The 60,948-nt window shown below is 37.9% G+C and overlaps 1 non-coding gene and 4 gene segments (V, D, J or C); 4 read left to right on the top strand and 1 right to left on the bottom strand.

Moving 5' to 3' along the window:
* Window positions 1-8,508: 8,508 nt before the first annotated feature.
* Window positions 8,509-9,589, top strand: LOC126015733 (immunoglobulin heavy variable 7-4-1-like; the record flags this gene model as incomplete). The annotated part of the segment is given in 3 exon segments: window positions 8,509-8,554; window positions 8,632-8,937; window positions 9,561-9,589. Coding segments are annotated over 3 exon segments (381 nt in total), but the record flags the coding sequence as incomplete, so codon positions are not given.
* A 9,962-nt stretch (window positions 9,590-19,551) lies between these two features.
* LOC126016549 (small nucleolar RNA SNORA51) lies at window positions 19,552-19,684 on the bottom strand. The gene has a single exon (XR_007498343.1). It is a non-coding gene; the product is annotated as a small nucleolar RNA SNORA51 (small nucleolar RNA).
* A 6,275-nt stretch (window positions 19,685-25,959) lies between these two features.
* LOC126015723 (immunoglobulin heavy variable 1-18-like) lies at window positions 25,960-26,400 on the top strand. The segment is given in 2 exon segments: window positions 25,960-26,005; window positions 26,084-26,400. Coding segments are annotated over 2 exon segments (363 nt in total).
* A 22,412-nt stretch (window positions 26,401-48,812) lies between these two features.
* Window positions 48,813-55,972, top strand: LOC126015895 (Ig heavy chain V region 93G7-like). The segment is given in 5 exon segments: window positions 48,813-48,858; window positions 48,938-49,239; window positions 50,964-51,078; window positions 53,845-53,922; window positions 55,809-55,972. Coding segments are annotated over 5 exon segments (705 nt in total).
* Window positions 55,973-56,991: 1,019 nt separating this feature from the next.
* LOC126015894 (immunoglobulin heavy variable 7-4-1-like) lies at window positions 56,992-57,431 on the top strand. The segment is given in 2 exon segments: window positions 56,992-57,037; window positions 57,115-57,431. Coding segments are annotated over 2 exon segments (363 nt in total).
* Window positions 57,432-60,948: the final 3,517 nt, after the last annotated feature.

The raw sequence follows: 60,948 nt of genomic DNA, 5'->3' as shown, positions 1-60,948 counted from the left end.
CTTGTATATTTTGGAGATTAGCCCCTTATCTGATGGGTATTGGGTGAATAGTTTCTCCCACTCAGTGGGTGGCTCTTGTATCCTGGGCACTATTTCCTTTGAGGTGCAGAAGCTTCTCAGCTTAATATATTCCCATCTGTTAATCTCTGCTTTCACTTGCTTGGAGAGTGCAGTTTCCTCCTTGAAGATGCCTGTAATGTCCTGTAGTGTTTTGCCTATGTGCTGTTCTATATATCTTATGGTTTTGGGGCTGATATCGAGGTCTTTAATCCATTTGGATTTTACCTTTGTACATGATGTTAGCTGGGGGTCTAAGTTTAATTTTTTGCAAGTGGCTATCCAGTTGTGCCAACACCACTTGTTGAAGAGGCTTTCCCTGCTCCATTTAGGATTTCCTGCTCCTTTATCAAAAATTAGATGGTTGTACGTCTGGGGAACATTTTCTGAGTATTCAAGCCTATTCCACTGATCTGAGGACCTATCCTTATTCCAATACCATGCTGTTTTGATAACTGTTGCTTTGTAGTACAGTTTAAAGTTGGGAAAAGTAATTCCTCCCATATTCTTTTTCCCAATGATTGCTTTAGCTATTCGAGGGTGTTTATTGTTCCAAATGAATTTCAAAAGTGTCTGATCCACTTCTTTGAAGAATGTCATGGGTATCTTTAGAGGGATGGCATTAAATCTGTATAATGCCTTGGGGAGTATTGACATTTTGATGATGTTAATCCTGCCAATCCATGAGCAGGGTATGTGTTTCCATTTCCGTGTGTCCTCTCTTATTTCTTGGAGCAGAGTTTTATAGTTTTCTTTGTATAGGTCCTTCACATATTTAGTCAAGTTGATTCCAAGATATTTGAGTTTGTGTGGTACTATTGTGAATGGGGTTGTTTTCTTAATGTCCATTTCTTCTTTATTACTGTTGGTGTATAGAAAGGCCATTGATTTTTGTGTGTTAATTTTGTAGCCTGCCACCTTGCTATATGAGTCTATTGTTTCTAGAAGCTTTTTGATAGAGTCTTTAGGGTTTTCTAAGTAGAGTATCATGTCATCTGCAAACAGTGAGAGCTTGACTTCTTCCTTTCCTATCTGGATTCCCTTGATATCCTTTTCTTGCCTAATCGCTATAGCAAGTACTTCCAGTGCTATGTTGAATAGGAGTGGTGAGAGAGGACAGCCTTGTCTTGTGCCAGAATTTAGAGGGAAGGCTTTCAGTTTTTCTCCATTGAGGATAATATTTGCCACTGGCTTGTGGTAGATGGCCTTCACTATATTGAGAAAGGTTCCCTCCATTCCCATCTTGCTGAGAGTTTTGATCAAGAATGGGTGTTGGACCTTATCAAATGCTTTCTCTGCATCTATTGATATGATCATGTGGTTTTTATTTTTCTTGTTATTGATGTTGTGTATTATGTTGATAGATTTACGGATGTTAAACCAGCCTTGCATTCCTGGGATGAAACCTACTTGATCGTAGTGGATGATCTTCTTAATGAGGCATTGAATCCTATTTGCCAGGATTTTGTTGAGGATCTTTGCATCTGCATTCATCAGTGATATTGGTCTGTAATTTTCTTTTTTGGTAGCGTCTCTGTCTGGTTTAGGTATCAAGGTGATGTTGGCTTCATAAAAGCTATTTGGAAGTGTTTCTGTTTGTTCAATTTCATGAAAGAGTCTTGCCAAGATTGGCAGTAGTTCCTCTTGGAAAGTTTGATAGAATTCATTAGTGAATCCATCTGGACCTGGGCTTTTGTTTTTCGGCAGACATTTGATTACTGTTTTAATTTCATCAATGGTGATGGGGGTGTTTAGATATGCTACATCCTCTTCCTTCAACCGTGGAAGATTATAAGAGTCCAAGAATTTATCCATTTCTTCCAGGTTCTCATTTTTAGTGGCGTAGAGTTTTTCAAAGTAGTTTCTGATTACCCTTTGAATCTCTGTCATATCAGTAGTGATCTCTCCTTTTTCATTCCTGATACGAGTTATCAAGTTTCTCTCTCTCTCTTTCTTTGTTAGGTTTGCCAGTGGTCTATCAATCTTGTTTATTTTTTCAAAGAACCAACTTCTGCTTTCGTTGATCTTTCGGATTGTTTTTTGAGTTTCCACTTCGTTGATTTCTGCTCTCAGCTTTGTTATTTCCTTCTGTCTTCCTGTTCTTGGGTCCTTTTGTTGAGCATTTTCTAGTTCTATTAGCTGTGTCATTAAGCTACTCAGGTAAGCTCCTTCTTCCTTCCTGATGTGTGCTTGCAAAGCTATAAATTTTCCTCTCAGTACTGCTTTTGCTGTGTCCCATAAGTTCTGAGAGTTTGTGTCTTTATTGTCATTTGTTTCCAGGAACCTTTTTATTTCCTCCTTGATTTCATCTCGGACCCACTGGTTATTGAGCATGAGGCTGTTTAACTTCCAGGTGTTAAAGTGTTTCTTCTGAGTCCCTTTGGAGTTCACAAATAATTTCAGAGCCTTGTGGTCAGCGAAGGTAGTCTGCAAAATTTCTATCCTCTTGATCTTATGGAGGTATGTTTTATGTGCCAGCATGTAGTCTATCCTGGAGAATGTCCCATGTACATTGGAGAAGAATGTGTATCCAGGTTTCTGGGGATGGAGTGTCCTATATATATCCACTAGGCCTCTTTCTTCCATTTCTCTCCTCAGGTCTAGTCTATTCTTGTTGGGTTTCAGTCTGGTTGACCTGTCCAGTGTTGACAAAGCCGTGTTTAGGTCCCCCACAATTATTGTGTTGTTGTTGATATTATTTTTCAGATTTGTCAGCAGTTGTATTAAATATTTTGCTGGCCCCTCATTCGGTGCATATATGTTTAGGAGAGTGAATTCTTCCTGCTCTACGTACCCCTTGATTAATATAAAATGTCCGTCTTTGTCCCTTACAACCTTCCTGAGTATAAAGTTTGCATTATCTGATATTAGTATGGCCACTCCAGCTTTTTTATGGGTGTTGTTTGCTTGGATAACTTTTCTCCAGCCTTTTATTTTGAGTCTATGTTTGTTCTGACTATTCAGGTGCGTTTCTTGTAGGCAGCAGAAGGTTGGATTGAGTTTTTTGATCCATTTAGCCACTCTGTGTCTCTTAACTGGTGCATTTAGTCCATTGACGTTGAGAGAAAGAATTGTCCTGGGATTTAACGCCATCTTTATTTCAAAATTTGGTGTGTCTTTTGGGTAGTCTTGTCTTAGATTAGGTCTTTCAGTTTTTCTCTTAAGACTGGTTTTGTGTCTGTGAAGTTTCTGAGCTGTTTTTTGTCTGTGAAACCATGTATTCTTCCATCAAACCGGAAAGTGAGTTTTGCTGGGTATAGTATTCTGGGTGAAGCATTCATTTTATTCAGTCTTGTCACAATATCCCACCACTGCTTTCTGGCATTGAGCGTTTCTGGTGACAGGTCTGCTGTAAATCTCAGGGAAGCTTGCTTGAACATGATTTCCCCTTTTGATCTTGCTGTTTTCAGAATTCTGTCTCTATCTGTGGGATTTGTCATTGTGACTAGGATGTGTCTTGGGGTGGTTTTTCTGGGGTCTCTTTTGGTTGGTACTCTTCGGGCATGCAGGATTTGATCACATATATTCTTTAGCTCTGGAAGTTTCTCTTTAATGATGTTCTTGACCATTGATTCTTCCTGGAAATTTTCTTCCTGGGTCTCTGGGACTCCAATGATTCTTAAGTTGTTTCTGTTGATCTTATCATAGACTTCTATTTTCGTCTGTTCCCATTCTTTGACTAATTTTTCTATTGTCTGCTCATTTGCTTTAAGTTTTTTGTCCAATCTCTCCTGCTGTATGGAATTGTTATGTATCTCATCTTCCACAGCACCAAGTCTATTCTCAGCTTCTGATACCCTGTCCCAGAGCTTATCCATTTTGTCATTCACTTCGTTTACTGAGTTTTTCAGGCCTGTTAGTTGACATGTTATTTCAGTTTGGAGTTTTGTCATTTCTGCCTTCATATTTTCTTGGTTCTTATTAGTGTTCTGTTCAACTCGATCCATGGTTTCTTGGAGTCTGTTGAGCACCTTCCATATTGCTAGTCTAAAGTCCTTATCTGAGAGGTTGATTAGTTGTTCAGTCATTATCTGGTCCTCAGAATTGTCATTTTCATTCTCTATGTCTGATGCTGGCCTGCGCTGTTTCCCCATTGTCACATTTGTATTGTGGGTTTTTCTACGTGTTGTAGTGGTATTCATTGTCTATATGATGTAGGCAGCACACTCCTCTGGCTCCTCCCTTTCTGGATGGGCTGACTTGCCTCTAAGGGAGGGGAGTCCTCCGTGGATGAAGCCTCACACTGGGTCAAATCTTAGGCCCGAGCATGTATCAGAGAAGACAGTCCAGAGAGAAATGTTTGCTTCTGTGATATAGCGCCGTTCTTAGTGTGATTTTTCCTTCTTGTTGCAATGGAGTTCTTTCCTTAGAAAGAGTGCACAGCCTCTTTTTGCCCCACTCGCAAGAGTTTCACGCAAGAGGACAGTAGACAGACATAGACAGGTCACACTCACAGTCTTTCACAGCTGAGCCCCACTGGGCCGGTGTACTTTCGCGGATTTTCCCCCAGGTTCTTCTTTTCTTCTCCTTCTTTTTTTTTTGTATTGTTGTTATGTTGTTTTGGGGGGGGGTTGAGTCACACCCAGCAGCGCTTAGGGGTTACTCCTGGCTCTATGCTCAGAAATCACTCCTGGAAGGCATGGGGGACCATATGGGATGCTGGGATTTGAACCACCGACCTTCTGCATGCAAGGCCTTACCTCCTTGCTATCTCTCCGGCCCTGTTGTTATGTTTTCTCCCTTTTTCTCTTTCTTCTCTTAAACCTAACTTTATAGCCTCTAGAAGGACTCCTTCTGTTATTTGCTTGTTTGATTTTTGCCCCCCACCTTTTCCTCTTTCCTTCAAACAGATCCACATAACTTAAGCCATCTTATTCCACCTCACAAACTGAGGGGAAAATAATGGAGGGTACCAAGACCAAACAGTCGTATGAACAATGAGTAGACACAAAAAATGATCATACTTAGATACCAAATCCAAAGCATGATCGATACCCAATCTACAACAAGCTAAACACAGAGGGCACCACTTATACTAGCAGCCCAGGTGGGCAAAGGAGGAGGATATGGGATGCATACTGGGAACGGGGGTAGAGGAAGGACAACATTGGTGGTGGAAATGCCCCTGATTCAATGTCACTATATACCTAAAGTTTTACTGTGAATGATTTGTAATCCACTTTGGTCAAAATAAAAATTATTAAAAAATTTTTCTTTATCTAACAGGTTTCTAGCTCTAGGGTCTAAGACTAGCTTCCTAAGATCTGGTTTTGAAAGAGATAAAACTTATATGAAAGGGGTTACAGAATTTTTACGTAGTTAATATCAATAGCCCAGTGCTATTCTGGCCAAAACTTTTTTAGTGTAGATTAGGTAGCAGGCATTCAAAGTGTCTAGAGGAAGTCCCTCATGCAAAGAAATCCTTTCTATTACAAACTGCTATGGTGTTCAAAGACAAAGAGAAAAGAAATTGATTTTTTGATGCTGAGTATTCCAGGTAAAGAAAAATTTAATCAAGGCTATATTGGTTATAAAAATCCTTATGTTAGGATGAGAAAGGTTTAACTATATACACACATATTAATAATTATATAATATTATAATATATTATGTATCAATTAAATATTTATAGTAAAATAAGCAGAATGTCAGCTTCATTAACAGAATGTCTCATTCAATTATCCTCGCTGAGCGAGAAGACACTTTGGGCCTATTAGTGAAAAATCTCTCTGTAATATTCCAGCCATCCACACTTGAGGAAAAAGACTTCTCTGTGGGCCTGCTGGTAATAATTCTTCAGGGAGTTTCAATCAGCTAACTACTATGCTAAGAGTATGAACATCCTAATAGGTCTTCCTCTACACATATTAAGATTCCTATTATGTTAATGCTGTGACACCATTTGGATACCTAAGAACCAATAGGAATGGTCCCTGAGTTAAGAGTCAGGCACTTGGCATTTCAGGCTTGGTACTTCAGGCAAGCAACTACAGCAAGAGTAGAAACATAAGAGAATACTTCTCAGTACTGAGCACTCTTTTCTTTTCTTTTCTTTTCTTTTCTTTTCTTTTCTTTTCTTTTCTTTTCTTTTCTTTTCTTTTCTTTTCTTTTTTTCTTTTCTTTTTCTTTTTCTTTTCTTTTGGGGGGTCACACCCGGCAGCACTCAGGGGCTACTCCTGGCTCTATGCTCAGAAATTGCTCCTGGCAAGTATGGGGGATCATATGGGATGCAGGGATTAGAACCACCGTCCTGCATGCAAAGCAAATGCCATACCTCCATGCTATCTCGCTGGCCCCTGAGCACTCTTTTCTAAACATCTAGTGATCCTGTGAAGTTCTCATCATCCTCTGTGGTCCTTGATCATACCAGTGGTTTGGAGCATCCCTTAGTTGTCTCAAGTGCCCTCTGGTCATTGCTAATCTCTCTTGTAATTCTGAGCTCCTTTATGATCATAAACTTACCCTAGTAACTTCCTAAGGAGGAAACATGGTTATTTCCATTCCCTTAAGTATTACATTGGAATATATGGTCATATCTTAAAGGGTCACAATGTTCAGCTGTGGTAAAACTCACTTTCAGTGTTTTTTTAAAATAAAAACTAATTTTCATTTTGACCAAAGTGGATTACAAATTTTTCAGAGTAATATTTTAGGTACATATTGACATTGAATTAGGGTAATTTCCGCCACCAGAGTTGTCCTCCCTCCACCCCGTTCCCAGTATGCATCCTATATCCCCTTTCCTTATCCCTCGGGCTGCTAGCATAAGTTGTCCCCTCTGTGTCTAGCTTGTTGTAGATTGGGCATTGATTCTGACATCACTGCCTTAGGGTTTGATGCCTAAGTCCGATCATTTTTATTACCACTTAGTGATCATGCAACTGTTTGGCCTTGGTACCTTCCACTATTTCCCCCTCAATTTGAGAGGTGGAACAAGATGGTTCAAGTTATGTGGTTCTGTTTGAAGAAGAGAAAAAAGAAAAAAAGAAAACGGGGCAAAAATCAAACTAGCAAAAAATGGGCAGAGTCCTCCTAGGGGCTATAAATATTAATATGAGAGAAGAAAGGGAAAAGGAAGAGAAACACAACTACAATACCAAAGGGGAAAAAATCCAAAAAGCGCCTCAGCAATAAAAACAACCACCACACAATACCCACGGTCCTGAACTAAAAACAAAACAAAGCACACAAAGTGAAAACAACAACAGCAACAACAGCTGTTGTTTTCACTCTCAGTGTTTAGTATAGAGTGAGACCCCTTGAAAAACAGAAGCCATGAAAACTCTGGCACAGAACAACATACACTGTTATCTTTTTTCTCTTTTTTTTCTTGTTTCTATTTACAAAGAAAGAGAGAGAAAGAGAAAGAAAGAAACCAGAAAGAAAGAAAGAAGAAAGAAAGAAAGAAAGAAAGAAAGAAAGAAAGAAAGAAAGAAAAAGAAAGAAAGAAAGGGAAGGAAAAGGAAGAAAGAAAGAAGAAATCTACATTTATTATCTTATCTGTGTTTACTGCTGGAAAATTTTAAATATAGTGAGCCTATAATCTCTCTTGAGGCTTTTGGTGCCCCCTGTTAGTATGGTGTTCATGGGGCTATGGTTCTGTGGAACCTTTCTCACATAAAGAGTGAGTACTCGCTACAGTGACTGGGGATGCCTCGTCAGACTTGATACAGCTCAGGCTAATTCTAGATCTCTCATTATGAGGCATCTGCAGGAAAATAGATACTAAAAGGTAAACAAAGCAATGTAAATGCTTTTACAGATCAGTGCTTTAAACATGTTTAGTGTGTGTGTGTGTGTGTGTGTGTGTGTGTGTGTGTAAGGACAAAGGTCATCATAAAAGAAATGTGTCACTTATACAAAGAGAAGAGGCCAATGTTGGGATCTATTCTGAGATAAACATGATATTAATACTGAATAGAAAATGAATCTTGGAACAAGTAAATGTTTATGCCCCCGATCTTCAGATGTCTTCTTGAATGGTGATCCTCAAGGACACAGAGGCTTTCAAGTGCCTCAAGAGTCTCTCTCTCATCTGTATATGTCTATGTCACTGCATCTAATTTTATGACAATGATCCCTGGAGGATCATGCATTCTTGGGTTTCTCTTTATAGAGACCATTGAGTTAGAATGTACAAAATGAGGTTATTGAAAGAGGGCTGAGATATAAGGTCACAAGATTAAACCTAGGTGAGAAACACTGAGATGCTGATACACTGTGAGGCCAGACAGGCTGCATGAAGGATCTGGGCTGCAGGGGGTGCTCAGGACCTACTATCCAAGTAAGAAGGCTAGTCTCAGAGCAGGGGTTTCAACTATAAATGGGTTGTCTTCATTTATATGTAAATTACCTGAGGTCTGTGGATTTAAAGACAGACAAACCTATACCTTTAAATTGAGACATAAAATTGCATCTTCTACATAAGCCTCTAAGAGCATACTCCTCACCATGAACTGGATGTGGAGAATCATCTTTCTGCTGGCAGGGATTACAGGTAAAGTGGCCCAGGCTTGGAATTGTGAGACCAGGTCTTGGAAAATTAATTAATTTACTCATATATTTTCCTCTTAGGTGTGCACCCCCAGGCGCAGCTGGTGCAGTCTGGGGCTGAGGTGAGGAAGCCTGGGACATCAGTGAAGATCTCCTGCAAGGCATCTGGATACACCTTCACAGATTATGCTATGAACTGGGTCCGACAGGCACCAGGAAAGGGCCTCCAATGGATCGGGTATATCAATACAAACACTGGCAAACCCACATATGGCCAAAGCTTCTTGGGCCGCTTTGTCATCTCCATGGACACTTCTGTCAGCACAGCCTTTCTGCAGATCAGTGACCTGAAATTTGATGACATGGCCACATATTACTGTGCAAGGGGCACAGTGTGACAAACCACTTCCTGAGAGTGTCAAAAACCCTTGAGGAGGAAATAAGTGAGCTGGGTAAAAATGAAAGAGGGCAAAAGCTGCAGAATTTCTTCTCTTAGAAAACAAAATCCGAAGTGAGAATTACAGCGAAATGTACTTATTAATTATGATAAATTCTCATTTCTTTGGTGGAGGGGCTATCATCAGAGGAATGTGAAGAGAGTCATGTTTTTTAAGATTCATAGTAAATATATTGGACACTAATCAATTCTTTTTTAGAAATAATATCTTTATTTAAACACCGTTATTAAAACATGACTGTAGTGGGGTTTCAGTCAAAAAAAAGAACAGCCCATCTACCACTGCTTTGGCATTGACTCACTCCAAAGAGTACTCCCAACACCCAGGCGACTCAGCAACAGATTGCATGCAGGGCAGATCACTCTGCATTTAATGATATGCTGAAACTAGAGGATGCTCCACATCAGCCTGACATCAACGAAAGAAATGCACAGAATCCAGAGTCTTTAAATATAAAAGTCTGATACCTACTATAGCTAAAGTGTGAAAAAGTTTCACCGGGACCTTGAGAATGACTGAAGTTGGATAGACTGGTATGCCTGGAACCCAGAGTCTCTCTTATGCCAATAAACTTCTGGGGTGAGGGCCTTTTTGTAATCAGGTCAAGGATTTTTTTTCCATTTTCTCCATTTTTCTGGACCTATGCAAACATTGGCGATTGCCACTATCACACCTTTACCATATTTTTTTACTCTTATCCTTTAAGGAAAAAAATATAACTTACTAAACTTAAAAACAAATTACTGTAGTAGAATGCCTGTCTCGAATACAGGCAGGGGATGGGAAGAGGGAAAGGGTTAATGTTGCACTGGTGAAGGGGGGTGTTCTGGCTATGACTGTAACCCAAATATGATTATGTTACTTAAATAAAAATATATTTAATAAAAAAGAAAAGAACAGCCCTCTTCACCAGTGCAACATTCCCACCATTAATACTCCCCATCTCCCAATTCCTACACTCCTTGCCTATATTCAAGACATAAATTCTACTTCTATCACTGAAAAACATTGTCATGATACTGGTTAGTATAGTTATTTCTCTAATTGCACTCACCACTCTTTGTGTTCATATCATGAGCCTGTCCTTTTGGTCCTCATCTCTGGTCATATTTACAATAATGTGTTTTATTTTTCTTAAAACCCAAAGATAAGTGAGACTGTCCTATGTCTCTCACTCTTGACTTATTTCACTCAGCATAATAGATTCCATGTACATCCCTGTATAGAAAAAGTTCATGACTTAATGTTTGAAGGCTGCATAATATTCCATTGTGTATATGTACCACAGTTTCTTTAGCCATTCATCTGTTGAAGGGCATCTGGGTTGTTTTCAGAGTCTGGCTATTGTATATAGCACTGCAATGAATATAATTGTGAGGAAGGCCTTTTTGTATTATTTTTTTTTTTGTTTCTATTGTATATCCCTAGGAGTAGTCTAGCTGTATTATATTAGAGCTCAATTTTCAGTTTTTGAGGAATCTCCATGTTGTTTTCCATAGGGTTTGACGAAATGACATTACCAACAGCAGTGAATGAGAGTTCCTTTCTCCCCACATCCCTGAACACACTGATTGTTCTTGTTCTTTATGATGTGTGTCAGTCTCTGTGGCGTGAGTTGGTACCTCATTGTTGTTTTGATTTGCATCTCACTTATGATTAGTGATGTGGAGCATTTTTTCATGTGCTTTTGGCCATTTGTATTATTTCTTTGAGAAATTGTCTGTTCATTTCTTCTCCCCATTTCTAATGTGGTTAGTTTTTTTTCTTGTTAAGTTCTAACAGTACATTGTATATTTTAGATATTAGCCCCTTGTCTGATGGTTATTGGGTGAATACTTTCTCTCATTCTGTGGGTGGGTTTTGTATCCTAGGCACTATTTTCTTTGAGGTGCAGAAGCTTCTCAGCTTAATATAGTTCCATCTGTTTATCTCTGCTTCCACTTGTTCGAAGAGTTCTCTTTCCTCCTTGAAGATGCCTTTAGTCTCTATGTCATGGAGTTTTTTTTACCTATATGTTGTTCTATATACCTTATGGTTTCATGTATGATATTGAGGTCTTAAATCCACTTGGATTTTACCTTAGTAAATGGTGTTAGCTGCAGGTCTGAGTTCGATTTTCTGCAAGTGGCTCAGCAGTTTTGCCAACACCACCTGTTGAAGAGGCTTTCCTTGCTCTATTTAGGATTTCTTGCTCCTTTATCAAAAATTAGGTGATTGTATGTCTGGGGAACATTCTCTGAGGACTCAAATTCCATCTTGCTGAGAGTTTTTTTTAATCAAGAATGAATGTTGGACCTTGCCAAATGCTTTCTATGCATCTATTGATATGATCCTGTGATTTTTATTTTTCCTGTGGTTGATGTTGTGTAGTATGTTGATAGATTTATGGATGTTAAACCATCCTTGCATTCCTGGGAAGAAATCTACTTGATCGTTGTGAATGATCATCTTGATGAGGCATTGAATCCTATTTGACAGGATTTTGTTGACGATCTTTGCATCTGTATTCATCAGGGATATTGGTCTGTTATTTTCTTTATCTGGCATCATCTCTGGCTGGTTTTGGTATCAAGGTGAGTTTGGCTTCATGAAAGCTGTTTGGAAGTGTTGTTTGGAAGTGGTGGTAAGGGGGCAGTGGACCAACTTATCCCTGAAAATGGAGTAAGTTTCAGCATGCCATATAGTGGTGTATAAGATGACCACCGAATTTTTCCATGGGGTAAAACGTTGTCTTAAACGCTGAAAAATATGGTACTTTAAAACAACTTCTTTCCTCATTGTCTTTGAAAATGCCCTGCAGTTTTAAACAGAATGGAGTATTTTCATTTAGGACATTCTATGGGACTTTGAATACTTGTTAACTAATTCTTGCCTCAGAATTAACATCTGAAGTGTGGAAAGGAAACAGCACTGGCTGTTCAGAAATTTTTGCCAGGTATAGATTTATATCTATTCTAGATAAGTTTGTCTTTTTTATCTACCCCTTCTAAAAACGATTTCTTAGTTAAGGCGTTGGAAGTTAGTCAGTTGTTATTAGCCCCTAGAACATAACTCTCCCCTCAGGAAAGGAAATTTGACCGGAAACATAGCTTCTTGCTGAATCCCTAATCTACAGAAGAATTGACATTCAGTATCTGGACAGAAAGGAACTGCTTTTAGATGTTAAAATTTACCTTCTCTTTTACTCTGGACTCTTACTCTCTTACTTAAAATGTATTTTTCATAAAGACTGTATACCACTTAGACCCATGTGAATTGTTTTGTATATCAATCAATGTATACTGAGGAAGTTTCTTTTTACAAGAGAAATATATTGTCCTTTGATAGAAACAAATGTGACCATTCTTTTCATATCTGTGACTGGGAAGATCCCCCATATATTCATTTCTTCATATTTTGCTGTTCGTGCTCCGACTTTCCTAGGGAGAAATCAAAGAAGTTCTCTACCTAATAAGACCAAGTTTTGCTGCAGCACATATGCAGCAGTGCCTAAGTGAATTCTAGGAAGTGAACTTGCTGCCATATGAATTTTAACTCAGAGAAAATGATTTTTTGCTAATGCAATGCACTTAATAGGATGTGGGTAACTTTAATTACTACAATTATTTTGGCTCCAACAATGCTGATCATCCTATTTGAGGAACAATGTTTCCTTGATAGAGATGGTCAGAGGATACTCTCTTATTTTGTTTCACTCAACACAGAAATGATTAACTTTATCTCCTATGTGATAAAATGCACCAAGGAATTGAAATATTTCATAGAGTTCTATAAAAGGACTGTTTTATTCCCTGATGATGGGAATTTCACATATATGAAACCACTCGAGATCACTATTTGACATATATGAGCTTAAGTAGGGTCCACTTCCATGAACCTAGTGCAAAGTAGGATATTACCCTGTGAACATATGTTTAAATGTGGCTCTATAAAGCAGACAAACACAATCTGGGTAATTCCAGAAGTGGATATTTTCTGTTCATTCCAAAAATCTGGATTTGATCCAGATGTCTTTATAAAAAACTGCCTTTTTATCACACTATGACACATTTCTCTCTGCTCCAGGACCTCAAGCAGACAGAACTCGGTGAGAAGTAAACATGTTTCTTATAACCTTATCTCTGTATTCTGAACTTAAGCTCCAACCCTCCAAATACATAGATGAAAAGAAGAAATTAAGTGCTGTTCTGTGATGTGTATCATTTCTTTAAAGTTGAAACTGTTAATATTTAGGGTTCCTCACTTGCTACTTTGGTGATTAAAATAAACAATATTGCACAGGGACATGGACTCCACGCCTGAATCACACACTCAGATGTCATAGTCTTCCAAACACAAATCCACTCTCAAATTGGGTTTTCTGTGAGTGGTATGGCTTATATCACTGACATGATGGTTGAACTTAAAGGAAAACAATTGCCAGGAACTATAATAACAGTGGTCTGGAATTAAAATGTTGAGAGATATTCTTTTCAGTAATTTCCATAATTCCATTACTAGCAGAATATTCTGTTCTACTCAGGTGTCACTGAAGACTTTTTCATGTTTCTTTCGACAACAGTTCAACATATGAACAGGCATCTGTTCAACATCTCTAAGCATGTTGTGCAACATCGGTGGAAGGTTACACAGAGATGAGTAAAACAGTGCACCCATGATTGTAGATAATCCTGGCTTTGACAGGATATTAAAGAACACAAAGCTTCTGGACAAAAGACTCAATTTCATTCATTAACATAAAGTTCAAGTTTGTACAGCTGTTTGTAGTTAAATTAAAGAGAGCTATATTTTGAAAATTTAATGACTAATTAAATAAAAATTAGTATATAGTACTTTGTAGAAATAGACATTTTAGTGTCTTGACAAAGTATCCCTGAGAAACATAGACACATTTAGCATCTCTCTGAAGAGCAACAAGATTCATAAAGACAACACCTTCTGACAACAGGTAACTGAAAGCATTTTATGTATAGTATCAAGGAAACTGGCACAAGTATTAACTTATGTAGAAAAACATAACTGTCATTTAAATCTGGTAAAAAAAATACTCTCTGTTTAACATGTTTTAAACAGTATGGAAAATTTCAAGTAAATGTCAATGGAACTACTTTATCAACATTTGTATTCTTGTTACAAGAAACTATCACTAAAACACAAAAGTATTATTCAAATATGTACTAGAAAAGGTAAATTTAATATCCCTTCAGCAATACTATTGCAAACCACAGTGCCTGAAAAATTGGAAGTGAGAAAGAAGAAAATTATCAGCCCCAGAGACAGGTGATGGAAGATGGAGAGGACTTGGAGACAATGGTGAAGCTAAATGTGCCCTGGTGGAAAGATGGCTACTGGAACACTAAATGATTAAAACTCAGTCATGATTAACTTTAAAACTTAGTTAGGTTCAATTAAAAAGATTTTTATTCATAAAATATATATCACATACATAACTGAATAAATGGGAGGCAGGGAATAGATTATAGGTTTTCCATGGGTAATTTATCTACTGAGGTAAGTAGACATTTCAGTTGAATGTGACAATGTTAGTTTTTTCTATAATGGAATTCTGTATTAATATCACTGAAAATAATGGTGCCTCAATAAAAATTACAAAAAATTAATCAAATCCATGAGTATTGCCTATTACAACATCCAGAATATGAAGCTAACCAAATATTCAACAATAGATTAGTGGGAGAGAAAGTTGTATGACATGTACATTACATACAAATATACAGAAAGGGTGTTAAGTAAAGTTACAATTTGAAAGGAGTTGAAAGGTATGTTTGACAGTAAGTTAGGAGAAGGTGAGATATGCATCACTTCACTCAAATGTGCCACATGGAGAAAGGAAACAAGACGATTCCCAATATACAATGACATATCATTGTCTTTGTGGATCAATAATTTTACTCTTGAGTGCTAAGAAGTTGGTAGGAGAATGAAGAAGCAGATTACAGATGGTATAGAAAAACTGGGAAAATGTCTGGGACACATTGGAGGGGTCGAGGATGTGTTAATTCACTCCCTAATTGGAACGTGATTGTACCCATATTAGAATTTAAAATAAATGTGGAGAATGCAGTCAGGTTCTAATGCTCTGGTATTACAGTCTGACAGCATTTCATCGTTAATAATTGAGTTGTGAAGATGACAGAGCTGGGAATTCAGACAAGACCCTCAGTGTACGGCATGTCTGGGCAGCAGGGGGCGCTTGGAACCCACCAAGCATTACACCATGAGCAGGTGCAGGGCCTGGTAGTATCTGCTCAACTCCTGGGATTTTCTGTTTAAAAAACAAAACAAAACAAAACAAAACAAAACAAACTCCCTGAAATAGACAGCCACGAAGGATACTGTGTAAGGTCTCCTAAGATATTTCCCAACATTTTATTCTATTGTATGTACATGACAAAATAAGTTCATGACAATCTTTAAAATATATACCTAGTATTTCTGGAAAAATGAAAAGCAAGGATCAATTGATAGTTTTGATTGTAAGCACAATGATTCTCAAAATACCTCAAATGTAGATACTGAGATCAAAGATCAGAGAAATAGAGAATTCTTTGGTATTCAGAAACTTCTCTGTGAAAGCAGGTCTTGTTAGCTTAGTATCTTGTGAAAGGAACATTCTCTTCACAGCATCCAAGGACAGGGTATGATCTGATGCTCTTAAACTATCAGCCACAGACTTTCAAAGGGAAATCTAAATAATCCAGTTTCTACTTTTTCAGTTTTGAATGTTATTAGTTAGGCAGGTTATTTTCTTTCTTAAGAATATACAAGTAAGTCAAAGTGTATTGAATTGAATACAGACAAGTTTGCACCAAAGGACTTTCTAAAGCTAAAACACTTTCCTACCCTCTCTGTGAGAATAAATTCCTCAAAATGGAATGAACATGGAGAATATAGTTTCTGCTCTCAGTGGCCACAGGTAATAATTCCAATCGCATGACTGAGAAGAAAACTAGGCCCACACAGGGAGTCCATCCTTTCCTGTCTCTGCCCATAGGCACCTCCCAAGTGCAGCTGGTGCAGTGGGAGACTGAGGTGAGTTGGATGTCAGTTAAAATATCCTGCAGTGCATCAGGAAAGTTTTTCAGAACAGTATCCTCTGAGCATCTTAGTCTATAGAAATAAACTGGTTCTCACATAGCTGAGGTCATCATAAGCAGCATTTATGTAATCAGCACTTATTCTGGGCTTATAACATTTCTGTGACCACTGAATGAAATTTAAACATATGTGGAGTTAAATTTATGCATCTATCTTTCAAATTCTGGGACCAGAGCGGTGGTACAAGACATAAGGCACCTGTCTTGCACATGGTAGCCTAGGACAGACTATGGTTCAATCCCCCAGGGTCTCATATGGTACCCCAAGCCAGGAGCCTTTTTTAAGCTCATATCCAGGAGTAACCCCAGAGTGGTTAAATAAATTTTAAATAAATAAATAAATAAATTTTAAATAAATAAAATGGAAGAGAAGATAAAAAGAAAGAAAAAAGTTCTGTAGCAAGTATACTTGTAAAAATTACTGTACCTGCAATAAAGTCATTAACGCAATAGTAGAAGGTTTAGGAAGCACTTTTTATAATAGATTAAAAATACAATAACATGGTGGGGAGGCAGTTGTTTGCATAGGCACCGCAAAATATGGGAGAAATAGAAAGGAAAAACCTTTGGCCTAAAAACAGGAGACTTTACCTATGAAGTATTCTGGCATAAGACCAGATCCAGGCTCCATGTAATGTACTTTCCCAATATTTTATTCTATTGTATGTACATGACAAAATAAGTTCATGACAATCTTTAAAATATATACCTAGTATTTATGGAAAAATGAAAAGCAAGAATCAATTGATAGTTTTGATTTTCCAACCCCAAGATCTTTCTCGGTGGTCCCAGTAAAAACTCTTCACAATCATGGTTTTTGGTATTAGGATTCTGTAACTAATATGCTGGTTTCTTTACAGAAAGCATGTCAAAAATAGGATGACTTGAAGTATCTTCTGGTTTCATCTCATCATTAGGTGGCAATGCAGTAAAACCTTTCCTGTAAGAAGGTTGTTGCTGCTACTGAGTCTTCAGGGTGTCATAAGAACCCTCTTTGGAGTAAGTTGATGTCAGGGCAGCAGTAGGTCCTTCCCTGGAAGACGTTTGATTATTGCTGATGGTGCAGAAAACCATGGTTGTTTCCATAGATGGTATCCAAGGTTTTGAAGCCTAAGCCAAGTTACTATGTCAAGTGCTGAGGGTGTAAAGTCCACTGCAGTATAAAATTCATGTACTCCTATCTTTATTAGATAAGAACTTGTTTGCACATGTAAGATTTCCCCATTTTAATGTGCCTATTCAAAAAGGAGCAATCACAGAAAGTATTACTGGCGCATATGGGGCAGAAGTAAGCAGCCCAATAATCCCCAGAACCTGGTTCTAACATAAGCTCTAAACACTAGAGAAACTTACCTACTGGAATTCCCTACTAAACAGATGCCCCAAACTGGGGAGAATTGCCACTACATAGATATTCAATAAGGGTTAATTCTATTAAGAAAATACATCTAAAATATGTAAAGGAAATATACATTTACCCTTTAATTCTTTTGAAATAGTCTGGAGGCAGTACAATTCAGAACACAGCTTCAATCTGGGATTTTTGTCTTGTGGAGTCTAAAAATTGTCTCCCAGCAGTCATATATCAGGAAATGTGTTACAGCTGGGGTCTTCTCAGAAACAGACTCTAGTAGCAAGGAAAAGTCTACAGTGAAGGGAGGTGGGGGAAAAGGAGACTCGGAGAGCAAATCAGTAGCAGTAGAGTATCACCTTTTAAGGCTGAGAATTTATCTTTTCACTTTTGGATCTAGTTGGCAGCTGGCTGGAGTAGGGGGATGTTCTGCTTCATGAAGAGTTAAGAACTGAGAGTAAAAATGGTTACATGGAGGGAAATAGCAGATGTGGTGTGAGAATATAAAGGGCTAGAAAAGAATTTGTAAGGTGATAAGCAAAGAGGGTGAAGGAGGGGTTATATATGGCAGGGGAAGGATAATATATAACATAGACAGACATTGAGATGGCCAAGATGAGCACTCACGTGCACACAGTGACAGACACTGAGATGGATCCATGGGTTACAGTTAAAAAGCTGACCCAGTGAAATGGGACAGAATGCTTAAAAATATAAAGCTTGCAAGTCAGATGTAAAGGTTTTTTGTTTTCTAGGCCAATCATGATTGGTGAGGGAAAGCTTTACTGCAGAAAGTCTTCATGAGTTACATTGTGTACAGAGAATTCTTAAAAACACTCAATTAAGTCTAGAAACTAAGTGTTATGGTAATGAACACTATAAGAGGAATATATACCATGAAATATTGTGTAGCTCATCTTGATAATCCAGTTTTCCTTCTAAAAGTAATCTAAAAATTATAAGCATTATGGTATAAAGATAAACTACTTAAATTGAAAACAGAAAGATTAAAATAACATATTCAATGAATGATATCTGTATTAGAAGTTCATGGCATGCTCTTGCATATTCCATTGGTATCTGTGGACATAAACATTAGATGTTCTTACAGGCATAATCAAGTAAGTATAAAATGAATATTAGAATTTTTTCCATGACATTATTATAATGAGCCCTTTCTTCTGAGTCTAATATAGTATAGCATTGCGATTTGGAACTTGGGTGACCAACTTATATCTCCAAGTACCACTGTGGACAAAAAGATCAAGGAGTTAGAAATATAGTAAAATTAATACATTAAAACTACTTATCATGAGCACTTTAGTGGGAGTTCAAGGCTTCCAAATGCATGCTGCAGGGGTTTCTGTGGATAAAAGCATTAGAACAATATTATAGTTATCTATAAAAATTAGTTGATTGCACACCTGCTCAACCTAAAGTGCCATATCCATTCTTGATGGGAGAGTTTAATCCATTGACATTAAGGAAACTATTGACAGAAAGGGCTGTTGTGCATTATATTGTGTAAAGTTGTGCTGTTACAATTAGTTATTTGGTTTGTAACTGCTCTTTGAATATCTCATTTAAGGTTCGTATGGTTAGCACAAATATTGAGACTTCTTTTTTGTCTGAGAATGTTTTTAACCCACTCTCTCCTATAAGTGAGAGTTTCTCTGGGAAGTGGATTCTAGGTACAAAGTTTCTTTCATTCAGTAGTTTAAATATGCCATTACACTCTTTTTTTGCCTGGATTGTTTTAAATGGAAGATCTGGTTTCATTCTTATGTTGTTTCCTATATACTTGAGGTTATTTTCTCTCTTGCTGCTTTAAAGAGTCAATATCTCTCTTTGTTTTTTTCTGTTTTTTTTTTCCAATTAGATTATTTCTCTTTGTTCATTAAGTACCTTACATTTTATTCCAGGTTTTTGCCTCTCATTTCTGTTTTGAATTCTTCATCTCAGCTAGCTTGCCATTTGTTGTCATGTTTATCTCTGTGATTTTCCATCTGTGCAATTCTAGTATTATGGCTTGCTAATATGCTTTTTAGTTCCTTCAGTTCCCTTTCTTTTTTTTTTTTGTCCCCCAATTCACAATACATACCCGGCAAGGGGCCTGTGTTGAGGTGTATATGGGGTGCCTTTACTGTACCTCCTCTTTCTATACAGCCAGTGTAAAGAACACAGCCTGTGGTAAGAATTGGGAGGCCTTATCTTATCTTTTATTTATTTTATTTTATTTTTTTTTCTTCAGGGCAAACTAAAGTTGTTTTTTTTTGTTGTTGTTGTTGTTTTTTTTTTAAAGTAAGAATTTATTTAAAGGACAAAATTGATTAACATAATGAGGTAAAATAATATAACATAATATAGTGACATAACATAACATATAATATAATTGATATAATAATAATACATGTAAGTCAAAGAAAGTTTCTGATTAAAAACACAATTTTTTTTTCATAATGGCTTACATATCTTTCACTGTAATATTTTGGGTACATATTCACATTGAATCAGGGGAATACCCATCACCTAATATGTCCTCTTCCCAATCAAAAATCAAATATGCTGAAAATAGGCAGAGTCCTGTCTAGAGGCTTCCAACCTCAGTTTGAGAGAGGATGTGAAAAAAGTAATTAAAATACCACAACAATACAAAAAAATATCGAATTAGATAACCGATAAGCACTACAGCAATAAAGACAGGCACCAAACAATAGTCTCGGTTCTGAAATCAAATCATGCTCAAGTGCAAAAAGAAAGAGAAAGACAAAATAAAATAAAATAAAATAATATTGGAGACATCCAATTATCCAACCGTAATCTCCACACCAAAATAAAGACGTCAAAAAAATAGATCATTTAAGGGTTTCTCTCCTTTTTTTTGTTTTTTATGTGTTCTAGGTGTTTCAGAATAGTGCTACCATTCTGTGTTTTTCTTTTGTCTTCTGACTTACTTCGTTTAACATAACATGATCTAGGTCCATCCACGTTGCTGCAAAGTCTGTGATTGTATCATTTCTAACTGCCATGTAATATTCCATTGTATATATGTACCACATCTTAATGATCCATTCATCTGTTGTTGGACATCGAGGTTGGTTCCAAGATTTGGCTATTATACTGAGTGCTGCAATAAATAGTGGGGTGCATACGTATTTTGGAATGAATGTCCTTCCATCTTGGGGATATATGCCTAGGAGAGCAATTGCTGGGTCAAATGGCAGCTCAATTCTGAGTTCTTTGAGCACTCTCCAGACTTTTCTCCATAGATGTTGGACCAAGGGGCATTCCCACCAGCAATGAATGAGAGTTCCTTTCATACCACATCCTCTCCAACAAAGGTTGTTCCCATTATTTTTGATGTGAGCCAACCTCACTGGTGTGAGGTGGTATCTCATTGTTGTCTTGATTTGGATCTCCCTGATGATGAGTGAAGGTGAGCATGTTTTCATGTGTTTGTTGGCCATCCTTCTCTCTTCCTCAGAGAAATGTCTATTCATTTCGTCTCCCCATTTTTTTATGGCTTCGTTTGGTTTTGAAGGGCTCAGGTTTCTGAGCGCTTTGTATGTTCTAGATATCAGCCCTTTATCTGATATATCAAGTGAAAAGATTTTTTCCCATTCTGTTAGCTGTCTTCTTGCATTAAGTAGGGTTTCTTTTGCCATGCAGAAGCTTTTTAGTTTGATATAGTCCCATTTGTTTATAGTTGATGCTAACGTTTTTGCCATTGGTGCTCCATTCTCAAAGACCCTTTTGATATAAAGGTCTTCGAGTGTTCTGCCTATTTTATTCTCGATAAACTTTATAGATTCAGGTCTGATTTCCAGATCTTTGATCCATTTTGAGTTGACTTTTGTATAAGGAGTGAGATATGGGTCGATTTTCACTTTCGTGCATATGAGTTTCCAGTTGTACCAACACCATTTGTTGAATAGGCTTTCTTTGTTCCATTTCATATTCTTGCCTCTTTTATCAAATATTAGTTGGCTATATATCTGGGGGTTTATGTCTGGGAATTCTGTTCTAATCCACTGGTCTGAGGTCCTGTCTCTGTTCCAGTACCATGCTGTTTTTATTACTATGGCTTTATAGTATAGTTTCAAGTTAGGTAAGGAGATGCCTCCCAACTTCTCATTTTTCAGAATGTGTTTAGCTATCCTGGGTCTTTTATGGTTCCAAATGAATTTTATAATTGATTGTTCTATTTCTTTAAAGAATTGTGTCTGGATTTGGATAGGGATTGCATTAAATCTATATAGCAGTTTGGGTAAAATAGTCATTTTGACTATGTTAATTCTACCTATCCATGAGGATGGGATATTCTTCCATTTCTTTAGATCGTCTTCAATTTCTTTCTGAAGTGTTTTGAAGTTTCCCTGGTATAGATCTTTCACTTCTCTTGTAAGGTTGATTCCTAGGTATTTGATATTTTTTGATACTATCTTAAATGGAATTGTATTTTTAATCTCTCTCTCCTCAACTTCATTGTTTGTATATAAAAACGCTACTGTCTTTTGTGTATTGACTTTGTATCCAGCCACTTTGCTGTATTGGTTGATTGTTTCTAGGAGTTTTTCTGTGGATTCTTTAGGGTTTTTGATGTATATCATCATATCATCAGCAAATAGAGCTAGCTTGTGTTCCTCTTTCCCTACTTGAATTCCTTTGATTCCCTTCTCTTGTCGGATTGCTATTGCTAGGACTTCTAAGGTTATATTGAATAAGAGTGGAGAGAGTGGACAGCCTTGCCTAGTTCCTGACCTTAGTGGGAATGCTTCTAGTTTCTCACCATTAAGTATAATGTTGGCTGTAGGCTTTTCATAAATAGCTGTAACTATCTTAAGGAAGGTGCCTTCTAACCCTATTTTACTGAGTGTCTTTAACATGAACGGATGTTGGATTTTGTCAAACGCCTTCTCTGCATCGATTGATATGATCATGTGGTTTTTGTCTTTCATGTTGTTGATGTGGTGTATAATGTTGATTGATTTGCGTATGTTGAACCAACCTTGCATTCCTGGGATGAATCCCACTTGATCGTGATGTATGATCTTTTTGATGAGGTGTTGGATTCGGTTTGCTAAGATTTTGTTAAGTATCTTTGCATCAATGTTCATTAGTGAGATTGGTCTGTAGTTTTCTTTTTTGGTGGTGTCTTTGCCTTCTTTAGGAATGAGTGTGATATTAGCCTCATAAAAGGAGTTGGGGAGGATTCCTGTTTTTTCTATGGTTTTGAAAAGCCTATGGAACAGTGGTAATAAGTCTTCTTGAAATGTTTGATAGAATTCACCTGTAAATCCATCTGGGCCTGGGCATTTGTTCTTAGGGAGTCTTTTAATTACGTCTTCAATTTCCTCTGAAGTGATTGGACTGTTTAGAGTTTCTAGGTCTTCCTTTTCCAGTCTTGGAAGAGGGTGTTTGTCCAAGAATCTGTCGATTTCTGGTGGGTTCTCTAGCCTAGTTGAATATAGTTGTTCATAATATGATCTCATGATATGTTGTATTTCTTGGGGTTCTGTTGTAATCTCTCCCCTTTCATTCGTGATCCTAGTGATTTGGGTGTTTTCCCTCTTTTTTTTGGTAAGTTTTGCCAATGGTTTGTCTATCTTATTTATTTTTTCGAAAAACCAACTCCTGGTCTCATTGATTTTATGTATTGTTTTCTTAGTCTCTATGTTGTTTATTTCTGCCTTTTTAAAATCTGTGTTCTTGAGCTTGAATCCTTCCATAAGACAATGGAAGTGGAGAAAAATCACACATTGCAAGGTGTCCATGTTCACATAGTCACTTCTTTTTCTTGATGTACAGTACAGATAACAAGGGATAAAATCATAAACTAAAAAAATATCAATTCATAAATTTTTTCCAGCATTTGTAGAGGAGGACATCATGGGATCTTTGTGTCATTGATCAAGAGAAGTTGAAATTCAAAGTGTGTGTCTATAGCATACTTTATGTATCAAACACTCCACAAGCATTGCCAATAACTGTACATTAATAAAAATTAGAACAATCATACACAACTGCATTTTTGATTCAAATAATATTGAGGGGATGAAGGAGAGAAATGCATGGAAATGTTCTAGCACATAAACCTAATTCAATATTACAAGCATAGAAGAAAAAATTATATCCTGTAGTTCATGGCTAAGTAGAAATTTTAATTGAATAACCAATTTGTTTTCTTTGTTTTACTACAAACTTGGTACTGCTCATGGCTTTCTCCTTTGAATATGCTCTGGGGAGTATGCTCTCCTGGATATATCCTGTTGGGGCTCAGTGTAACCATCTTAGGTGCCAAGATTTGAAGTTACCTTGACTGTGTGCTTTTTAATCAGCCTACTCACTGTATTATATTTTTAATATTTTTAGATTATCATGTCATGTTAGGCAAATGAGTCTCTGAAAAATTCCAATATATAAGTTTTCACTCAAGTGTAATAAAGCACTTTTAAAAACAACACAGAGAAAGACCAAATTACATGATAACATGTCATTAAATAGTGATTATTGCCTATTACTGTAGTGTATGTAAATATTTTAGGGGATTATTATGTTACTGACCCTACCCTGATCTGTGATTGTGCCCTACCCTAGGGTGTAACCTGGCATTTTGCCCCCACCCTCTAGGGTAGTACCTGATTCTGCTTCCACCATTGGGTGGCACCTGATCCCTCCATTGGGTGGTACCTGATTCTGGAGGATAAAAACAAGGGTCTGTGGAAGGCGAGGGGCTTTTGGCTGGAACTGATGCTGAGGCTTTGGTCTTCAGTCTTGTCCACCGAATAAAGCTAATATTTCCACAAGCCTGACTATCTGCGAGCTGTTTACCCGCCATTTCACCTCAGAACCTTCGGCTGGACAGGGTGGCAGATGCATGCTCTGAGCTGGAGGGGAAAGACCTCATCCTCCATCCCTCCATCAGTTAACCTCTTCAGGGGCTGACTTGCAACAGTGAAAATGATTACAAAATGGATATTTCCTAGTAGTGAAGGTGAAGAGTAGAATTCTCTGTTGGATTACAGGCTGCATAAGAAGGGGTGAAATATCCTTGGTCCCATTTGGTGGGAGATGCATGTATTCAGGACCATAATTTGACAGTTTCGGAAAAATGTCACTTGTGAAATCATATGGTGAGTGTTCCACATATCCCAGCCAGGGAGAGATATTCCCACCTTCCAATCTTGGTAGGCCAAGAGAGGCAAGTGCAGCAGTTCTTCCAAAGCAGGAAATAATCCACACACAATTGGGAACGTATAGCAGGGCAGGAATTTATACAAAAAACTGTTCAGTCAGAATCGAGTTGCTTCAACAGGTGAAATGAAAAGCCAAGATGTCAGCTTCCTGGGCTTTTTTGGCAGTCAATATTGGGACTACAAAGCCCACCTCCAAAAGCAGGGACTAGGCCAAGTGAAAAGTCATTTAAGCTATAATTCATGGGAACTGCGGGTGTGAAGCAACATTCTGAATTTAGGTCATTATGCTACTCAGGTCTCAGACTCACAGCGGGTCATTGCTAAGAAGCTGTTGAATGGCAGCTCTATAAACCCAAACAGGATTCTCACTGCAGGTCAGATATGGTCGGTAGGGGGCGCTGAGGGCCCATCTACCCCTCATACAAGTTCAGAGACCAGGGAGGGTTTGAGTAAGTTCTGGGGTTTCCTGTTTACAAAGAAAAATGTCTGATAAAAGCACCCAGGAGAGGAATTCTTTGTTGATCTGCTAAGTATTTTGCCAATATTTTATTCTACTGGTGAGTTTACTCAACAAAATAGGTAATGAAAATCAGTAAAATATTGTTTCTAGAATTTCTGGTAATCTCAAAAGTAAGGAAAACTATGACAAATTTGACAAATTCAATGGAATAATCGAAAACATGTAGATATTTAATTCAACAAGTTTCACATCAAACTTCTTTATTTTATTGTATTATTTTTGTGTTTGAGACATACCCGGGGTTGCTCAAAGGTTACTCCTGACCCTGCACTCGGAAATCATTCCTGGCAGGCTCAGCGGATCATTTGGGATCCAGGGGGTCAAACCCAGGTTCTTCCCTTGTTGGATGCATGCAAGGCAAATGTACTTTTGCTGTGCTCTCACTCAGGCCCTCACATCAAACTTCTGTTATCAAATTCCTGATATAAAACTTCATGTCAAAGCCTCTGACAACAGGCCCTGTCAGAGCATTCTCTGAGAGTAGCATGTCTTGTCAACCTAGTCTTCCAGTGGGAGATTTTCTACTGCAGAGTCCAAGAACAATGTATGGGCTCAAGAAACTCGAGAATTGAGTTCTAAGCACTTGTGAGTTATTCTTGAGCTTGAACGTTCTATGTGGTTCTTGTTGTGTTGATGAACTCCATCTATAAATTCTTCTCCCTCATTAATATGCAAATAAGCTGAAATCTACTTAATAAAGTATGGAAACATTTGTATCTGAGGACATCACAAGAGTACTGGTCTCTTGACTCAAGTGGCCCTCAGCATGAACTGGACATGGAAAATCCTCTTCCTGCTCACAGTGGCTACAGGTAAGTGCACAGTCCCTGGACTAAGAAGGGAACTAAGCCCAGTCAAGGAAGTCCTTTGACTCCTGTGTCTGTCCACAGGTGTTTACTCCCAGGTGCAGCTGGTGCAGTCTGGGGCTGAGGTGAGGAAACCTGGGACATCAGTGAAGATCTCCTGCAAAGCATCTGGATACACCTTCACAGATTACTGGATACACTGGGTGCAGCAGAGTCCTGGACAAGGGCTTGAGTGGATAGGATATGTAAGCCCCTACAGTGGCAATACAAAGTATGCACCGAAGTTCCAGGGCAGAGTCACCCTCACCGCAGACAAGTCCACCAGCACAGCCCACATGGAACTGAGCAATCTGAGGTCTGAGGACACTGCCACTTATTACTGTGCGAGAGACACAATGTGAAAATCCACATCCTGAGCATGTCAGAAACCTGAGGGAGATGCAGCTGTTCTGGGCTAGGCGATGAAGGGGAAGCTAATTCTGCTGACTTCCTCCTGCAGAGTCAGGGTCTGAGACACAAGCAGGGCTTCTCTAGCTGAAAGATTTTAATGAACTTTCTTCTATTTAGTTTGGATTTTTATTAGGTCACACCAGGTGTTCTCAGGTTTACTCCTGAGTCTTCACTTGGGTATTACTCCTAGCTTATTTGGGAATCCATATAGATTCTGGGGATTTGATCCTGTTGTGGCAATGTTCAAGGCAAGTGTCTTACCCATACTCTGGAATATGCTCATCCTCTTTTTGATGAAAAATTATAGTATATTTCTCAATCTTTCAGCAATAGCCAAGATAACAATAGCCTTTACCTAGATCACATTTATACTTTCTTGAACTGTGCACTGGAGCTTCCTATATTTTAGCAAGATAACCACCCATAAGCATGTGCTGTTTTTATTCCAGGTTCATTTTTCTGTAGATCTTTTTTTAGAGAAGGGAGATGGGGGCATTGGTTGTGGGAAGGTTGCACTGGTGAAGAAGAGGGTATTCTTTTTTTTTTATAACTGAAACTGAACTACAAACATGTATGTAATCCTTAAATAAGGGTATTATTTTTAAATTAATTTATTTAAAGAAAATATATCACATAGTTGTCATAACTGATCATAATACATTTGTTTCAGGATGACTGAAAGTGAAATTATTAAAAATAGAGAGAAAATTGAAAGAATAAAAATAAAACAAAATAATAATAATATGGAAGAAAGAAAATTAATTAACCTGAAGCATTAACCTGTGATAGTGCTTTTGTCTTGCATGGAGCCAATCTAGAATGGATCCAGGTTCCATCCCTGGAATCCATATTGTCCCCTGAGACTTCCAGGAGCGATTTATGAGCAAAGAAATAGGAGTAACCCATGACAACTCTTGGGTGTGGCCCCAACATGAAAAATTGGAAAGAAAACCTCCAAATATTACACAGTTTTCAAAATTTATCTTGTATTACATAAAAGTAAATAAAGTAAACTCAGTTTTAAACTTTATTTCCACTAAAGGCAAAGTCACAAGACACAGAAAGGACTATGTGTTAGTATGCAGGGCATAATGGAATACAAGTCAGGGCCTCTTTGGTTTAGTCCTCTCTACTGTGCTGAGTTCCAGAAGGTTCACTTCAAAAAGTTAGTCTCTTCTGAGCATTCCTATCATGCAACAGATTTGTCCTCACGTACCAGTGATCAGCATTGTCTAAGTCTGTATTGTTGGTTCTAAAATCTATGCTTAGTGACACCCATTGTGATCATCAATATTTACACATATTTGAATTCAAGTTTGAATCTATGCACTTCAAAATATGTGTATTAGTAAGAAAGCATTTTCTCAGATATAATATCCATGTATTGATAAGATAAAGTCCAGGATTTTCTGTGCAACATGATTCCACATGAATATATACATCCTCATATTCTTTTGTTTTTTATTATATATAATTTTTATTTTGACCATATTGGCTTATGCATCTTTCACAGTAGTATTTAGGTACATATTAACATTGAATCTTCCCTAGGAAAAATAATTTTAAAACAAATATTATATGTAATGTTTATAATATACCACTTATGTATAATATAATTATACTTTATAAGTATTTTTTTTGCTATTAAACAAAGATGATAAAACTTTTTTGTGGGGGAGGTCACAGCCTGCAATACTCTATGCTTTGTGCTGAGAAATAGCTCCCCGCAGGCTCGGGGACTATATGGGTTGCTCGGATTCAAACCACCCTCCTTTTGCATGCAAGGCAAATGCCTTATCCCTGTGCTATATCTTTGGCCCCAGATTATAAACCTTGTATTAAATTGTTCAAATATTGGAATTGAAGCAAATCGGTGGCAAGCTTGCTTTCATGTCACTCATATGGGTTTAATCCTTGTACAAGGACATATTACATAAAAAAAATCAAAATTGTAATCTTGGAAATAAATATAATGTACCAGAGCAATAGCACAGTAGGTATGGCATTTGCCTTGCCAACCCAGATTTGAACCCTGGCATTCATTATGGTCCCCAGAGAATTGTAAGAATTTATTCAAGAGACAAAATTTATTAACATAATGAGGTAAACTAACATAACATAATATAGTGACATAACATAACATATAATATAATTGATATAATAATAATAGATGTAAATCAAAGAAAGTTTCTGATTAAAAACACATTTTTTTCCATAATGGCTTACATATCTTTCACAGTAGTATTTTAGGTACATATTAACATTGAATCAGGGGAATACCCATCACCAACTATGTCCTCCCCCCATTCCAGTTCCCTTTCTACAACCCATATACCCCACCATCACCCCCCCGGGTTGCTAGAGTAGGTGGACCCCTCTTTGTCTGGCTTACTATTAGTGATCACATTGAAGTTGATTCCAAGACTTGACTATTATACTGAGTGCTGTGATAAATAGTGGGGTGCACACATACTTTGGGATGAATGTCCCTCAGACTTGGTGTTAGATACCAAGGAGAGTGATTGCTGGGTCAAATGGGAGCTCAATTCTGAGTTCCTTGAGCACTCTCCAGACTGTTCTCCATAGCTGTTGGACTAGGGGGCATTCCCACCAGCAGTAGATGAGAGTGCCTTTCATACCGCATCTCCACCCACAAAGATTGTTCCCATTATTTTTGATGTGAGCCATCCTCACTGGTGTAAGGTGGTAACTCATTGTTGTCTTGATTTGGATTTCCCTAATGATGAGTGAAGGTGAGCATGTTTTCATGTGTTTGTTGGTCATCTTTTGCTCTTCCTCGGAGAAGTGTCTATTCATTTCATCTCCCCATTTTTCTATGGCTTTATTTGGTTTTGGGGGACTCAGCTTTCTGAGTGCTTTGTATATTCTGGTTATCAGCCCTTTATCTAATATGTTGAGTGCAAAATTTTTTTCCATTCATTTATCTGTCTTCTTGTCTTAAGTTGGGTTTCCTTTGCCATGAAGAAGCTTCTTAGTTTGATGTAATCCTATTTGTTTATGTTTGATGCTAAAATCCTTGTCATTGGTGTTCCATCCTCGAAGGCTTTTTTAATATATAGGTCTTCGAGTGTTCTGCCTATTTTTCCTCAATAAACTTTATAAATTCTGATCTAATTTCAAGGTTTTTAATCCATTTTGAGTTGTCTTTTGTATTAAGGAGTGAGGTATAGGTCAATTTTGAGTTTATTACAGGCAGTTTTCCAGTTGTACCAACACCATTTGTTGAAGAGACTTTCTTTGTATCATTTGAAGTTCTTGGCTCTATTGTCAAATATTAGTTGACTGTATATCTGGGGATATATGTCTGGAAATTCTGTTCTAACCCACTGGTCTGAGGCTTTGTTTTTGTTCCAGTACCATGCTGTTTTGATCACTATGGCTTTATAGTATAGCTTCAGATTAGGTAAAGAAATGCCACCCAACTTCTTGTTTTTCAGTATTTGTTTGGCTATCCTGGGTCTTTTGTGGTTCCAGATAAATTTTATGATTGATTGTTCTAAGTCTTGAAAGAATGATGCATGAATTTGGATGGGGATTGCATTAAATCTATATAGAAGTTTGGGTGGGGCCGGAGAGATAGCATGGAGGTAAGGCGTTTACCTTTCATGCAGAAGGTCATCGGTTCGAATCCTGGCATCCCATATGATCCGCTGTGCCTGCCAGGGGCGGTTTCTGAGCATAGAGCCAGGAGTTACCCCTGAGCGCTGCTGGGTGTGACCCAAAAACCAAAAAAAAAAAAAAAAAAAGAAGTTTGGGTAAGATCGTCATTTTGATTATGTTGATTCTACCTGCCCATGAGCATGGAATGTGACAGATTTATTTTTTGACTGTAAAGCCAGGATTAACTCATGAGTGCTTCCAATTGCTGCCCAAAGTGAAAAACAAAAAACAAAGCAGAAATAAATCATCTGTGTCTGATAGTCCATTACTATTTAACTGCACTTTAAATCAATGTCTACAAATATTAGCTACTATATAATTCCCAAGGACAATAGTTATTAGGACTATGAGGATTCATCCATAGTAGAAAGATTGCCAAAAAAGAGCAGGGAAATGCAGAGGTGGGAGATAATATGCTATTATGATGGTGATTGTTGAAATTGATCTTACTGAACTGGATGCTGGAAGGTGCTAATGTGTTATTTATACTTCTTCATAACAGTAATGTAATCCACAGAGATTAAAAGGATATAAAGCAGAGAAATGGATAGAAATGGAAACACATACCCTGCTCATGAATTGGCAGGATATCATCATTAAAATGACAATACTCCCCAAAGCATTGTACAGATTTAATGCAATTTCTCTAAAGATACCCATGACATTCTTCAAAGAAGTAAATCAAACACTTATGAAATTTATTTGGAACAATAAACACCTCAAATAACTTAAGAACTACTTGGAAAAAGAAATATGGGAGGCATTACTTTCCCCAACTTTAAACTATTACGAAGTAATAGTTATCAAAACAGCATAGTATGGAATAAAGACAGACCCTCAGAGCAGTGGAATAGGCTTGAGTATTCAGAAAATGCTCCCCAGACATACAATCACCTAATTTTTGAGAAAATAGCAAGAAATCCTAAATGGAGCATGAAAGTAAAATCCAAATGGATTAAAGATCTTTATCACTGACCTGCAACAATAAGGTATATATGATGAACATCACATAGGAAAACACTCCATGACATTGAGACTAAAGCAATCTTTAAGGAGGAAAATGCACTCTCCAAACAAGTGGAAGCAGAGATAAACAAATATATTAAGCTGATAAGCTTCTGCACCTCCAAGGGAATAGTGCTACCCACTGAGTGGGAGAAACTATTCACTCAATACCCAACAGATAAGGGGCTTATATTCAAAATACACAAGGCACTGACAGAACTTTACAAGAAAAAAACATCTAATCCCATCAAAAAAAATGGGGAGAGGAAATGGACAAACACTTTGATAAAGAAAAAATACAAATGGCCAAAAGGCACATGAATATATGCTCCACACCATTAATCATCAGGGAGATACAAATCAAAACAACTATGAGGTACCATCTCATGCCACAGAGATTAATGCACATCACAAAGAATGAGAACAAGCAGTGTTGGTGGGGATGTGGAGAAAAAGGAACTCTTATCCACTGCTGGTGCAAATGCCATCTATTTCAACCTTTCTGGATAGCGATATAGAGATTCCTCCAAAACCTGGGAATTGAGCTCCCATACGATCTAGCTATACCTCTCTTATAAATATACCCTAGGAGCAAAAAAATACAATACAAAAATACTTCCCTTACACCTATATTTATTGCAGCACTATTTACCATAGCAAGACTCTGAAATAAACCAAGATGCCCTTCAACAGATGAATGGCTAAAGAAACGGTGGTACATATACACAATGGAATATTATACAGCCGTCAGGAGAGATGAAGTTATGAAATTTTCCTATACATGGATGTACATGTAATCTATTATGTTGAGTGAAATAAGTCAGAGAAAGAGAGAAAGATGCAGAATTGTTTCACTCACTTATGGGTTTTAAGAAAAAAGACATTCTTGCAATAATTTTCAGACAAAAATGATGAGGTATGTAAGTTACAGACCACTTCATGAACCTCACCACATAGAGTGATGAGTTTATTTAGAGAAATTACTACATTGCAAACTATCCTAACAATGAGAATGCATGAGGGAAATAGAAAGCCTGTCTAGAGTACAGGTGGGGACAGGGTGGGGAGGAGGGATGTTTGGGACATTGGTGGTGGGAATGTTGCACTGGTGATGGGGGGTGTCCTCCTATATGACTGAAACACAACACAATCATTTTTGTAATCAAGGTGTTTAAGTAAAAAATATTATTTAACAAAAAAGAATGATTGTCTTCCAGGGCTATCCTAATTGTAGACTTTGATAAGATGGGACAGTAGAATCTGTGTTTAGAGTCTTCACTCTGAAATCATTAATCCCATGAAACAGAAACAAATTAAAAGTAAAGTGTTAAAATAATAAGAGTGCTAGAAAGAGATAAAGAGAGAGATTGAGAGATAACAGAATTTCTATCATAGATGTAGTCTGTTGTGGGGAAGGCAACCTAGGGTATTGGTGATATGGGAATTAAAGTGGGGTGGGATGGGGAAACTGAAATATTTCATTGTCTGGAAGATAAATTAAAACATTAATGGCTAAAATATTCACTGATGAATGGCTGGAGTGGTGGTGCAGCAGTGAGGCCTTGCAAGAGTCTGACTTATAACAGTCTGCTGTTCGATCCCCCAAGGTTCCTTCCATATGGTTCCCCAAGCCAGGAGCAATTTCTGAGGGTATACCAGCAGTAACCCTTAAGTGCCAAAGGGTTTGACCCAAAAACCAAATACCAAAAAAAAAGAAATATTCACTGATGAATGCATGCATGTTAAAACACTGTATGACAAGACCTCCGCATGTGCCAGCGGCCTCTTGGCCCAGCCTAGGGTAGGAGGGCCCGGACCTGGGTCACCCGACCCCCCTCTCCCCCATTCCTCTGGATCTCCAGGTGGGTTCCTGGAAGGAGCTGATGGGGCACCCTGGGTTTTCCCCACTCCCAGGCCGGGTCTGGAGACTGGCCTAGGGTGGGGCTTAGGGGGTGGAGTTTGATCTGGTGGGTGGCAGATAGCTGCTCAGCTATACTCAGGCTGTCACTGACAATTTCATACCAGTCTACATTTTGCAAACCCGCGAACATATGCTCCTCCCAACCATCAGTACCCCAGATTTACCCTTCTTAACTTCAGTAACACACAGTTCTAATCTCTGACCTAAGACATACAGTAGATCTAACAAATCCCAGAACTATTTAGAAGGACACAAATTGAACACATATTGAACACATATATATTTTGAATATTTTATGGGTATTTTCTTTAACTGATGTAACTCTCTATATATTCTTCTACCATGATGTTTCTATCCACTTTTCATCTTGTCTTTCCTTTGTAAGCTGTTCAGTAAGGATTGTTGTTGGAACTGTCCCTCAGTTTGATGCCTATGATTGAACTATGTCATGGAAATTGCTGGTCTTGTTCCTATTGCCTCCAGATGCACCAATAACGCTCCATGGCATTGATCCTTGTTTGCATAGACACATTAAAATGGGAAAACACCATACATACAGATAAGTTCTTATCTAATAAATCTCAGTACAATGTACCTTACACCCTGAACATTGATATAATGACCTGGCACAGGCCTCAGAAGAATGGGCATCCTTCATTCACGCTGGAACCAGGCAAGCTATCTACGAAACATCCAAGGTCTTTTATAGCAACAGCTGAAAGCAGTCCTTTACCAGGAAAGACACTACCAAGGGTCTGACATCGACCTCCTAAAAAGAGACTTCCGTTTACACTGAGAAGACTTGACAACAACAATGACCTGCTCTACAGGACATGGTTCTCTCTATTGCCCCTTAAGTGTGAGGTGAAACGAGAGGATGCTCTGCACCATCCTGACTGCAATATGGGATATGCAGACTCCAGGATCTTTAATACAGAAGCATGATACCAACAACAGAGACTATGTGAGGAATGGAGGTGTATTGCCACTATAGACGATGACTTGAATTGGACAAACTAGTTTGCCTGGAGCCTAGAGTCAGTCCTGTGCCAGGAAACTTCAGGGGTAGGGTCTCCTTGTATTTAGACCATAATTTGTCTTTCCATGTCTCATGTTTTGGTGGGCCTATGCAAACAAATGCCACTTTAATACCGATTTTTACTATGTTCCCTTGACTCCAATCCTTAAGAAAAACAACCCACTAAAACTATTGAGGTTAACTTAAACTAGTAAGCATGTGCATGGAACTAGAGAAATGTACTTTGCCCTTAATGTTTAAGGAGTTACATAAGTCTAATGTCTTTAGATTATATTGTGTGCTGCTAAGAAATAGTATGTACTACAACTGGGGATTTGAGGGACAAAGTAATTGTATTGTACATGGGTTCAGTTTTGTTTTTCTTAATGTTCTTTGGCTGAAAGTTCAAGGCTGGGATATCATCGATGGGACTACCGAGAATTCTGTTTATGGGTGATTGGGCTTCCACTGTAACTTTACCCTGTCCTCTTTCTTTGCATCTTTGTTGTCATAATTAAAATAAAAAAAAAAACACTGTATGACTGAAAATCATCAATGTGTAACTATTTTGTGGTGATTCAATTAAAATGTTTAAATATAAAACCTTCCATAGGAAAATTAATTTTAAAATATATATCAAATGATCACTATAATATAGCCCTTATACATAATATATTTTTATAAGTGTTATATCCATTTGCTATCAAACACAAATGATAAACTTTTTATCTAAATTTTCAAATATTGAAATTGAAGCAGTGAGATGTGCTTTCCTGTCACTCACAAGGGTTCAGCCCTTATACAAGGACAAATATTCCATCTAAAAACATATCAAAATTATATTCTAGGAATCTTATGGGCCAGAGCATAGCAAAATAGGTAGAGCATTTGCCTTGCATGTGACCAACTTAGGTTCCATCCCTGGTATCCCATATGGTTCCCTGTGACTGGCAGGAGTAATTTCTGAGTGCAAAGCCAGAAATAACTCCTGATTGCCACCAGATGTAGGCAAAAACAAATAAACAAAACAAAAGAAACAAAAAAACATTCTCTGCCTGATGTACTCCATCACTATTTAACTTGGTATCAATGCCTACAAATATTAGCCACTATAATAATTCCCAAAGACAATAGATATTAGGTCTAGGAGGATCCAACCATAGTAGGAAGCTTGCCAAAAAGAGCTGGGGAGTGCAGAGATGACAGATAAGAGGCTATTATGACAGAATCTGGAAACAATCCAAGTGTCCAAGACAGATGAGTGGATAAAGAAACTATGGTAGGTACATCTAGAGCAGGGGTCTCAAACTCAATTTACCTGGTGGCTGTATAAGGGATTTCTCAGTTTACCTGTGGGCCGCAGGAGGCAAAGTCGGGGTGAGGCAGGGCCACATAAGGGATTTCACAAAAAAAAAAAAAAAAAAAAAAGGGACAGCTGACAGGAGCAGTGAAAATGACGTCTGTGGTAGGCACAAAGTATTCGCGATTTTTTGCTTACCGAATATTGGCAATAAAAAATCGCATTAGTAAGAAAAAAAATCGCAAAACTGCTCAGGGTATGAGAATGTTGAATGCGATTTCTTTCTTACTAATGCGATTTTTATTGCGATTATTCGGTAAGCGAATAATCAAAAATACTGCGATATTTTTAAAAATATTTTTATTTAAACAACTTTATTACATACATGATTGTGTTTGGGTTTCAGTCATGTAAAGAACACCACCCATAACCAGTGCAACATTCCCATTACCAATGTCCCAAATCTCCCTCTTCCCCACCCAACCCCCACCTATACTCTAGACAGGCTTTCTATTTCCCTCGTACATTCTCATTATTAGGATACTTCAAAATGTAGTTATTTCTCTAATGAAACTCATCCCTGTTTGTGGTGAGCTTCCTGAGGTGAGCTGTAACTTCCAGCTCTTTTCTCTTTTATGTCTGAAAGTTATTATTGCAAGAATGTCTTTCATTTTTCTTAAAACCCATAGATGAGTGAGATCATTCTGCATCTTTCTCTCTCTCTCTGACTTATTTCACTCAACATAATAGATTCCATGTACATCCATGTATAGGAAAATTTCATGACTTAATCTCTCCTGACAGCTGCATAATATTCCATTGTGTATATGTACCACCGTTTCTTTAGCCATTCATCTGTTGAAGGTTATCTTGGCTGTTTGTAGAGTTTTGCTATGGTAAATAGTGCTGCAATGAATATAGGTGTAAGGAAGGGTTTTTTTTTTTGTGTTGTATTTTTGTGTTCCTAGGGTATATTCCTAGGAGTGGTATAGCTGGGTCGTATGAGAGCTCGATTTCCAGTTTTTGGAGGAATCTCCATATTGCTTTCCATAAAGGTTGAACTAGATGGCATTTGCACCAGCAGTGGATAAGAGTTCCTTTCTCTCCACATCCCTGCCAACACTGCTTGGTCTCATTCTTTGTGATGTGTGCCAATCTCTGTGGCGTGAGATGGTACCTCATAGTTGTTCTGATTTGCATCTCCCTGATGATTAGTGATGTGGAGCATTTTTTCATACTGTGATATTTGAAGGCCGGCCGCGGGCCACAAAACCTTGTACAGAGGGCCGCAAAGGACCCGCGGGCTGCGAGTTTCAGACCCCTGATCTAGGGAATGAACACGATGCAACTTTTAGAAAAATGAATTCATGAAATTTGCTTATACATAGAGAGATGTGGAGCATCCTGCTATGTGAGATGAATCATAGGGAGACAGCAGTAATAGTATTATTAAACTCATATAGGATATAAAAAATTCATAGTATGAGAATATTAACACAAACAGTTAAAGTGATGGAGTACAGTTTAAACAGAAAACCAAACACTATGACAATAATTTAGGAAAAATTCATTTTCATCAAATTATTACTGAAAGGAAATGAAAATATATGCATGATTACCCTCAGGAAAAGTGTTGCAAATTATGATAGTGAACACTGAACAGGAAAAATGTGGTCAGATGAGAGGAAAGAGAGAAAGAGCGGGTGGAGTGAGGGAGAGCCACAGAGGGAGAGTGGAATATGGTGAGAGAAAGAAAGAAAGAAAGAAAGAGAATGTATCTGCCATAAAGGCAGACTACAGAGTATGGACTAACGGGAAAATTTTGGTGTTAAATGGACACTTGTGAACAAAGCTATGTTTTACACTCTGTCTCATGGAGATTTAATAAGAAAAGACAAATATTAAAAAAGCATAAATCCAAAATATCGACATCAAACTTCTGATATTAAAGTACAAAGAAGAGAATGTGCAGGGCTTGTCAGAGTGTTCTCTGACAGTAGCATTTCCTGTCAGCCTAACATCCCACTGGAAATTTCTCTACTGCAGAGTTAAGGAAAGGGTGTAGGCTCATGACCTCAAAATATTAGAGTTTACACTCGTGAGAGTTAAGTCTTAGTAAAACATTTTTGCTTTTTCTATATCTTAGACCTGGGATTCAACTATGAATTAGTCTCCCTTATGAATACGCAAATAAACTGTAGCCTATTTAATTCAATACAGAAGAGTATTTTTTTTTTTTTTGCTTTTGTTTTTTAGGTCACAGCTGGCAGTGCTCAGGGGTTACTCCTGGCTCTAAACTCAGAAATTGCTCCTGGCAGTCTTGGGGGACTATATGGCACGCCGGGGATTCAAACCACCATTCCTCTGCATGCAACGCAAATGCCCTACCTCCATGGTATTTCTCTGGCCCCTAAATACAGAAAAGTTTGTGTGTAAGTATATCAGAAGTCTATCACTGTCTTCACTATCATGGCTGTATATGCACAGTCTTCAGCATGGAATGGATATAGAAAATCCTTTCCTGCTTATATACCGCAGGTAAGGGGCCCAGTCCCTGGACAGAGAAGGAATTTAGGCCCAGTCAGGGGAGTCCTGCCACTCCAGTCTACCCACATGTGTACACTCCCAGGATCAGCTGCTGCAGTCTGGGTCTGAGGTGAAAAAAACCTGGGACATCAGTGAAGCTTTCCTGAAAGGGTCCGGATACACCTTAACAAGCTACTATATGTACTGGGTGCAGCAGTCCTGGACAAGGGCTTGATTGGATAGAAAGAATAGATTCTAGTGATGAGACAAGATACGCATAGAAGTTCCAGGACAGAGTCACCACCCTCACTTCAGATAAGTCCACTAGCACAGCCCACCTAGAAATGAGCAGTCTGGGACCTGAGGACATGGCCATATATTTCTGTGAGAGAAACACAGTGTAACAACCCACATCCTGAGTGTGTCAGAAACCTGAGGAAGATGCAACTGTGCTGGATGAAGAGATGACAGAGATGCTGAGGCATTCTGACTTCCTCCTGCAGATTCAGGTTTTGAGATTCAGAATGGAGCTTTTGGATCAGGATTCATTTGGCTATCCCTTTATATATATCCCTTTACATTTAAACAATAACATATAGAAACAAAGTCTTCTCTGGACTCAATATTTTTTCTGTAGGATTTTGTGCTGGAGCTTTCTGGTTGCTAGTAGAAGAAGCACATGTAAGTGTAAAAGAACTCATAATGTATGTCAAGTAATACAATTTTAATTATTTGTTGATGGCATCAAAAGACACTGAATATGGTACCCAAAGATTAACACCAAGAGAAAACAAGTGCTCTTCTTAAAGAGAGAGGAATACTATTTCCTGAGACATTTTTGTTGTATTCCCAACATCAATTCAATTTTTTATAAGTAATTGAACTATTATTAGACCCCAGACCCTGAAGCTCTAAGTCACCATAATGAACAACAGCCTGAGCACTAGCGAAGAAGAGTGTTCTTTTTTGTTTCTGCTGTTACCCATGTGGATTACAATTCTTTCACATTATATTTAAGGTAAAAAAGTGACAGTGAATTAAGGCCATTCCCACCACCAGTGTTGTCCTTAGTCGACCCCTCTTCCCAGCATGCATCCCATAACTCTTCCCTTTGCTCCTTGGCCTGCTAGTGTCGCCAGTGATTTTTGTATATATCTTGATGTAGATTGGCGATCTTGAATCTGTTGTTGATGACTTTGGGTTTGCTGTTTGGGTTTGATCATTTTTTATTTCCTCTTAATATTTATATGACTGTTTACTTCTGGTACTATCCATTATTCCTCCCCCCCCATATATGAGGCAAAACAAGATGATTCAAACCCTATGGCTCTGTTGGAAAAAAGGACAAATGAAAAAAAAAAAAGGATGCTGGGAGAGGTCTGTCTAATTGGTATCAGTATCAATTTAAAAGGAGAAAAGAGAAAAAGAAACAAAAGAGAAATAAAAGAAATAAAAAGAAACCAGGCACAGGCAAGACACATGACAGCAAAAATAAACACCAGCTAAAATGGTTAGAACACTAAAAAGAAAAAAAGAAAATAACAAAAGCGGGAGGAGGAAGGAGGATGTGGCAAGGATTTGTGTCTTTTTCTTTCTTCTTCTTTTTTTTTTTTTCATAAACACAGTAAGTTTTGGGGAAATTAGAAAGGAATTCCCTTGGCCTAAAAGATACCAGGTTTCTCCACTCGTTTAGTATATTGTCATGGGAATGACTTCAGGCTCTGGAGTGGCTCATTGAAGAACCCCAAGGTCCTTTACTAATGCCAGGAAATTGTGGCTGACAAAATCAGTCGTCTGTATCTGGAGATCTTGATATTTGCACAGGTTATAGGAAGAACTCTAGGATCAAGTCTTCCTTTATGGTTTTAGGAGTTCTGCTCTTTCACAGTTGTTGTAGTCTGTCTTCTGTAATTACTGATCTTGATTTTTCACAGATCCTAGGTCAAGCCCTCGGTCTTGTCTTTCCTTGTGGTCCAGAATTTCTATTCAGTTGCGGTTGTGAAAGTCAGACCTCTGGAATTAGAGGTCTTTTTTTTTTTTTTTTTTTTTTTTTTTTTTTTAATAAATCCTAGACTGAAGCCTAACGTCTTTCTTATTTGTTCCAGGAAAAGTTCTTTTCAGTTGTAGGTGTCAAAGTCTATCTTTTGTAATTAGTGATCTGGTTTTTGCACATATCAAGGATGGAGTATCTTCTGATTTCATTTTACCTATAGGTGATGAGGTAGGGCAGTCTGCTCTTATATCAAGTTGTTGCTGTTTCTTTGTCATCAGGATGTCATATCTACCTGGTGTGGGCATCAAGGTGTGGGCCTTAGCGGCACCCTTAGGGACTCCCTGGGGGATGATTGATTTCTGGTGCTGATGCAGGGGACAGTGTTGGTTTTGGGGTTAGAATGTGGGGCTCGGGTAGGACAGTCTTGCCACAGCATGCAGCATAGATGTCTCCAACTTAGGGGAACACATACCAGATGTGTCTATTGTCTTTCCTGGTGCAGTGCCTGATATTTCCCCAAGAAATATTTTAGCCAGGAGGCCCGTTGGAGGAAGTGAATCATAAACCCTACGTGGAATACTGGCTATATTTTTGTTGTATATATTTGACATGGCGGTGACATTATATCTCTTTTCTTATCGTTTGGCTTTGTCTCCCTTGCAAAACTGCAGACCAAAATTCGGCCTCAGTCAATATGCAGTCAGAGAAATTTCAGTATCAACAGCTGCTAAAGTTCCCTGCTGGCTAAGTATATTTGCAACTCAAAGTCCAGCCAGCTACCTGTCTTTCTGTTTTCATCTTTTAGGTAGTAAACAAACAGCTCCTATATTTCTTGCATTTAACTATTCCAGCAGGCTGCAAAATTGTAGCAAATACCAGTTTCTCTTTCTTTGTTATAAGAAATTCCTTTCTAAACTAGAAACACACCCTATCACTTCCTTACCTTTTTTCTGGGGATTCTTTTCACCTGTATGGGCTAGTTCCTTTATATGTATATTCTAGGGCATGCTATCATTGTCTCCCTTCTCTTAAGATTTTGTACCCTTCGTTTTCTCGGAAATACTTTGCATACCAGAGTTGTGCTTAAAATGTGATCAGCTGAAAAGTAAATTTTGTTTTACATCTCTTGCAGATGCAGGTCCCCAAACAATGTATTTTCTGTGGTCTCATTATTTCATATTTCATATTCGGCCACTCGTGCTTCCACTTTTCTCCCGTGAAGGATTTTTATCCCCACTAGAAGATGCTGAGACGCAAGAAGCCTGTAGCACAGTCTGTCTGAGCATGTGAAGTTTAATATGATTCCCCATGACAAATACAGGTACCCCTGTATTATAAAATTTATGGGTTTTATTCTTAGTAGATAATAGGTTGCTCCTATACTTAAAGATTTTTTTGTTTGATTTTTTTTTTTTTTTGGTTTTTGGGCCACATCCGGCGGTGCTCAGGGGTTACTCCTGGCTGTCTGCTCAGAAATAGCTCCTGGCAGGCACGGGGGACCATATGGGACACCGGGATTCGAACCAACCACCTTTGGTCCTGGATCGGCTGCTTGCAAGGCAAACACCGCTGTGCTATCTCTCCGGGCCCTTGTTTGATTTTTTTATTGTTCAGTCTTTTTTATATTTTATTTAAGCACCTTGATTACATGCATGATTGTGTTTGGGTTTCAGTCATGTAAAGAACACCATCCATCACCAGTGCAACATTCCCATCACCAGAGTTCCAAATCTCCCTCCTCCCCACGACACCCCAGCAGGTACTCAAGACAGGCTATTTCCTCATACATTCTCATTGTTAGGATAGTTCACAATGTAGTTATTTCTCTAACTAAACTCGTCCCACTTTGTGGTGAGCTTCATCAGGTGAGCTGTAACTTCTAGCCCTCTTCTCTTCTGTCTCTGGAAATTATTATTACAAGAATGTCTTTCATTTTTCTTAAAACCCATAGATGAGGGAGACCATTCTGCGTCTTTCTCTCTTTCTCTGACTTATTTCACTCAGCATAATAGATTCCATGTACATCCATGTATAGGAAAATTTCATGAGTTCATCTCTCCTGACAGCTACATAATATCCCATTGTGTATATGTACCACAGTTTCTCTAGCCGTTCATCTGTTGAAGGGTATCTTGGCTGTTTCCAGAGTCTTGGTAAATAGTGCTGCAATGAATATAGGAATAAGGAAGGGATTTTTGTATTGTATTGTATTTTTTTTTTCCTAGGGTATCTTCCTAGGAGTGGTATAGCTGGGTCGTATGGGAGCTCAATGTCCAGTTTTTGGAGGAATCTCCATATCGATATCCAGAAAGATTGTACTAGACGGCATTCCACCAGCAGTGGATAAGAGTTCCTTTCTCTCCACATCCCTGCCAACACTGCATGTTCTCATTCTTTGTGATGTGTGGCCATCTCTGTGGTGAGAGGTGGTACCTCATAGTTGTTTTGATTTGCATCTCCCTGATGATTAGTGATGTGGAGCATTTTTTCATGTGCCTTTTGGCCATTTGTATTTCTTTGTCAAAGTGTCTGTTCATTTCTTCTTCCATTTTTTGATGGGATTAGATGTTTTTCCTTGTTTTCTTAGTTTTTCCTTTTTGTATTTTTGTTATGTTTTTCTTTCTTTTTTCTCTTTTCTCTTAAATTGATATTTATAACCTCTAGATGGACTCCTCTAGGTTTTGTTTGTTTGATTTTGCCATTCCCCCCTCTTTTTTCTTTCCTTCAAACAGAACCACATAACTTGAATAATTTTATTCTGCCTCATAAATTGAGGGGGAAATAATGGATGGTAGCAAGAGTAAACAGGCATAGAGTATTGAATAAAAATAAAAAAAATGATCAGACTTAAATACCAAATCCAAAGCCAATGGCAACAAAATCAATACCCAATCTACAACAAGCTAGACACAGAGGGGACCACTTATTGTAGCAGAATGGAGGGGGCAAATGAGGGGGATATGTGATGCATGCTGGGAACAGGGATGGAGGGAAGAAAACACTGCTGGTGGGAATGCCTCTGATTAATGTCACTATGTAAATTAAATAATACTGTGAACAATTTGTAATTCACTTTGGTCAAAATAAAAATTATTAAATAAAAAGATTAAAAAACCCACAAAATTAAAAAATAGAGTGATATAAAGGAAAAATTGCTGAGTTAAAGGAATAGACTGGTAGTTGTAATACAGTCTAAGCACCAAAGTTCCAGCACAGAGTTACTCTCACTGCATACAAGTCCAGCAGCACAGCCCACATGGCAGTGAGTAAACGGAGCTGTGAGGACAAGGCCATGTATTACTGTGCAAGAGATACAATGTGAAGACATCCTGAGTGTTTCAGAAACCTGAGGCAGAGGAAGCTGTGATGGGTGAGGAGATGACAGGGACAATGATGCTGCTTACTTTCTCCTCCAGAGTCAGGGTCTGAAACACAGCAGGGTTTCTCTGACTCAAGAATTTAAATTAAGATTTAGATATTTAGTTTTTATTTTTAGGTCACACCAGGGGACATCATATTTACTCAGAAATAACTCCTTCCTGACTAGGGCATGTATATGGGATTCTGGGTATGGATACTATCTTTGTGATGTTCAAGGCAAGTACTTTACCCACACACTGAACACCGCTCATCTTCCTTTTGATGAAAAAGTACAGTATATCTTTTAATCCTTCAACAATATCAAAGAGAACAATAGCCTTTCCCTAGATCACATGTTTTCATTCATACTTTCTTATACTGTGAATTGGAACTTCCCATCTGTTAGCAGAATAACCACTCATAAATATGTGCTAGTTTCATTGCAGTTTTTTCCCCTGTATCTTCAAAACTCCAACTTTTGCACAGTTTTTAAAATTTACCTTGTATTACCTAAAAGTAAATAAAGATCAGTTTAAAATTTTATTTCCACTTATGGGAAAAGAACAGGACAAAGAAATCACAATGGCTTATCAGTGTGCAGAGTGTATGGGATCTAAGTCAGGACCTCTTTGTATAGTCCTCCCTAATTTGCTGGGTTTCAGTTGTGTCACTTCACCAGGCCAGTCTCCTTTAAGCATCCCTATCGTGGAATGATGTAGGGGGCTTCTGTCCTACAGCCATCAGTGAGATTTTAGTGAAATCACTTTAGGGAGAGTGGGTTGCACAGGCGACGAAATATGAAATAATGATAACACACACAGTATGTGAGATCAAAACATCTTTTGTCAGGAGTGTGACAAGTTTAATCTTTAGGCAAAGGGATTTAGAGGGGTCAGACCAGCCGTAGGTATAGAGAAGAATAATTACAATCACAAAGCAAAGTTTAACAGTAAGCATCTTAAGCTATGAGTATGAGCTATAAGAATTCTGAGTTACAAAGTAGAAGGGTATAACTCAAGGCAGCTCTTTGCAAGCTTACTTCAAATGAAAAATTATGGATTATTAGGAAGTAGAAAATATCCAGGATCTAGATCTTCCCTGGGCTGGGCTTTACTGTTATAGAGGTCAAGTAAAGGACGGAGTCAAAGCCCCTTAGGTGTGGTTAGGGGTGATTACTTTTTTCTAAGGAGAGTCTATAGTCCATGGCCTGCTTTTTGGCTTTGCCCTTGATTACCAGAAACTTCAGCCAAAAGGACATATTTGAAAAGAGAAAAAACATTGTGTTTGCTTTGGGGGTTCTCTTAGTAATCTTTGGTGTTGAGTTTCTGAGCCAAATTATTTGATACAGGCCACAATTTTGCCTGAGATATACAAAGGAGAGATAGCCAAATAATGACTGAAAATGTAATGCCAAGCATCTCTTCAAAAATTCCTCAAGCATCCAAGCAGGGGAAAGGCGTCCACAGTGGACCTTTTGAGGAACACCATGGGGGTTATTTCAGTTCTCCCCACCAGGATAATCTGAGGATTCATCTGGTGGGCTGAGCTCACCTAAAAGTTTATGCATGCCATGCAATGGAACAGATTTGTCCTCACTTAACAGTGATCAGCATGTTCTGAGGCTCTACTATTGGTTCTAAAATCTAAACTTAGTGACATATTTGTGATTGTCAACATTTACATATATTTAAATTTATGTGTTAATCTATACACTTCAAATTATGTGTATTAGAAGGAAAGCATATTTAAGATATGAAATTCATTTCTTGATAAGACAAACTACCAGATTTTGGGGGGAATATAACTCCACATACATATTTTTATCCCCAGTGGAGAGTGGAGAAAATTTTAGTTTTTCAAAATGGTCATGGTCACCTTTCCAGTCTTGTGTATTTAAAAATTGGTCAGTGTCATGATTTGTGAGATAAAGAAAATGAGGACATCTGTCCCTATGCTCATTTCATTGTCCAGACTCAGGCATGTTAAGTGGAACATAAAATAGAATGTACACAGAAGTGCTGGCACCAGCCTGAATCAACAGACAGACTCTTGGAAGATTTCTTGCTGATGAGTATGATTGTCTTTCAGGACTAGTGTTAATTGGTCCCTTTGATAAGAAGGAACAGTAGCTATCTCAGTTTTGCAGTTTCACTCTGAAGTAATTCATCCCATGAAACAGAAATAAGTTTAAATGTAAAATTTAAAATGCTAAAATGTTAAGAGGGTAAGAAAGAGGTAGAGATAAGGAGAGATTAAGAAAGATAAATAGATTGAGAGAAAAGAGAAAAATTTCTCGCATAGATGTAGTCTGGTGTGAAGTGTGGGAAGGCAACTTAGGGTATTGATGATGTGGGGTGTAAACTGGGTGGGATGAAGAAAGCTGAGATATTTCATTGTCTGGAAGATAAAATGATAATATTGCTGGCAGAAGTGTTCATGTTAGGATACCATATGACAGAAAATCATCAACATGTAACTTTCTCATGGTGAGTCAATTAAAAAAGTTTATATATGAAAAACCTTCCAGAGGAAAAAATATTTCAAAATAAATATAATATGTAGTTTCTATCATATGTAATTTAAATATAACATATATTTCTTAACTTTTAATTTTATTTGCTATTAAACAAAGATGATAAATGTTATATCAAAATTTTAAATATTTGATCTAAGCAAAACAGGTGATGTGCTTTCATGTCACTCAGATGGGCTTATCCCCTATACCAGGATATATATCTCATCAAAAATCATATCAAAATTGCATGTAGAAAATAAATCTTATGGGCCAGAGCAATAGGACAGAAGGTAGAGCATTTGCCTTGCATGCTTCTGGCCCAGAATTAATTCCTGTCATATCATATTGTCCCCCCGGAGACTGCCAGTGGTAATTTCTGAGTGTAAAGCCAGGTGTAATATTTGAGTGCTACCAGATATAGGCCAAAGAAAAAAGGAAGAAATACATCTTCTGTGCCTTCCATACTCCATTAGTATTCAATTATACTTTGTGTCAATGTCTACAAATATTATCTTCTATAAAATTCCCAAAGACAATAGCTATTAGGGCTAGAATGACCCTCACATGGAAAGAAGCTTGCTAAAAGAGATTGCGAAGAGGGCAGATAAGGGATCATTATGACAGTGATCATTAAAATTGATCCCACTGGAGAAGAACTGGATGCTGATAGGAGGTAATGTGATATTCATGATACCCTTTCGTTATTATATTCCAATCCTTAGTGACTAAAAGATAAAAAGAAGAGAGAGGGATAGAGACAGAAAGAGAAGATATATATATATATATATATATCTGCCATAGAGGCAGAATGGGGGAACTTGGCTCTTTGTTGGCAGAAAATACAGATATTACCAAGTAATAGGGAGAAAGCAGTAGAATTGATTGTTGTATTAATAAATGCATAAGGAAAGTGGTGGAATGTTTTTATTGTAAAATAAAATCCATGAGTTGTGAATTTTCCCCTAAGAACTATATTTCTAACTCCTTTATAGATGGTTTGAAGAAGTATGGTAATGGTAAATAATAATAAAATAATAATATAATTTATATAATAATAAAATAATAATAATAATATAAAATAAATAATAAATAATAAACCAAGTCATTCAGGAAAGAATCATGGACTCAGTGGCTTCTTTTTTTGTGGTGTTTCTGAGAAAGCTCCAAGTTAAACTGCAATTTCTTGGTTAAATTAGTAGAAAACTCACCAGGAGCAGGAAGGTGGAAAGAGAGAAAATCATCCAGGTGGGCTTTCACATCTCAAAAGGGATTTATGGGAAAGAGGAAGATCAGGGAACACCTTTATTTTGGGCTATAAGTTGAGTGTCATCTGACAGTACATGTATATAAACATAATAATGTTAACATCTTTGGAACACTGTTAGTTAAGTATCATTTAACTTAAGAGTATAATTTAACTAAGAGCAGTGTGTGCAGGTGCATTCTGAATTCAGGTTCTTATGCTACTCAACTCTCAGAGAATGACAGCATGTCAGACCTAAGAGGAGGTGTGAGTGTTGCAATCCTGGAAACCAAACAAGAGCTTCATTTCTGGGAGTCCTGGGCAGCAGGGGACGCTGTGGCCATACCAATCCAGGCTATAGTAGGTGTATTTTTAGAGGCCTAGGAGAGTTTTTGTTAAGTTCTGGTGTTTCCTGTTTTCAAAGGAAAACAACTGATCTAACCACCAGTAAGGAATTATCCATGGTCGGCAGAGTGGTTTCAGAATATTTTATTTCGTTGGAGAAATTTACAACAAAATAAGTTCACGAACACCTGAAAAATGTTTCTAGGATATTTGCATATCTGAAAAGTAAGAAAGAGGAGACATAAATTAAAAGGATACGCATTGAATTAAATTAAATGGATAATGAATTAAAAGTATACCATAAAAAAATCAAAACACTCTTCCATGATGGTGGGAATGTCGACAAAACTAATCATTTTGGAAATAGACAAAATGGACTATGCTCAAAATTTTACAAATTAAATTTTATTCAATCCAGATATATTGATCCTAGAAATATTGGCTAAGGATCTCAAAACATATGCAAAGAGGCATCTACTCTCCTATGATTCTTTTTAGCACTATTCACATTAGTCAGAGTCTGGAAAAAACCCAAGTGCCACAGAACAGATGAGTAGATACACCTAGAGAATAAATCCCATGCAGCTGTGAGGTAAAATGAATGAATAAAATTTGTGTATAAATAGAGAGATGTGTAGCATCATGGTAAGTGAAATGAGTCAGAAGAGAGACAGCAGTATTAGAATGATTACACTCATGGGCTATAAGAAACTCATAGTATGAGAATAATAGCAGATAATAGAAATGAAGGGGATACAGTTTAGACAGAGAAATGAACACTCTGACAATGATATAGGAAAGGCTCATGGTCAACACATTATAATTGAAAGGAAATAAAGAGATATGCATGGTTTCCTTCAGGAGCAGTGTTGCAAACATGATACTGAATGGAAAAAATGGGTCAGGTGAGAGGAAAAGCTATATATAGAGAGAGAATGAGAAAGAAAATGTGTCTGTCGTAAAGGCAGGCTATAGATGCTAGGAGGGTGGACTATTGGGAGAAATTTTGGGTGGTAAATGAACAATTGTGAACAGAGTGGTGTGGGAACCTTGTATGACTGACACACAACTATATTTTTAGTCTTCATCTCATGAGTATTTAATAAAAACATAAAATTAATAAAGATTTAAATAAAAATATCTGCATTAAATTTCTAATAATAAAGCCCAAGGAAGTGAAGATGCAGGGCTTGTCTGATGGTTCTTTGATAGTAGCATGCCCTGTCTTTCTAATATCCAGTAGGAATTTCTCTACTGAAGAGTTAAGAGAGTTAGGCTTAAGTAAATCATTTGCTTCTTTTATATATTGGACTTGGATTTAACTATGATTATTGTCCCTTATGAATATGCAAATACACTTCTACTATTGAAATAAATACAGAAAAGTTTGTGTGTAAGGATATCAAAAGTATACAGTTTTATTCACAAACGTGGCTGTGTGAGCACAGCCCTCAGCATGGAATGGTTATGGAAAATCCTCTTCCTGCTCACAATGGCCACAGGTAAGAGTCCCAGTCCCTGGAATGAGAAGGGAACCAGGACAAGTCAGGGAAGTCCTTCCAATCCAATCTCTGCCCACAGGTGTGGACTCCCAGAAGCTGGTGCAGTCTGGGCCTGAGTTGAGGAAGCCTGGGATATCCGTGAAGATCTCCTGCCAGGCATCCGGATACACCTTCACAAGCTACTATATGTACTGGGTGCAGCAGCGTCCTGGACAAGGGCTTGAGTGGATGGGAAGAATTGACCCTGATAATGCAAATACAGTATATGCACAGAAGTTCCAGGGCAGAGTCACCTTCACTGCAGACAAGTCCACCAGCACAGCCTACATGGAATTGAAAAATCTGAGGCCTGAGGACACAGGCACATATTTCTGTGCCAGACACACAGTGTCACAACCCACATCCTGACTGTGTCAGAAACCTGAGGAAGAGGCAGCTGTGCTGAGTGAAGAGATTACAGGAATGCTTAGGCCTCTTCTCTTCTTCCTGCAGAGCCTGGTTTCTGAGATTTAGAATGAGGCTCTAGGCTCAGCATTCATTTGAAAGTATCATTAAGCAATAACCAATAGAAGCACAGTATTCTTCTAGACTCCTGTATTCTTACTATTTTTCTTCAGGACTATCTGCTGGAGGTTTCCAGTAGCTAACTGAATAATCACATGTAATTATGTCATGTGTGATTGCATGTTCTTGCACTGTAGATCCTTTTTTACTTTGTTTTTCTTTTCTTTTTTTGGGGGGGTGTGGGGTCACACCCAGCAATGCTCAGGGGTTACTCAAGGCTCTATGCTCAGAAATCGCTCCTGGCAGGCTCGGGGGACCATATGGGATGCCGGGATTCGAACCACCGACCTTCTGCATGCAAGGCAAAAGTCTTACCTCCATGCTATCTCTCCGGCCCCAGCACTGTAGATCTTTCCTTTAGCAAGCACCAACTTATCACTGTTTACAAAATGTTTATACAAACATTATTCAAACCTTGTTCTTGAGGAAAAGCAATTATATGAAGACAATGTTCCAATTTATTTCCTCTTTTGTAAAAAAACAATGCAGAAAAAGTCAGAAATGTGTGAAAAATAGGCAAATTCAAATTGGGATACAACTGAGGATGTCACTTTCTTTAGTTCTTCCTGATATTGTGTGATTGGAAGAGTTACTTGCTCAAAACTGTTTTCTTTGAGCATTCCTATTTGTAAAGTGGAACTGTATTTGCAACTATATTTGGATCAGTGATCTTTCTATCATAGATGTGTGAAATACAGCCATATTTGAAATTATATATTTGTGGAGCACTGTTCCATGAGCATATTTGTATCTAAATAACCTTTAGCTGGAATTCTGCATTAAATTAATGAAAGTGAAGGTTTTTTTTTTTTTTTTTTTTTTGTGAAAGTGAACACAGCGACATTTGGTATCATATGGGATAATGGAATTCATAAAAGTGTTCTCTGGAATCTTGATGTAGGTTCACACTATCTGGGAAGTTTCCAGAAAGGCTGTCAGCAGCTTGGACCAGCACAAAGAACTGTGAGCAAGATCAGGATGCTCCTCACACAATTCCCAGCACTTATGCATATGAACTGAGTTTAACTGATTTTCTAGCAAATAAATGCCAGGGATTACGTGACTAATTATGGGAGTCCTTTGCTTTACCATCTTGTTATAAATAACCAATTCTTTTCACTTTCTATCCCTTCATTCAGGGCATAGCTACCAAGGGACAAATCATAGCAAAGAGAAGTGGACGTGACTTTTACTGTCCACTGGAAAGTCCCAGGCCAACAGAACAGAGATAACAGGATGGGCTACTCACTGCACACAAAACACTGTAATTGCTGGTATGAGGTTATATCGCCAAGTGGGCATGCACCTTTCTTTTTTTCTTGCCCCCAATGCATATCTGTTCTTTGAACAAAGGTGAAAAATACAGTAAAATAGTAATCTTACAAATGGTGAAAGAATACCTTTCTCCGTGACAGGAGAATTCTCACATCTGATTGAGTGTATAATATGTTCCCTCCCTCATGGAACACTGATCCTTCATAGAGCAAAATGACCTTAAGGCCATTCTTATTGGCTTAATAAATTTATTATGGGAAAACATTCCAATTAAGGAAAATGTAAAACACAGAAGCAGAGGCTCTACTGGAAGACCAGCCTGGGGAGCTGATGTTCATAAAGCAGAAAGGTATGGACAGATAATGGTGGAAAGAAAGGCCAGTGAATAAATCACTCCTCAAGGATGATTTGAAATGTATTTTTCTTGTCTCTGCACAAAGAAAGTCTTATAGATGAGTCCTCTTCCTAACTAAACTGCTACCTTCAATTCTGGAATGGTCAGATTTTCTCTGTATGTGGCATTAATTCAAATTGATGCCCAAGAATGCCAAATTTATCCTAAAACTAACCACTGACAAAGTGTTACAGATTAAAAAATAAATCCTGAATGAGAATAATTTTATCTCATAGACATTTCCCTCATATAACAGAATGGTTTTCTGCAATGTGATGGTTGTTTGGAATCTCCATATACCATTCAATAGACTTAGTAAGTTCAGGTAAGAGATACTGAGCACCAGACAACTGGAAATCAGGGAAACTATTTATTTGACACTGTAAGGAAAAGAGGCCCAGAGTAATATATAGCATGTGACAAAACCAGCTTTCTGTGGGAGGTGAGTAAGTTTTCCTCCAATACTTGCTCTTTTAAAAGTGAATTGAGCCATGCCATCACCATGCAGCATGCTCTTTCAGATAGTGTTATGGGTCCACCCTTACTTACTCAAGCAACTCTTTTATAAAGGACAGTATTATGCAAGGTGAAGCTAAAATCTTAGTCTTTGGCAAGAACAAAGACAACTGAAAGGCTAATAGAATGTAACTTTTGCTATTACTCAGCCAAACTATGTTTAATGCTCACAATATTTTTGTTATAATGTGAGGTTACATTGTGATGATTGAATTGGAAAGCTCAGTGATGGTTTTGTTTCTATGGATATGAGCTATAGCTAGAGATACTCTGAAATTATTCCTGTCTCTGTGCTCAGGGTTCATGCCTGGCAGGCTCAGGAGACCATATCAGAGCAGAGAGTCGAATCTGACAACAACTAGCAAGGTGATGCCCAAACTGCTCTATTATCTTTCTGGGCCAATCACTGAGAAATTTAATATGCTAGAATGTAGACACTGAAAGCTCTCAAAATTCTTTTTCAGATGAATTATTTTATTTGTATTTGAACTTTGGTAGCTCAAGAGCCACATAATGTTCATGACCTTGATACTTCGTTGTCGTGATTGTTAGATTCTGTATTAATTATTTAGACACATCATGCCATTCATGAAATTCCAAACTGGGACCATATGAGATTGTGAAGAAATGATTTCAGACAGTGGCCTTGTCTTCTGTCATTTGCCCTCATCTTTTTGTGGGAGTTGGATAAATTTTCTTCCAATACTTGCTGCATTAAAAGTAAACTGTGCCATTGTTCCTACTTGTTCCTGCTCTCTGTGGTCACTCTGAGGCACCCCTCTTTTCTTCGGAGTTGACCCTGTGTCTTCAGGCGCTTCAGGTCTTCAGTCACTTGGCCAGATGTGGGGACCTAGAGATGCAGGATATCAGGCCTTGAGACTGCTGTGTCTCCTCCTCTGTGTCCACAGGATCCACCAAAAAGATAGAGCACTAAACATATAGAGCAGTGATTCCTGGAGAAGCTCATAGTCTTCATCTCCTGCCCCGTATCTACTCTGGTGTCTGGCTGGCTCCTGGGAGCTCAAGAACTGGCTTCTGGTTCTCAAAAGGAATCCAGATTCAAAGGTGAAGAAACATAGCACTGTATAGACTAATATTCGCTTCCTAGTCAGCCATCAGCCAACAGCAATTGCTTATTTTCAAGGAAAAAATTCAATGAAACTAAGTGGATCAAATCAAATGGTCTCTATGGGTTTGGGTTTTTGTTTGCTTGTTTTTGATTTTGCACCTTTCAGACAAAATATCTTTCCTTACTTTACCTTATTTTTTCTGAAAGTTATTTTTGATTATTTACCATATTTTTAAGTAAGTACTATATTAAATGGGGCCTAGATTGATATTTCTCAATTTAGGTCATTTTTATCTTCACCAAACGTATTTGTTTTCCAGTCCCACCTTTAACATCACTTGGTTCATAAATTTTGTTGTATATTTTTTCCATATCCTCTGGTTCTTTGGGCTTTATGTAGACTCTTTGCTTGAGTGGGCAAGCATCACTTCCTAGTCAGTCATCAGCCAACAGCATTTGCTTGTTTTCAAGGACTTGTCATGTTTTTCCTGGGGTCTCTTTTGGTTGATACTCTTTGGGCATGCAGGATTTGGTCGCATGTAGTCTTTAGCTCTGGTAGTTTCTCTTTGATGATGTTCTTGCCCATTGATTCTTCCTGGACATTTTCTTCCTGGGTCTCTGGGACTTCAATGATTCTTAAGTTGCTTCTGTTGAGCTTTTCAAAAACTTTTATTTTCATCTGTTCACATACTTTGAGTAATTTTTCCATTGTCTGATCATTTGCTTTAAGGCCTTTTTCCATTTTCTTCTTCTGTATAGAGTTGTTATGCATCGCATCTTCCAGCTCACTAATTCTATCCTAAGCTGCTGTTACCCAGATGGATGGTTTTTCCATTGAGTCTGTCAATTTGTCTACTGAGTATTTCAGACCTGTTATTTGACCTGTTAGTTTAGTTTGGATTTTTCTGATTTCTGTCTTCATATTTTCTTAGTTCTTAATAGTATTATATTCAAGTCAATCTATGCTTTCTTTGAGTTCTGTGAACACCCTCCATATCTCTTCTCTAAACTCCATATCTGCGAGACTGACTAGGTGGTATGGCCTTTGTTGGGTCATCAGAGTTGCCATCTTCATTCTCTATGCCTAGTGCTGACATGCATTGTTTCCCCATTGTCACACTTGTATTGTGTATTTTTTTCTATGTGTTGTATTATTCATTAACTAAAGGATGTGCATGGCGCGTTCCTCTGCTTCCACCTTTTCTGACGGAGCAACTCACCTCCATGGAAGGAGAGGCCTTCAGGGGTGAAGCCACACACAGGATCAAATCTTCAGTCCAGGCACGCAGCAGAGAATACAGTCCAGAGAGATATGCTGTGCTTCAGAGATCAGTACACTCATTATAAGCATTACAAGCCCACAGTTAACATCGTGTGCAATGATCAGAGAGTTGAGCCAGGAAGAAATTTCAAAAGACAGGAGCACCAGTCTTATATTAATGATAGGCTGAGCACCATTGGGGGTAGCTTAGGTCATGCTCTCAGACCCCTGAGAATCACCACATCACCAGTCCTGATCACAAAACACCAAAACTATAGACTCCAACCTAGGCTTTGTCTTAGGTTCAGTGCAAAAACCAAGACCATCTACTACAGAAGACTGATTAAAACAACAGTGATGGAACAGAACTTCTAGAACCATAAAGACAGACTGCTTCCTAGGCTCAATCCTATGACCTGTGCAAATATCAAGATCTCTAGTTATGGAAGCGTGATCTTATCATACACGACTTTGTGGATAGTTTCCAGACACCACAAAGGGACCTAGGGGAGAGTAAAAGTACAGGTACGAAACCTGGAGATATGCCCATGTCAGTATACTTCGAGTGGAGTAACCCTGTATCTCTTAGGCCAAGGTAATTCCCTTTCCAATTTCCCCAATATTTGCTGTGCCTATGCAAAAAAAAAAAAAAAAAGAAAGAAGAAAAGTAGCACAAATTAATTTTAGTTGTTACTGTGTTACTGTTGTTTTTTTGTTTTTTTTCTTGTTTTTTTTTTAATTTAATATTTTTGTGCTCCGCTTTGTTTTTATTTTGGGGCCATGCTTATTGCTTGGTTGTTGGCTTTATTGCTGTTTTTTGGGGGGGTTCAATTTTTTGTATTGTTGTTATGTTTTTCTCCCTTTTCCCCTTTTTTCTCTTAAACCTAAATTTATAGCCTCTAGAAGGACTGCTCCCATTATTTGCTTGTTTCATTTTTGCCCCCCACCCATTTTCTTCTTTACTTCAAAAAGATCCACATTACTTGAACCACCTTGTTCTGCCTCACAAACTGAGGGGAAATAATGGAGGGTAACAAGACCGAACAGTCATATGAACATTGAGTAGAAACAAAAAAATGATCAGACGTAGATACCAAATCCAAAGCAGGATCGATACTCAATCTACAACAAGCTAGACACAGAAGGGACCACTTATACTATCAGCCCAGGGGGCAAAGGTGGAGGACATGGGATGCATGGTGGGAATAGGGGGAGAGGGAGGACAACACTGGTGGTGGGAATGCCCCTGATTCAATGTCACTATATACCTAAAATTTTACTCTGAATGATTTGTAATCTACTTTAGTCAAAATAAAAGTTATTAAAAATTTTCTTTATCTAAGGGAACAGTTTTCTAGCTCTAGGGGCTAAAACTAGCTTCCTAAGATCTGGTTTTGAAGGAGATAAAACTTAGATGAAAGGGGTTACAGAATTTTTACCTAGTAAAAGTCAATAGCCCAGTGCTATTCTGGCCAAAACTTTTTGAAGTGTAGATTAGTTAGCAGGCATTCAAAGTGTCTAGAGGAAGTCCTTCAAGCAAAGAAATCCTTTCTATTACAAACTGCTATGGTGTTCAAAGACAAGGAGAAAAGAAATGGTTTTTTTGATGCTGAGTATTCCAGGTAAATATAAATTTAATCAAGGCTATATTTGTTATAAAAATCCTTATGTTAGGATGAGAATAGTTTTATTATATACACACAGAAGGGAGTACATATATAAATTAATTGTGTATATATTAATATATTAATAATTATATAATATTGAACATATTATATATCGATTAAATATTTGTAGTAAAGGAAGCAAAATGCCAGCTTCATTAACAGAATGTCAGCTGTTGTTGTTTTCACTCTCAGTTTTTTGTATAGGGCGAGACCATTTGAAAAACAGAAGCCATGGTTCTGTGGAACGTTTCTCACACATAAGGATAAGTACCCGCTACAGTGACTTGATACAGCTCAGTCTAATTTTAGATCTCATTCTGAAGCATCTGAAGGAAAATAGATACTATGATGTAGACAAAGCAATGTAGATGCTTTTACAGGTCAGTTCTCTAAAAGTGTTTGCTGTGTGTGTGTGTGTGTGTGTGTGTGTGTGTGTGTTTGTGTGTGTGTGTGTGTGTGTGTGTGTGTGTGTGTAAAAATGTGCCGCTTATACAAAGAGAAGAGGCCAATGTTGGGGTCTATTCTGAGAAAAACACGATTTTGCTTAATATAGAATAGAAAATAAATCTTGGAACAAGTAAATGTTTATGCCCCCGATCCTCAGATTTCTTCTTGAATGGTGATCTTCAAGGACACAGAGGCTTTCAAGTTCCTCAAGAGTCTCTCTCTCTCTCTCTCTCTCTCTCTCTCTCTCTCTCTCTCTCTCTCTCTCTCTCTCTCTCTCTCTCTCTCTCTCTCTCTCTCTCAGGCCCGGAGAGATAGCACAGCGGCCTTTGCCTTGCAAGCAGCCGTCCAGGACCAAATGTGGCTGGTTTGAATCCCGGTGTCCCAGTGTCCCATATGGTCCCCCGTGCCTGCCAGGAGCTATTTCTGAGCAGACAGCCAGGAGTAACCCCTGAGCAACGCCGGGTATGGCCCAAAAGCCAAAAAATAAATAAATAAATAAATAAAATAAGAGTCTCTCTCTCTCATAGGAATATGTCTAAGTCACTGCATTTAATTCCATGACAATGATTCCCAGAGGATCATACATTCTTGTATTTCTCTATAGAGACTATTGAGTTAGAAAGTAAAAAATGAGGTTATTGAAAGAGGGCTAAGAGATAAGGTCACAAATGAAGCCTAGGTGAGAAACACTGAAATGCTGATGCACTGTGAGTCCAGACAGGCTCCATGCATGAAGGATCTGGGCTGCAAGGGGGTGCTCAGGACCTACTATCAAAGTAAGACTAGTCTCAGAGCAGGGGTTTCAACTATAAAGGGGTTGTCCTCATTTATATGTAAATTACCTGAGGTCTGTGGATTTAAAGACAGACAAACCTATACCTTTAAAATAAGACATTAAACTGCTTCTTCTACATAAGCCTCTGAGAGCATACTCCTCACCATGAACTGGACATGGAGAATCATGTTTCTGCTGGCAGTGATTACAGGTAAAGTGGCCTAGTCTTGGAATTGTGAGACCAGGTCTTGGAAAATTAATTAATTTACTCATATATTTTCCTCGTAGGTGTGCACTCCCAGGTGCAGCTGGTGCAGTCTGAGGCTGAGGTGAGGAAGCCTGGGACATCAGTGAAGATCTCCTGCAAGGCATCTGGATACACCTTCACAGACTACTCTATGAACTGGGTCCGACAGGCACCAGGAAAGGGCCTCCAGTATATGGGGTATATCAATACATACACTGGCAAACCAACATATGCCCAAGGCTTCTTGGGCCGCTTTGTCATCTCCATGGACACTTCTGTCAGCACAGCCTTTCTGCAGATCAGTGACCTGAAATTTGATGACATGGCCACATATTACTGTGCAAGGGGCACAGTGTGACAAACCACTTCCTGAGAGTGTCAAAACCCCTTGAGGAGGAAATAAGTGAGCTGGGTAAAAATGAAAGAGGGCAAAAGCTGCAGAATTTCTTCTCTTAGAAAACAAAATCCGAAGAGAGAATTACTGCGAAATATACTTATGAATTATGATAAATTCTCATTTCTTTGGTGGAGGGGCTATCATCAGAGGAATGTGAAGAGGGTCATGTTTTCTAAAATCCATAGTAAATAGATTGGACATGAATCACTGTACAGAGTTCCCTAAATTGTTTTACTGTTCTCCTGTAAATATTAGCAGTCAGTTTCCTCTCTCATAGCCCAGAAAAAATAATTTATCTTGTCTATGAGTTATGGCTGAATTCAGAATGATAGACAGAGAACAACACAAACTCTATGACAGTTCAATATGCCCAAAGAGCAACATGAAATTCACCCACAGTTATATAAGATTGTGTGACAGACTATTCCTTATATGTGGGATCTATACTTGGGAATCAATGGTTTAAATGAAGAATACCTACATGTCCTTTGGCCTCACAGTACAGGGAGAAGGAAGTAATAGAATGGAGGAGAGGGGGAAAGACAGTTGAGTAATAGTATGGGGCAAAATTTCAAGGGGATGAGGCAGGAAAATTGTGTTGTTAAGGACAGAGCTAAATATCTAAACCTGAGCCAGCAATACTGAAATAATGAGACTCAAACTTTGGCAAACTTAAGTGCCATTCAAGGTGGCAGACTGACCTGGGTAGGGAAATTATGGGAGGAAACTGGGAAATAGTTGGTGGACGTAAGTTGGCAATGTTAGTGCAGTTGGTGCTGGAACAATTTTTTTTATAAATAATATCGTTATTTAAACACCGTGATTTCAAACTTGATTCTAATTGGGTTTCAGTCAAAAAATAACACCCCTTGTCACCAGTACAACATTCCCACCACTAATGCTCCCCCATCTCCCTACTCCTACACTCCCTGCCTATATTCAAGACATATATTCAACTTCTATCACTTAATAACATTGTCATAATCCTGGTTAGTGTAGTTATTTCTCTAATTGCACTCACCACTCTTTGTGGTGAGCCAGTCCTTTTGGGCCCCATCTCTGGTCATATTTACAATAATGTCATTTATTTCTCTTAAAATCCATAGTTAAATGTGTCTCTCTCACTCTGACTTATTTTACTCAGCATAATGGATTCCATGTACATCCCTGTATAGAAAAATTTCATACTTAAAATTTGAAGGCTGCATAGGATTCCATTGTGTATATGTACCACAGTTTCATTAGCCATTTATCTGCTGAAGGGCATCTGTGTTGTTTCCAGAGTCTGGCTTTTGAAAATAGCACTGCAATGAATATAGGTATGAGGAAGTCCTTTTTGTATTGTGTTTTTTGTTTCTATAGTATACCCCTAGGAGTGGTCTAGCTGGATTATATTAGAGCTAAATTTTCTGTTTTTGAGGAATCTCCATGTTGTTTTCCATAAGGTTTTGACTAAATGCATTCCCACCAGCAGTGAATGAGAGTTCCTTTCTCCCCACATCCCTGCACATACTGATTGTTCTTGCTCTTTGTGATGTGTGTCAGTTTCTGTGGCGTGGGTTGGTACCTAATTGTTGTTTTGATTTGCACCTCAGTTATGAATAGTGATGTGGAGCATTTTTCATGTGCCTTTTGGCCATTTGTATTATTTCTTTGAGAAATTGTCTGTTCATTTCTTCTCCCCATTTTTAATGGGGTTAGATTATTTCTTGTTAAGTTCTGTCAGTACATTGTATATTTAGATAATAGCCCCTTGTCTGATGGGTATTGGGTGAATAGTTTCTCTCATTTTGTGGGTAGGTTTTGTATCCTAGGCAATATTTCCTTTGAGGTGCAGAAGCTTCTCAGCTTAATATAGTCCCATCTGTTTATCTATGCTTCCACTTGCTTGGAGAGTGCTGTTTCCTCCTTAATGATGCCTTTTGTCTCAATGTCATGGAGTGTTTTAGCTAGATGTTGTTCTATATACCTTATGGTTCCAGGTCTGATATCGAGGTCTTTAATACACTTGGATTTTACCTTAGTACATCGTGTTAGCTGGAGGTCTGAGTTCACTGTTTTGCAAGTGGCTAACCAGTTGTGCCAACACCACCTGTTGAAAAGGCGTTCCTTGCTCCATTTAGGATTTCTTGCTCCTTTTTAAAAAATTAGGTGATTGAATGCTTGGGGAACATTCTCTGAGTGCTGAAGCTTATTCTCTGATCTGAGGGTCTGTCTTTATTTCAATAACTGTTTTGATAACTATTGTAATAATAGTTTACTATTGTAAACTGCTTTGTAATGTAGTTTAAAGTTGGGGAAAGTAATGCTTCCCATATTCCTTTTCTTAAGAATAGCTTTAGCTATTTGAGGGTGTTTATTGTTTCAAATAAATTACAGAAGTGTTTGATCCACTTTTTTGAAGATGCCATGATTATATTTAGAGGAATCTCATTAAATCTGTACAGTGCTTTGGGTAATATTGCTATTTTAATGATGTTAATTCTGCCAATCCAAGAGCAGGATATGTGTTTCCAGTTTCTAGTGTCTTCTCTTATTTTTTGGAACAGTATTTTATTGGTTTCTTTGTATAGGTCCTTTTCATCTTTGTTCAAGTTGACTCCAAGGTATTTGTTTGTTTGACAGTAATGTGAATGACACTGTGTACTTAATGTCAATTTCTTCCATATCATTATTGGTGAATAAAATGGCCATTAATTTTTGCGTGTTAATATTGTAACCTGTCACATTGCTATAAGAATCTACTCTTTCTAGCAGTTTTTTGGTAGTTTGGCTTTCTAAGTATAGTACCATGTCATTTGCAAACAATGGAAGTTTGACTTCTTTCTTTCCTACCTGGATTCCCTTGATACTTTTTTCTTCCTAATTATTATAGCAAGTACTTCCAGTACTATGCTGAATAAAAGTCGTGAGAGAGGACAGCCTTGTCTTGTACCAGAATTTAGAGGGAAGGATTTTAGTTTTTCTCCATTGAGGATAATATTTGCCATTGGCTTGTGGTAAATGGCCTTAATTATATTGAGAAAGGTTCCTTACATTCCCATCTTGCTGAGAGTTTTTTTTTTTTTCATCAAGAATCAGTGTTGGATCTTACCAAATCTTTTTCTACATCTATTTATATGATCATGTGATTTTTATTTTTCTTGTTGTTGATGTTGTGTATTATGTTGATAGATTTATGGATGTTAAACCATTCTTGCATTCCTGGGAAGAAACCCACTTGATTGTATAAATGATCTTCTTGATGAGGCATTACATTCTACTTTCCAGGATTTTGTTGAGGATTTTTGCATCTGTGTTCATCAGAGATATTGGTCTATAATATTTCATTTTTTGGTAGCATCTCTGCCTGGTTTTGGTATCAAGATTATGTTCGCTGCATAAAAGCTGTTTGGAAGTATTTCAGTTTTTTTTCTATTTCATGAAAGAGCCTGGCCAGGATTAGTATTAGTTCCTCTTGAAATGTTTGAAAGAATTC

The sequence above is a fragment of the Suncus etruscus genome, chromosome 8 (genome assembly GCF_024139225.1).
Source record: "Suncus etruscus isolate mSunEtr1 chromosome 8, mSunEtr1.pri.cur, whole genome shotgun sequence".
Lineage (NCBI taxonomy): Eukaryota > Metazoa > Chordata > Mammalia > Eulipotyphla > Soricidae > Suncus > Suncus etruscus.
This window is presented reverse-complemented; position numbering and strand designations above follow the sequence as displayed.